The sequence below is a fragment of the Sus scrofa genome, chromosome 9 (assembly GCF_000003025.6).
Source record: "Sus scrofa isolate TJ Tabasco breed Duroc chromosome 9, Sscrofa11.1, whole genome shotgun sequence".
Taxonomy (NCBI): Eukaryota; Metazoa; Chordata; class Mammalia; order Artiodactyla; family Suidae; genus Sus; species Sus scrofa.
The window spans coordinates 10,466,426-10,536,675 of record NC_010451.4 but is presented as its reverse complement, the minus strand read 5'-3'; the positions used below and the strand labels follow the sequence as shown (position 1 = coordinate 10,536,675).

The 70,250-nt window shown below is 55.3% G+C and overlaps 1 long non-coding RNA gene across 1 annotated transcript; it reads left to right on the top strand.

Moving 5' to 3' along the window:
- LOC102162516 lies at window positions 17,437-57,441 on the top strand. The gene is made up of 3 exons (XR_002335544.1): window positions 17,437-17,839; window positions 19,256-19,378; window positions 57,124-57,441. It is a non-coding gene; the product is annotated as an uncharacterized LOC102162516 (long non-coding RNA).

Here is a 70,250-nt window from a genome sequence, read left to right as displayed (position 1 = left end):
TGTTTTGTGACCCCCAAATATTTTTAAGTTAGTTTCTCACTTGTCAATGAAAATGGGACAGGCTTAGTGTTAGAAATACATGCATGGGACGTGATCTGTCCCCCTGCCCCCAAACCTCAGACGGTCGTGCTGATGCTCAGTATGCTATTCAGGGTTTTCCAGGTTCCTGATGAGAGCGTGGTACCTCTGCCTTAAGCCAGGATACGGCACACTGACTTGTAAAGTTGGCATGGTGGTAAGATTGCAGCGCAGTGGAGTGGGACAGACAGCCCTTCATCTGACAGAGGGCTGGGCGGGGCAGCTTTGCCTCAAGATCACGCCACTCCGTGGTGGCAGGGGCCAGGGGTGGGCAGAGGTGGCCCACAGTGCTGTGTTCTGTCCTACCACCGGGACGAAACTGAAGATGGAAAGCCTGAAAGAATCATTTCTTGGCAGGTGAGTGGTGTCCACCCTTAAATCTTATTAATGTAAACGGTAATCCCATAAGTATGTCAGCTTTATAGAAGAGATTTATTCAACCAGCCAGAGTCTGGGTTTAGTTCTTGGCACGTTGCTGTTTTGCGTTACCGTAAAATTTTGGTTTTAAAAATATTTGGTATTGCTTACATCTTATTTGGCAAATACCTATTCTTGGTATGATTATTTTTCTTTGGAGGGGTACATGTGGTTAGAGTGTGGGTTTGCAAAGCCTTTTTCCTAAAAAATGAGTTGTTGAAAGCTTTCCTTGTAATTGTGACTTGTGGGATTTGGACTTCCTTTTATTAATAGCAGCTCCTAGATGCTGAGACCTTACTGTGTACCCAGCGCCATGTCAGGCACTTTGTATGAATCATTTTATTTAGGTTCAGAGTAACCTGAGGTGGTGGGGTTACTATCCTCATCTGTGGATCCGAAAGTGCCTTGTAAGAGGCCGTTCAGCTGTGAAATAGGAGTTGAACCCCCCAAACCAACTGACTCGAGTAGAGCAGGCTGCTCCTCAGTGTGGAGATCCCCACCTTTAAAAAAACAAAGGATATGAAAAGACTGGGGGAGTTCTCATGGCTCAGTGGTTAATGAACCTGACTAGTATCCATGAGGATGCGTGTTCAATCCCTGGCCCCGCTCCGTGGGTTTAAGGATCCGATGTTGCCGTGAGCTGTGGTGTAGGTCGCAGACCTGGCTTGGATCCTGCGTTGCTGTGGCTGTGGTGTAGGCTGGCAGCTACCATTCCGATTTGACCCCTAGCCTTGGAATCTCCATATGGCATGGGTGCGGCCCTAAAACAACACAAGACAGAAGAAAAGAAAAGACTGAGGTGGGAGGAGGTACCCCAAAATACTAATGTTTGTCTCCAGGTGGTGAGAGGATGAGGAATTAAAAATTGTCCTTATTTTCTACAATGTATTTCTTTTTCTCATCTTCAGAAGGATTATATTGCATGCTAAAAGGGAAAGCTCAAAATTAGTTACATGAAAACATCTTTCTTCTAAACGATTTGCTGCTGCTTCCCTGGTTCTATTCACCGGACATCATCCAAGCATCACGCCGGGTGTTGGGCTCCCGAGATCAGGCACTGACCCGACTGGCATGTGGTTAGGCCGCAGATTCCTCAAGGCCCAGCTCCAGGGTCTCTCACCAGTGCCCCCGCATCACCTGCTCCCAGTTACTTCTCACCGTTTCTGCTATTACCAGCTCAGTTCAAACCACTATCACCTCTTCCTGTATCTTTTTCTCCAAGTTTATTTTCCGTGTAGCAGGCAGAGTTACCATGAACCTCTTCTTCTCGGATCCTCCCGGTGGTCTTGGACCAGAATCTAAGCTCTGGCCATGACCCTAAGGCCCTGAGTGATCTAGTCCATGTCCACCTCTGGCCTGGTCTGGTTCTTTTTTTTTTTTTTTTCCTTTTTTCTTTTAACGGCTGCAAGCGGCATATGGAAGTTCCCAGGCTAGTGGTTGAATCTACAGCCTATGCCACAGCCACAGCAACCAACGCTGGATCCGAGCTGTGTCTGCGACCTACACCACAGCTCACAGCAACACGAGATCCTTAACCCAGTGAGCGTGGCCAGGGATCAAACCCACCTCCTTATGAATACTAGTCAGGCTTGTTACCACTGAGCCACAGTGGGGACTCCTTGGTCTGATGCTTGTTCACTCTGCCCAGCTATGGCGATCTTTGTTTCTTTCATTCACCAAGTTCGTTCAGAGAAGCTTGTTCACGACCTTGTACTTGGTGTGCCTTGACAGCTGTTAGCCCATTTAACTCCTAGCCATTTTTGGCATCATTCAGATCTTTGCCTAAATATTATCTCCATCGAGACGCTTTCTCTGACAACCCTTTCAAAGCTAGCCTACCTTTTCTAGAAGTGATGTGACTTCCTGCACTGGTACACAAGTGCTGCAGGGGCTGGGGCCTTCCCGTGTTTGCTGTGGTTGTATCCCACCACCTGTAACCATGCCTGACATGTAGCTGCTGTTCCATATTTGTTGAATGAATGGACAAATGTGATATCCTAGGACCAGTGGGAAATTCAGGGTGGCCGGAGGATTGGGGGGGGGGCGCACTGGGAAGGTAGTTAGGGGCCCGTCCGTGGAAACCCTTAAAATTCCTACTCAGGAGCTGGCCATCACCCCCTATCAGAGGACTGTTCCAACAGACGCTGAGCCTCAATCCCTTGTCTGTGTGAACAGGTCTAGGAGTGGAGCCCTTCACGGGTGCGATGTGGGTGCTGAAGTCTGGGCATGTTTAGAAAATGAGAGAACGTGGTTGAACGAAAACACAAACCCCACATTCGTCACTGTTAATCATAATTAATGATATCTGTGATTTGTCTCATCTTTCTTCTAGAATGTTCTGAGTCTCGAGACAGGATCCCTTTGCCCCCATCTCCAGGCCCTGCCACAGAAACCGCCTGGCGTGTGACTCAGCAGCCGCCTCTGCCGTGTGCTCCCCTCCTTATGTCACCCATCCTACCCGTTCCTTTCCAGCTCCAGTCATTTCTGCCGTGTTTCTTTCTCCTCTTCTGTCCCTTCTCAAACCCCCACAGCTTTCACTGCCCCCTTTAGAACCTGCTGGTCTCGGCTCCAGCCTTTTTCTAGGGAAGTGGAGCGGACCTGAGACAAGTGGGGTGGGAGATGTGTCCTGTAATTCACCTCCCTGACGAGGTGGCGTTTTCCTCCGGCCGCAACTCCTTTTCCAGCTTTGCAGTCTCCCCCGCAACCGGGAGATGGGTGCCTGAGCGCAGAGGCGGCGGCTGGTGCTCCCCAGTCTCTAGCCGTCTCAGTGCCCATTTGAGGTGAGTGTCCCACCCATGGCATGAGACTCGTCCAAGTGCTTAAATAGTAGAATGAAGGTATGGCTTTCTGCTGTGCTTCTCATGATGACACTTATACTTGGGGAGAAGTTAGTATTTATTGAGTGCCTCCTGTATGCCAGGCGCTGTGTGAGATGCTTTATGTCTATGATGTCACTTAAGACTCATATTTGATGAGGTTGATATCTTATCCCCATGAGAGAACTGAAGTTCAAAGAAATTATTTGCCCGTGGTCACAGCGTCCACATCTGTCCAAAGCCAGAAGCCGTGTGTCTCTGCATGACAGCGCACAGCCAGCCCCAGCCCTGCCTCCACACTCCAAAGTCACCAAGGGTTCTCGCTGACATAATGTTGCTTCAGTCTCATGACAACCTCTGAGACTAGCAGTGTCATCCCCAGTGACTTAAAATGCACTACCGCGGGGACTTCCTCCAGCTCTGCTGCTCTGCCATTTGGACCCTGGGGCTTGGGCCTGTGCTTGTCATTGGGCTGGACGCAGGATTGGAGTCCAGCTCTAGCGTTAGATCATTGAGAGCAGTGCTGGAGGGGCCAGACCACAATCCCTGTGACCTCCATGAGAGCAGGCATGCGGGTGCTCGTTCTCTTAGGGAGGCCGGGGAGAGCTGCTGTCCCTTTCCTGCTGGTGAGAGTGGAGGCACTGGCACGCGAGAAGTTGGGCAGAGCAGCAGTGAGGGCGCGGGCATGAGCAAGGCCTGGTGAGAGGAGACCCAGCCCGAGGGCTGCCGCTCGGGTGTTGTGGGGCCTTGGGCAAACCACTGCACCAGTCTGAGCGACGATGCCCCAGCTTTTATTGCGCACTCAAGGACAAGCCTGACCACAATGGGAAGGCCACCTTCTCCCAGGGAGAGGCTTGGTTGACCTGACCACTGCCAGCTGCTTAGGGGTAACTATCCCAGAACAAGCCTGAGGACACTTGAGAAGAACCTGGAGAGTCACTCGTTTTCCCTGCCGCCGAGGGAAACGTTAGGCAAGCTGCTGTCCTCTCTGGGCTCAGGCTTCTCATCGATAAAGCAGGGATGCTAGTATCCCCCGTGATTAAGGAGAAAGTGTTTAGTCAGCTATTCGCTCGATCATGTCACCAAAGGGTTCTGACAGAAAAAAGCTTCTAGACGAAATTAGAATAAGCTTCACACCAAAGGACCTGGAAAGGCTTCTTGGAGGACTGGGGCATGAGCCCTGTCGTGAAGGCTCGCTGGCGGTCAGCAGGGAAGGATGCAGGCTTTTGGCGGATGGCTGGGCCAGAGGACCAGAGAGCATCCCAGTGCGGGGAGGGCTCCTGCTCGCTCTCTCCTTCCCATCTGCCTCCATCAGCACCTCCCACACTCACAGCTCCTGCCCTCAATTCTCCATTCTAAGGCCGTTACTGGAGTTCTCTGGTGGTGCGGGGGTTAAGGATCCAGAGTCGTCACTGCAGTGGCTTGGTCGTTGCTGTGGTGTGGGTTCAATCCTTGGCCTGGGTGACATCCACATGCTATGGGTGTGGCAAAAAAAAAAGACACACTTTTAATGAAATGGCAGCTTTGGGGAGAATAAGAAAATATTTCATACACTGGTTTTAAGTTGCATCTCCGTTTCAAAACCCTGGTGCTGTGGGGAGAAAGTGTATAGAGTTGAGAAAATACAGAAAATGTCACTTCAGAAAGAGTACTACCAAAAAAAAATTCGTCATGTGGACCTGGAGACTGATGTTCTTGTTTGGCCCCATACCAGCTTTGTTATTCTGGGCAAGTTTCTTGATTTCCCTAAGCATCAATTCCTTTTTTGGGGGGGGGGGTCCTTTTTGTCTTTTTAGTGCCGTTCCCGCGGCAGGCATATGGAGGTTCCCAGGCTAGGGGTCTAATCGGAGATGTAGCCATCGGCCTATGTCAGAGCCACAGTGGCACAGGATCCGAGCCATGTCTGCGACCTACACCACAGCTCATGGCAAGGGCAACGCCGGATCCTTAACCCACTGAGCAAGGCCAGGGATCGAACCCGCAGCCTCATGGTTCCTAGTCGGATTCCCTAACCACTGAGCCGTGACGGGAACTCCCAATTCATTTTTAAAATGGTCTATAAATTGCCCGGGCATAGGAGGTGAGAAGTTAAGGTTGTTTGAGTTTGTATTTTGATTCATTTTAGAAAGGGGTCAATAGAACCTATTTTTTGTAAAGTTGGAGTTTGCTATATTTTTTAAAAAACTATATGTATATATAGAGTCATTTTAGGATAGCAAAACACAGAACAGTGGATCTCAATCAGGGACACTTTCACACCCCAGGTGACATTTGGCCGTGTTGGGAGGCATTTGGGTTGTCACAGCAGGGGGCAGGGAGGGGGACAGGAAGCTAGTGGCATCTGGTGTGTAGAGTCTAAGGATGCTGCCAAACATCCTACATTGTGCAGGACTGGCCCCCAAAACAAAGGATTTTCTGGCCCCAAATATCCATGGCATGAGGCTAAGAAACCCTGGCATAGAGATTAAGGATGTGGATTGTGGAGCCCAGTTCTCTGGAATTAACCCTAGTTCCGCTGCCTGCTACCTGTCTATCCTTGGGCCCCTTCCTTGACCTCTCATCTGAGAGGAATAGTACGTTTCTGCCAAAGGGCGTGTGTGTGAGGATCACTAAGACCTAAGGTTCGCAGAGCATCGCGAATAGAGACTGGCTTCCATGGGCTCCCAGTGAGTGTCCACTCTTGTTTTAAAAACTTTTGAATAAGCACCAGACTTTGAATAAGCACAATACCTGGTGGCCGAGACCAGGACCTCAGGTAAGTTACTTAACTCCTTGTGCCTCAGTGTCTTCATTTGCTAAAAAAATATTGTGGCGGACAGATGAGATGAAGGGTAAGACAGCATGATGGAAGCCGTGGAACATCTGGCAGCAAATCCACTGGTATCATTATTATTGTCTCAGACTCCAGTAAGAGAATGTTCTGGGGGTGAAGCAATAAACTCTCCTGGGCCAGGCTGTAACTCAGCAGAAGGGACAGCAGAGAGAGGAGGTGCTCAGAGCAGGCCCAGGACGGCGCCTTAAGTGCATCCTCAGCTGTGAGTCCAGGAAGTCGCCGTTATTGCCTGGTTATGTGCAAGCTGCGTCCTGGCTTCACATACCACTTTCCCCGGAGGCGCTCTTGGCGACCCAGCAGACACGCCTGCTCTGCAGGCTCCTAGCTCTGGGAAAAACAACAGCTCAGATGGAAAGAGTGCCCCGAAAGCCCCTGGCCAGGGATCTGCTCCTCCTCTGTCTTCTCTGGCAGCAGTTCTCTGAGCTCTCGGATGACAAAACTGGATTCCTGGCCCGGACTCCAAGGCGCTCTGGCTGCAGCCACACAGGATTGAGTGAGGGTTATTATTATCTTCAACAATTATTGGCAAACAGTAATCTAGCAGGGACGGTGTCAAGCTAGTCACATAAATAAACTCATAATTCTCAGAACAACCTTGTGAAACTGAGTATTATGACCTTATTGCTGATGCTGTCACTGAGGCTCAGAGCCATTAAACAACTTGCCCAGAATGCGCAGAGCCAGATGCACATTGCTCTCAACCAACACCCGCAGCATCGCAAGCCAGAATGTGCACAGAGCCTAGCGAACACTAGGCACTTAATGTTTGTTCACTGTGTTTAATGAATCAGTGTCAAAGGGCGAATCTCGAACCAGCGTGCCCCTCATCCAGCTCTGCCCATCCTGCCGCTCACCGCCCCCTGCCCTGTCCCTGCTGGGCTCCCAGTGCCTGCTCACTCTCGCCTAGGGGCTCAGTGCCCTCTCGGCAGCAAGTAAAACTGTTCTTTCAGGGGCCTTCAAGTGACAGTTGCAGAGACTAGCCCGCTGCTCCATCTGGTGATACTGCTCTGTGCCAAGCACTTGGGGGGGAGCTTGGGGACACAGTGCTGAGTCATCCCCAGCACCTGACTGAGGGGAGTCCACATCTGTGCGAGGGGGAGGGGGCGAGAGGGGAGACGGACGAGGAAACCAGCTGGCCACCAGCAGCGTGATCCAAGCAGCCCTTCAAGGGAAAGGCGCAGGGACGTCTTCCCGAGGCTGAAGCTGCTTTTGAAATTCACATACCTGTACTTGGCATAGACTGGGCCACAGCTGCTTTCTTCCATCCGTCCCAATTTACCTCTCATTCTGTCCTGACACCACACAATGGAAAACTAAGAAACAGTCTCTCTAGCAGCTCAGAATCCACACTGGGAAAAAGGGATCGAGAAACTGCTGTTAAGAACCTACTGTGTGGAATTCCCGTTGTGGTGCAGTGGAAACGAATCCGACTAGGAACCATAAGGTCGCAGGTTCAATCCCTGGCCTCGCTCAGTGGGTTAAGGACCCAGTGTTGCCATGAGCTGTGGTGTAGATTGCAGCATGGCTTGGATATGGCACTGCTGTGGCTGTGGTGTAGGCCACTGGCTACAGCTCTGATAAGACCCCTAGCTGGCAACCTCCATATGCGTGGGTACGGCCCTAAAAAGATAAAGGCAAAAAGACCAAAAAAAAAAAAAAAAGAACTTACTATGTGCTTGATACTTCTACTTTTTTTTTTTAGGGCCACACCTGCAGCACATGGAAATTCCCAGACTGGAGGTCGAATTGCCCAAGAATGCAATACACTGCAGCCACAGCAGTGCCATATCCAAGCCACATCTGCAACCTACACCGCAGCTCACGGCAATGCCGAATCAACCCACTGAGCAAGGCCAGGGATCGAACCCGCATCCTTCTGGATACTAGTCAGGTTCAGAAACTGCTGAGCCACCACGGGAACTCCTCTATCTACTTAAACTAAATGCTCATGAGTAACCACTGAGATAGGAGTTCCCACCTTGGTGCAGTGGGTTAAGAACCTGACTGCTGCGGCTTGGGTCACTGCCCTGGGGAAGTGGGTTAAAGGATCCAGCGTTGTCGCAGCTGTGGCATAGGTCACAGCTGTGGCTAAGATTCAGTCCCTGGCCCAGGAACTTCCATATGTCAAGGGTGCAGCCATTAAAAAAAAAAGCAGCCAGTGAGGCAGATGTAGCCATCGCAGAGCCAAGGGAAATGAGGTTCAAAGAGGTGCAATTTGCTCCAGGGTCCAGAGAAAACTGTTGATATGGCAACTTGTTTAAAGATAAAACAGGTGACGTGGCCTCTTTCCGTTTTGGCTGCCTGTGCAGGTCCATCCTCCTCAGTGTCGGGGTGTCCAGTGGGCAGCAGGGTCTGGATGGGGCGCAACGACAGCTCAGTTTCTACAGGCCCCCACGGGTTCTCTGGTCAGAACAACCCAGGCGATGCCCGCCTCCTCAGGATGCTCGCGGGGACGGTCTAACGGGCGTGGCATCTCAGACCCACATCCCAAAGTGGGCATTTTTCTCAGTGGGGCTTTGGGTAGGAATGAGGGCTCAGGGAGAGGCTCGGAAGAGAGACCCCTTTGCTCTAGCTGGGGCTGCCCCCACCCCTCCATAGCCCTGGCCCTGTTCGCACCCCTCCAGGGAATCCCAGGGTGAAAGAACCACGTGTGTAAAGACAGGCAGCAGCCTGCGGGGGGAGATGGGGTCCTGGGGGCGATGTCACTGGGGGAGGGGCTGAGACCAGACCCTGGGGCCTTGAAGGCCAGGCTCAGGCCGGGAGAGATTGCTAGAGGTGATGGGAGCCAGAGCCTGGGGGCTGCTCCCGGCCTGGAGCCCCGGCCCCAGGGTTCCTTACAGGCGATGACAAGGGTGAGCAGGGGGGCTGTGGGGAGAGCCAAGAGCTCACAAAGGTTCTGCTGTGCCTGGCCAGGGCCTCCGCCAGGGCCTGCCGGCCCGCTTGCTTGGAGGGAAGGATCTGATTTAGAAAGGTGATTGCCGGGGGCTCAGGGCCAGGCCTGCTGGCTGCCCGCCGAGCACAGCACCCCTGCTCCACACTCCCCAACTCGGGGCCTCCTCGTTCCTCTTTATTTTGGTTCTCCTGGTTAGACCAGGTAGGATTCCATAGCCCTGACCTGAGGGCTTCCTAGGCACCGGGGGCCCGTGCTAACTGGGGCGCCTGGGGTTGAGAGGGGCTCACAGTACCAGCCCGCTGGGCACTTTGTGGAGAAAGAAATGCACGAAGGCTGCCCTTCACTGGGCACCTACCCTATGCCAAGACTGGTTTATAGGGCTCGTGTTTAGTCCTCTCAGCAATCCAGCAAGGTAGGTACTATTATTTCCATTTCACAGATAAGAAAAGAGAGTCCTAGGAAGGCTAAGTGTCTTGCTCAAGGCCGAATAGTGAGTCAGTGGTAGGGCCAGAATTCTAACTAGACGAGCCCTGCCTGTGAATCTAATCTCTGTCTAAGCCCTCCTCTGCTTTGTGCAGGCAGTGACCCCGTGTGTCACACATGTCTGGCAAAGAGTCGAGGGCAGCGGTGCCGGTGTCCTACAAATGTGGGCTTTATCAGACGCCTTCTCTGCTGGAGCTTGTGACCCTCACAGCCGCCCTGCAGGGGCAGTCAGGCTTCTCTCAATGTCATGATGCAAACCCAGAGAAGCTGAGCGACCTGCTCAAGTCACCCAGCTCACAGCAGAGGCTGAGGAAGTTGGGGGAAATGCAAAAGAAGGGGGTGGCCTGGAGCAACCAGCCCAAGGGATGACAGGACCGTTCAGGAAGCTCAGGGTGCCCTCTGTCAGTGTCCCTGGAAGCTGCAGCGTTGAGGGTGGAGGGGGGTGGCTGTTTGTGGAGTCCCGAGCCTGAGCCTCGATGGGCTCTCACCCGTCAGAAAAGCGGCGCTCGAGAGCTGGGCTCAGGACACCTGCTGGCCACGTGTTCCCCGTGCCGCCTCCGGCAAGAAAGGCGTTTAAGGGGGGCCCATTTCCTCTTCTGTCAAATGAGAGCAGCTGGACTAGCTCTTTGATTCTCTATTTTTACGCAGTGGCAAGTTTTTAAAAAATAACCTCACGCTAAACCTTAATATTCTTTCATCCATTCAACAAAGATTATTTGAGACCTTCCAGGTGCCTGGAACACATGACTACCTGGGTTTTCTTCCTGCTTGGAGGCACTCTGCCACATGGAAGAGAAATTAAGGGTCCCTACCCCTCCGCTGGGGGGGAGGAATTTGCCACCCGGGCTGCCAAGGATCCATATCCTCATCTGGGAACCCACCCGCCACAGAGCGGACCAGAGGGGCTCATTGTCTGCAGACAGGACCCCGAGAGAGATTCCCATGCTCACAACTGGCTGTTTCACAGGTTAGGCGACGAAGGCCCAGAGAGTAGACCCGGCCTCGGGTCCCCAGTCAAAGAGGCTTTGTGTCTAAGAGGAAAGAGCAGCAGGAAAAAGGCATGGCCTGAGCAAAGCCCTCGAGGAGGAAAAGAAGCTGTCTTGCAGAGGCCAAGCCCCCCACGCCCTTCCCTCCCCTGCCTGGCAGAGCCTTCTGAACCGCCTCCCCCAGTACCCACCCCCGCCATCCTCTGCCCAGAGCCAGGGTGTCAGGTTGAGGTTGGTGACAGCAGCCCCCAAGGAGGTGCTGGATGGCTGAAGCCCTCCATTGTAGAAGCCCTGGCATCTTCGATGAGCCCAGCCTCGCCAAGTCATCTTCCTGCCAAGCTGGAGAGCAGCTGACTCCCCGGAGGACCCACTCCAAGCAGGTAACTCGATCCCCTGCAGCCCAGCACTCCCCTATCTCTGACCACCAGAGCCGGAGCCCTGAAGAGTTCACGGCAGCATCGCAGGACCTGTGAGCCGCTTTTGGGGTCAGCAAAGGCGACTGCCAGGAGCCCAGAGCCAGGAGGGGTGGGGAGAGCACAGGACTGCAGGCCGGAGACCCAGGTTCTAGCCCCAATTCTTCACTAACGTGCTGTGTGACTTTGGGGAAATTGCTTCCTCTCTCTGGGCCTTCACGTGAGAGTTTGGCGGGAGGCGGGGTGAGGTTCCCAAAAGTTAGCACAGAGGCAGACTGGCCGGGGTCTCTAACCAAGGTCCCCTCAGTCTGCAGCGCCCCTTTCTGGTAAAGGTCTGACTGCTCTGTTCCAGGTACTCAGGGTGCCTGCCGGCTGTGACCCCAGCACCAGGCCTCCTTCCCTCAGGCAACAGGGGAGCAGGGGCTGCTGGTTGCCATCTTGGTCCTCAGCCTCTCTCAGCTCTGGAGGAACGTTCCAGATTCAGTGAAGTTACAGTGGGTATGGCTTCTATTTCCCTCACGATAACCAAGTGAAGCAGGATTTTCCTCAACAACTCTGATAAAAGTTTAAAAACAGGCTGGATATAGACTCCTAAATTGGCAAAAGCAGTGTATGCATAATATGTGGAATAAAGCTTTAGTTGTTTCTCCTCTGGAATTTTTTTTACTATCGTCCATGCAAAGTGTGGTATTATAAATGTACCACTGCCTCTTTGTAGAAGGACGGACTATCCTTTATTGAGATTATGCCTTTCCCATTTTATAGCATCAAAATAACTTTTCTTGGAGTTCCTGTTGTGCTGCAGAGGAAACAAATCCAACTAGGATCCATGAGGTTGCAGATTTATCCCTGGCCTTGCTCAGTGGGTTAAGGATCTGGCGTTGCCGTGAGCTGTGGTGTAGGTCACAGACCGGCTCAGATCCCAGGTTGCTGTGGCTCTGGTGCAGGCAGGCAGCTGTAGCTCTGATTCTACCCCTAGCCTGGGAGCTTCAGTGTGCCACGGGTGTGGCCCTAAAAAAAAGAAGGTCTATTCTTTTTTTGTTTGTTTGTTTGTTTGCCTTTTCTTGAGCCACTCCCACGGCATATGGAGGTTCCCAGGCTGGGGGTCTAACTGGAGCTGTAGCCACCGGCCTACACCAGAGCCACAGTGACACGGGATCTGAGCCGCGTCTGCGACCACACCACAGCACACACAACCCACACCACAGCTCACAGCAATGCCGGATCCTTAACCCACTGAGCAAGGGCAGGGATCGAACCCACAACCTCATGGTTCCTAGTCGGATTCGTTAAGCACTGAGCCACGACGGGACGCCAAGAAAGTCTATTCATAAAGATGAAATGATGGTGTGATAGTACATGGCAATTCTTTGCATAAACTTTTTACAAAGTCTAACACATAGAATCATCTTGCTCACAAGTGTCCAGCTTGATCTGTTTCCACCAAGTTCACACTCTATAACCACCACCCAGATCAAGAAATAGAACGTTTTGCTAGTTCTTTTTTAAATCTTTACCAAGCAAAATAAAAAGCTGGTAACTTTAGGTTGGTCTCTCACTTCTTTATTTAAAATTTACACACCTGGGGAGTTCCCGCTGTGGCACAGAGGGTTAAGAATCCAACTGCAGTGGCTTGGGTTGCTGCGGAGGAGCGGGTTTGATCCTGGCCTGAAAACTTCTATATGGTGTGGGTGCAGCCATTAAAAAAAAAAACCAAACCATTTACCCACCTGTAGAACTTAAAATGTGGCTAGGTGATCTCACGTCCCAGGTCGTGTGAGCACTCCGTGGCGCTCCCTGAGCCCAGAGGGAAACGGGGCTGGCCTGGGATTCTGCCCGCCCAGTTCTGGGAGAGAGGGAGGATTTGGACAAATGTCCCTCTGGGCGCCGCCAGCTGCTGGAAGCCAGGGCTGAAGCGCAGTGAGGGGGAGTGGCATTGGGCAGAGATGCTGGGGCTGACCCGCGCCCCCACGCAGCCTGCTTTTTTGCAGATTTCCATTGGCTCCTACTCTTCCCGCCCCCCTACCCGCCCTCCTAGACACCTGCGAATCCCTGGGGGCTCTTCTGTGTACCATCTCCTCTCTCCCCGACCCCTCAATTCCCAGGTCAATCCTCCCAGACCCAGAAAACCATTCCCTACCTTTTTTTCCTCTTTACTAATACATGGAGAAATCCTGGCAGCCTTCTGAAAGGTTACGAAATTCTTAACATCACGCAGCAGGCTGGGAGGCCGGGAGGCTCCGCCCGCTCCGCCAAGGCAATGCACACTCACCCAGGACTTGCTTCGTGCCCAAAACCCAGGGGAGCGTGATTCTAAGGCAGAAGATCCTTTCTGTTCAATTACTGTTATTCCCTTCAATAAGTATGCGCCCACGCCTCGCTGGGTGCCGGACTGTTGGTGCATTCAGCGAATATTTACTGGACAGCTTCTCTGTGTCACTTGGCTGAAGTCACTGTCCTTGGGGAGTTCACAGCCTGGTGAGAGAGATGAGGCCAGTGGTGACAGTAATGAGAGTGGGATGACATGGGACGAGCGGTGAAGGGGACAGAAGCATCCTATGGAGTTGCAGGGACCACAGAAGACCCCCGAAGGCGTGGCATTGGAACCTGCCCTCCACAGATGAACTGCCTACTCAGCTCAGCCCCCCAGCATCTCCCAGAATGTTCCTCTCCTGCTGGCATTTCAGGCCTGGCCACTGTTAGGCGAAGCCTTCTGCTGAAAATGACTGCCTTCCTGCCACTAGGGACCTTGGCTTAGGGGCTTTATATGACTCAATGTAAAAATATTGTCATTTGTTTCCGCTGTCGTGGCACAGCGGAAACAAATCTGGCTAGGATCCAGTGGGTTAAGGATCTGGTGTCGCTGTGAGCTGTGGTGTAGGTTGCAGACGCAGCTCAGATCCTGTGTTGCTGTGGCTGTGGCATAGGCCAGAGGCTACAGCGCTGATTCGACCCCTAGCCAGGGACTCTCCATTTGCTGTGGCTGCGGCCCTAGGGGAAAAAAAGCGGCCATAAAAAGACAAAAAAAAAAAAAATTTTTTTAACCTTTAGCTATACATGCACATAATTTAGAAATTCTATAAGGCTTGTAATGGAAAGCAGCAGTCCCTGCCTCAACACACACACACTCAGATCATTTCACACTCTGCAGAGGCAATGACTTTCAATTCTAAATTATTCCCTTATATTGCTACTTCTTGATTTTTTTTTTTTTTTTTTTTTTTTTTTGTTTTAAATACCTTTCTCCAACACACCCACACTTTCTCCTTGCTCCCTCCACAGGCACATCTCCGTCTGTGTTCCCTGCCATCCTGTATAATTGTCACAGTTTCGGTTGGAACCATATTCACTGTTTACATTATTAGGCCGTGTAAATGCTGTTGACACGTGAGCCATGTAATAGTCTATGATTACTTCTTCTTTCCTGCGTCACAATTACAGTTATGTAATCTCCTCTCGGTGTGTTTAAATGTGTTGGATAATGGACCGATTTCATCTTCTTGAAGGAATCCCTTCTAGAGTCTTCCATCCTGTTCCCGTCAGGATGAGTTACTTCCTACTGCACAACCGCTGGCCTGGGGATTCTCCCCCACCTCCTTTGTGGCCTCTTCTCTTCCTTCAATGCCATGACCTCTTCTGTATGGTTTACTCACTCATTTCTGTTGAAACACATCCTCCAGTAGCTTCCTGAGAATGTATGCAGAGAACTTACATGACTCAATATGTCTTTAGGGAGTTCCTGTGGTGGCTCAGTGGTAAGAACCTGACTCGCATCCGTGAGGACGCAGGTTTGATCCCTGACTTGCTCAGTGGGTTAAGAATCCGGCATTGCCGTGAGCTGTGGTGTAGGTTGCAGACACAGCTCAGATCCTGCGTGGCTGTGGCTTGGCTGTGGCTGTGGTGTAGGCCGGCAGCTACAGCTCTGATTCGACCCCTGGCCTGGGAACCTCCATATGCCATGGGTGCAGCCCTAGGGAAAAGAAAAGACCAAAAAAAACCCAAAAACCTTTATTCCATCCACATCTTTGATAGTCACTTGGCTAGGATAGGATTCTGGATGGAAACAGCTTCCCTCAGAATTTTGAAGGCACCTTCCATTGGCTCCTGGTTCCCATCTCGCTATTGAAAAATCCAATGTCGCTATGACGCTCAAGCTGTTGTAGAAAGACTGTTATTTTTTTCCTTCTCTCTGGAAGCTCTTTGTTTGTTTGTTTGTCCTTTTTTTTGCCATTTCTTGGGCTGCTCCCGCGGCATATGGAGGTTCCCAGGCTAGGGGTCTAATCGGAGCTGTAGCTGCCGGTCTACGCCACAGCCACAGCAATGCATGCGATCCAAGCCGCGTCTGCGACCTATACTGCAGCTCATGGCTGGACCCACTGAGCAAGGCCAGGGATCAAACCCGCGACGCCATGGATACTAGTTGGGTTCGTTAACAAATGTTTACTTTATTCCAGTTGTCAGAGTCCCCCCCAGTATAGACAGCCCCTCTTACTCCATCCTGAGAATAGACCTTTCACTTCTACCAGGTGGGAAGGGTGTCTGGGAGTCTGATTGTTCTTAAACAGATTTCCAAACGATTTTCCTGTTTTTAAGCCTCCCCAGCCACCCAATTTCCAGAAATACCTGGGGCCGCCAATTCCTAAACCATTTGGGGGTTTCACAGTGAAAACTGGGCTGCTCTTCAATTTTCTTTACTGCCTCTTTAGGATCCAGGCAGTTACCATTCTTTGTTGGCTGTGCCTGCTTTCCAATAGTTTGATAAATCCCTTTCCTGCTGTTTTAGCTGGTTTCAGGAGAGACCACAGTGTGTGTTCAATTTGCTATCTTTATCCCATTTCAATTTGTAAGTGAACAGCAACCCATGTCAGAGCAGGAATGCTCTGCTGCCAATTTATAGAAGTAAATAGAGTGTAACCAGAATATGGAAGAGCCTGCCCGCAAGGGTGGGGGTGGGGGGGCTTCCCCAGCGGTTCTGTGCATGTTTAGGCCTTTCCTGGCTCTAAAAGTCCAGGCCAGAAGCCACCCGTTGTGATGCTTCCCCAGTCCCCCAAGTATGTATCTTTTTTTTATCCCAGTTGGGCTTGCTGAGTGATAGACATTTTGGAATTTTTTTTTTTTTGTCTTTTTGTCATTTCTAGGGCCCCTCCGGTGGCATATGGAGGTTCCCAGGCTAGGGGTTGAATCAGAGCTGTAGCCACTGGTCTACGCCAGAGCCACAGCAACGCAGGATCCGAGCCATGTCTGTGACCTACACCACAGGTCACGGCAACGCTGGATCCTTAACCCACTGAGGTAGGCCAGGGATTCAACCCGCAACCTCATGGTTCCTAGTCGGATTCATTAACCACTGAGCCACAACGGGAACTCCAACATTGCAGAATCTTATAGCCATGATTCCACTTGAAGCTTTACACGTTATAGCTATAGAGGCTACAAGGTGTGGAGCCAGAGACCCAGATCCCACAGCCAATGAGTGACAGGACTGAGGTTTGAACTGTGTCCATCACCCGGCCCCTCTGACCTTATCCCTAATGGCACATGTGGTACCAAGTCAGCCCCAGGCCCAGGAAAGGAGTACCTAATAGGGAAAGAAGCTGAGGGGCATGCAGACCAGAGGAAGGGAGGCTTCCTCCCGAGTGACTGAATCAGGGTGGGCTTTACAGAGGAGGTGGCATCTGAGCTCATCGCCATTACCACTTCAGGCTGACCTCTCTCCTTGATGGGCGGTGACAGTGAATAATAACGATGGCGGTGCTTTAATGTGCAAAGCATTTTTATACAAACCTCTTTGCTATTACAGAACTTTGTGGCTGCATGTTATGTCCATTTCAGACAAGAGACACATCAAAGCCCAGAGAGGTTAATCAATCACTCGTTTCTGGTTACCCAGCAGAAAACGATGATTTCAGGATTCCAGTCCATCCGAGTCTAGGTTCCCTGCCTCCCGGCCCCGTCCACTCTTGCTTTATCCTGCCCATCAACTGAGGGGAGCCTTCCTACTCCAAAATATCGCTCTACCAATGTTTCCCAGTGTGTGGTGTGTGACCTGCCTGCTTGCTTTTAAAAGCTTTCATTGGGTCCTGCCTTAGATCTGCCTAATCTCCAGGAGATGGGCCCTGGAATCCGCCTTGTAACAACTGTCCCTCTGATCCTAAGAGAAAACCCGCCCTCGACTCACAGCGGTGCCAAATGGCGAACGTGGGCAGAGCAGGGACCCTGGGGTCAGCACAGCCCCTCTCGGCTCTGTATCAGTTTCCTGCCAGTGAAGTGCGCGAGTCACGCGAGGTTCCGAGGGCAGAAGGGTCGGGGGCCGGCCTCCCTCCCCACTTTCATCCGGAAGCCGCTGCACGCTCTTGGCTTCCAGGTTGCGGTCGCTCCTGATCCGCTGCGGCTGGGGGCTCGGGGCCACTTTCCGCACGTGCCGGGCCCCCGCCTGGGGACCACAGGGGACCCGAGGGCGCGGCGCTTTCCACCCGCCAGGCAGCCGCGACCGCGCCTCCCTCTGCCCAGCCCTCCAGCAGCCCCTAAATATTCCCTGGGTGCCCAGGGGGCGGAAACGGACTTTGCAGCGCGCCGTCAGGCCCTGGCCCACCTTCCCGCGCAAATCGTGCGAGGAGATGCCTGGACCCGGGTCAGCGCCTCTCGGTCCCGCCGGCCCCGCGCAGCCTAAGGAGCGCATGCGCGCTCGGGGACTCTGCCCTTGCGCGGGGTGCCTGGGCTGCGGGAGGCAAACGCAGCGGGAAATCTGCGGAGGACACTGCCCTCGACCCAAGGGTCAGGGAAGGCTTCCTAGGGATATTTAAGCAGCGTTCTGGGAGAGGAAGCACATGTGGACAGATGGAACCGACGATGCAAAGGCCAAGAGGGCGACCATTGGGGGAAATTGCCAGCATGATGTGCCACTCAAGTATGAGTTCAAGGTGAAGTGTCACAAGACCCGGCGGGAGAGAGTGGCAAGGACCCACCCGGCAGGGCCTTCTAAAGCATGCAGGGCGGGCACTGTAAGGTTCCAAGCAGGACCTGTGATTCAGCCAGATAATTCTAGTTGAAGAAAGACCGCTCCGGCTTGGCGGGGGAGTGGAACAGAGGACTGCAGGACATGAGTGAGGAGTCTATAGATAGGTCAAGGTGCCTGGGCCAAGGTCGCCCCGTGGAGTGGAGAAAAGGGGATGGTCTGGAGAAGCTCTGGTCCTTCTGGGTAGCACTCTGTGATGGACTGGATGTGGGGGTCAGGAAGCAGGTAACAGGTGGATGGCTCAGCCTTTCCCAAGTAGGAAGCAAGGGGGATGAGGGTGCCTCTTCCCACAGGTGTCCCTCCTTCCCTCTCCATCCAGCTTGGCTCCAAGGCCTCATTCCGTGCCCCACCTCACCACCTCCAGGAAGCCTTCCATGCTCCCTTATGGATTTCAGAACCTCAAATCTTATGTTTGGGTATTTGCTGTTTTGCATTGTTCTAGACTTAGCGTGTGTGCATCGGCCTTCAGGGGAGCCCTGCCTGATAGTTGAGACAACACTAGAATCCTAGCAGGCCTGCTCTGTGACCCAGGACAGTCATTCATTCCCTCTGAGCCTCACCTCCGGCATCCTCGCAATGGCGAGAACATTCCTTCGCTTGAAGGCTTCTGTATGCCAGGCACGTGGCGCATGCGCAGTGAGGGAGCTTTGTCCCACTAGCATTGCTCAGCCCGGAAACTGAACAGAGGCCTCTAGAATGTCTCCTGAAACTTGTTCTCTGGGCTGTGGATGGAAGTGAGAGAGTGGGGTAGCAGAAGGATTTTAAGGCTGGGGTTGGGAAGCATGAGGCCCTGCTCTGGACTTTCCCTGTGACTTCAGGCAAGTCAGGGCCCCTTTGCCCACCTTGGAGGACAGGTGGTGGGCAGGATGGCTCCTGCGGTCCCCAGGCTGCCTCCATCATCCAGTTTCCAGTGGAGTTCCACAGCTCCCCGAAAGCACTGCTCATTCCCAGGCTCCCGTGACCCCTCCCTCCAGCTGGTGAGTCTGGCTTCCCGCTAGGACCATTCTAATGGTGTGAGAACATTCTACAGACTTCCAGAGACCAGACCTGGGGCCCATCCTCCAGCAAGGCTTGGGGCTAGTGGGTTTGGGCCTGGGTTTCCTTGGGAGGCAGAGGCATCTGGCACATAAGCTCAGAGCTGCAGTTTCTAGAGGACAAACTGGCAAGGGCCTGGCTCGGAGCAGCTGCAGCAAGGGTCCGGACCTGGGAGGTGGGCTTCTTGGGAAGAGCAAGAGGAAACGTGTGAGCAGAGCCATGGGGGTTAGGAGACCTCAGCTGAAGGAGCCGAAATAGTGATTATCACACCCTTTTCTTTTGCCAGATGAAAATTCAGCGAGCCACCCATGGTCATGCAGCAGGCTATTGGCAGGGCGTTTGGGCTGCCAGGAGGGCAGGAACACAGTGCTTCTGTGGTCACCATAGGTGACCTGAGTCATTGCGTCAGGTAAGTCATGGGGAAGCATCTAGTCCAGTAGATGCTTAATCACTGCTACTTCTTTGAACACCAGACCCTAAGCTGAGAAGCCACGGGTCGCCCACAGTCTCTTTCCTCAAGGAGCTTAGAGCCTGGGAAGAGCAAGAGATGGACACAGAAACATTCTCGGCCTCAGTAGGGGTAAGAGGCAGCCCAGGGACTGGTGGGGTACCCAGAAGAAGATGGGCTTGAACTCCTGCTGTCGGGCAGTCTTGGTGCTTGGTGGTGAACTTGGCGTGAAAGGTATTTTAAGGAAGGCTTCACTCAGGAGGTGACATTTGCACTGGTCTTTGGTAGCTCTGCAGGAGTTTTCTGGGTTTTTTTTGTTTGTTTGTTTTTTGTTGTTTGCCTTTTAGGGCCGCACCCAAGGCATATGGAGGTTCCCAGGTTAGGGGTCCAACCGGAGCTACAGCTGCCAGCCTACGCTACAGCCACAGCAAACGCAGGATCCGAGCCATGTTTGCGACCTAAACCATAGCTCACAGCAAAGCCAGATAAAGATCCTTGACCCGTGGAGCGAGGCCAGGGATCGAACCCGCAACCTCTTGGTTACTAGTCTGATTCGTTTCCACTGCGCCATGAGGGGAACGTCTCTGCAGGAATTTTCTAAGCCGAGAGGTCAGAGACGGGTATTTTAAGAAAAGGCGGAACATATGTAAGGCCTTGGGGACAGGGAAAAGATGAAGTGTTTCGGGGGCTGGTAAGTATTTTGCTGTGTAGGAATGGAAAGGGCCTTGAGTTAGGCTGAAGGTGCGTGGAACCCGGGGGCAATAGGGAGCCATGAAATGTTTCTGAGCAGAGAGCGATGTGATCAGAACCCGTTAGAGAAGGGAACTTTGTGTCTTCGGGAAGCCTCCTGGAGAGGCCGGGGAGGGGAATCTGGGGCCTAGGGCCCGTAGGAACCCCTTGCTATGCTTCATTCCACTGGGACTTGTTTGGGTCAGAGCCAGACTCCTGGGACTGGCGGCCTCTTCCCAGGGGGACAGTAGGTGGCGCTGCATCCATGTGCATCTGGCCTCATGGGCGGGGCTACCTGCCCCTCACCTAGGTTGGTGAGACCTCTGGTCCTGTTTGGCCGGTCCTAGGGCCCTGTCTGTGCTGGTGAGGCTCCGAGAAAGGCTGAGTTGGGGGTGGGGGTGCGGCCGGCCTTGCTCCCCCTCCCGCAGAAGCAGAGAAGGGCCCTTGCCTTGTCTCGCACAGGACGTGTGAGCAAAGAGTGCCTCCTGAGCTCTTCTGGGCCGTTTCACAAGGGTGGGGGGTCACTGAGGCCCAGAGAGGGCGGGGCTGGCTTGAGTCCCCAGTGGGTTAGTGGCTTGGGGGTCTTCCTGGATGCCACTGCGGAAGTAGTCCTGTCCTTCCTCCTCCATGTCCCTCATTGGTTCGCCTTGCCTTGCCCCCCCACCCCGCCTCTTTGACACTCAGTCCTCCGCCATCTACTGGCCTGGGCGGTTGTCCTGTCTTTTCCCAGGTCCCTGCACAGGGGCCTCTTCCGTGTCTGCCTGTGCCTCTCCCACCCCACCCAGCCCCACTGTCCAAGGATTTTTCTCACACGCTGATCCAACCTCCACCCTCCCTGCTGAAGCCCTTCGCTGCCCCACCAGCTCTGGGGGCCCCTTAGCCTGGCAGTCAGGCCCTGGAAACCAGGCCCACATCCCTCTGATGGGCCTCAGCCATGCAGATCTGCGCTGGGTCCCCTGTGCTGGCCCTCCCTTCCTGCCCTACTGTCACACCCCCACGCATCCTCCACGACTCGGCGGGGCCTCTGAGATGTGGGTGTTTAGGTATCCTCCCGGGCTCCCAAGGCTGTGACTGGTGCTCCTGGGCCCATCTCCTCGGCTGGGTGACGGGCGAGCCTCTGGGCAGGGAGCTCAGGGCAGCCTTTCTGAGGGACCAACTGAACCACAGTCTGGGAGGTGCGTTACCAGGTCCGTGGCTGCCACTGTGAACCAGCGTCATGCTAGGCGCTTTTGCACACTCCCAGCCTCTCTGTCCCAACCTGGACAGGTCCGAGACTGCACTTGTTATCCAGGTTTTGCAGAACAGGAAGCGGAAGTGCCAAAGGTCGCACAGGGGGTAAGCAAGTGGAACCTGGCTCTGCAGGCTGCAGGAAGGGCAAGGTCTCAGGCCACAGCTGGACAGGACCCAGCCGTCTGAGGAAGGCTCGTGTGGGGCTGGCAGGTGGCCACACAGGGTGCCTGGGGCAGATGGGTCCTCCAAAGCGAACTCCTGCCCTCTCTGAGTGCTTGGGGAGCCCCCCCCCAACTTTCTAAGTCAGGCAAGGACCTGGGGCCTGGGTATCAGGCGTGTTCACGTGGCGGCTGTGAGGCAGAGGCCAGCGGCTGGAGGCCAGGGAAGAGGCTGACCTGCTGAGCCAGGGAGGGGCCAGGCCCAGCTGGGCAGGCCGCTCAGGGTCTGAGATGAGGCCGGGCTCAAATACCAGGACTTTCCAAGGAGCCCTGTGGTGAGCAGGCCGGATGCTGGGAAGCCAGAGGTAAGGCTGCCCACAGAAAATAGGCGGGCGGGCCGGGCGGACGTTGTGACCAGCTGCAAATATTTGCTATAGAGAATCCCAGGGCCGGGGGTGGGCAAAAGGAGGGGCCCACAGAGTGTCTCAAGCTTCGGGGTCACAGCCTCAGTGACGGGAGTGTCCTCAGCTTTTGCTGTGTGGCTGTGGCCTGGTCTAGGCACCAGTGAGGAAAATTCACGCCCAGTCCCCCACAGGGCCTGGTGACTGCTGCCCAGTCTTGAAGCTACACGCCGAAGTCAGAGACAGGAGGCCTCGGCCTCTAAGCCTGGGCCCCACATTGTCTGAAGGAGAAACTGAGTCGCCGAGCAGGACTGCGCCCGCCCCGTCCTACAAACAGCCAGGCCCAGAGCCCAGGCTTCCTGATTCCCAGTCTTGCTTTGGTGATGACTCAAAGCACGTCCCCTCCTGTTCTAAGCTGTGCGCTCACATTCTTTGGGGGCACTTTCTGGGGGTCGTTTGATGCAGCCCTTGTGGCTGGATTTCATCCTTCCCCTCTAGGAGGGGTGTTCAGAACGCCTTCCTGGGCTAAATCTGCTCCAGACAATGCCCGGGAACCTCCTCCCATCCACCCGGCTCCCTCTAGCCGCAGCCGTGCTGCGGGGGGCTGTGTTTGGGGCCCCGCATCACGAGGAGTTGCTGGTGAGGAAGGTGGGTCTCTGGCTACCGGCCCTGCCCAGCTCAGCCTGACGCATGCGCGCCCGATGGCATCTCTCGGTGGGTGAGGTCATCCACTCTCTGGGAGGCTTTGCTCCCCAGACCTCCTGTGGGGACCTGGTCAGGTCTTTTCCTGGCCTCAGCCAAGGGGCCCAGCCATCTCTAGAAGGCACTTTTTCCTCGGGGTCCCCGATCTCCGGGCGGGGCGCCTCTTCCAGTGACCCCTTCTGGATGGCAGGGTTTCCAGCCAGTGCTCCCCAGTGTTGCTGCAGGGAGACATCCCTGCTGGTTTCCCGGTGGGAAAGGTCAGATCAGCTCCTGGGGGACATGAGAGGGAGAGCATCATCCCAGCCCAAGTGGGGGAATCGGGCGAGTCTTAACGTGCCCCGGAGCCTCTGCTCCTGGCCTCCTGGCTCTTCCTCCTGGTGTCCCCTGCAGCATCCCTGAAATGCCCTCTCCCTTCCCAGGGAAGGCGCACTGGGGGTGCTCGCCCTGCCAGTCTCAGAGAGAAGGGACAGGCATTGACTGAGCTCCCACTGCTGCTTGGTATACATGGCTTCTCTGCCGGTCCTCATAGCCACTCTATGTGGTGTGGGTGTCACCAACCCTGATGGCCCACTGAGACCCCACATTGCCAAGCCGCTAAGTCCGGGAGCCAGGATTTGAAGATGTAAGTCTTTCTGAATCCTTACAGATTCAGAAGCTGTCCCCATTCGTGCGTCGGGAAAGACCAGTATTGCTTTGTCTTGAAATGATTGTAGCCGGTGAGAATGACCATGCATTTCAGCGGCGTGTTGTAGAGGAAGGGAGTGACTGGGCCAGTTCTCGGGGACGGGGGCTGGAGGAGAGGACCTGCCCTTACTGGTTGGTGTTCAGCCCTGGCTCAGGAGGAGTTGCCTCTTGGGGCCCTGAGGACAGAGACATCCTTGGCCCTTGCCACTGGCTGGGGTGTCCTTCCCCGTCCCCGCTCCAAGGGGTAGGCGAGACAAGTCTGAGGAGGGGTGGAGAACCAGGATTTGGGTGGGGGCTGACTTAATAGTGGGGTGTCCCTTGCGAGGGCTCCTGTGACTTGCCTTCCCGTGGGGCTCTCCTGCCTCTGTGCTCCCTGCCCGACTGGGAATCCAGCCCTGGGGCTCCTTGTCCCACAGACTCGACCTGCTCCACGAAGCCTCTGAGCACCCGAGCCTGGACTGGCCTTTGCGCTCTGCTCCCTTGTGAATTGTTGTCGCAGAAGTTCCATGTTGTCATTGACTAGTTATGTGGTTGTTTCCCCATCAGACCGGGAGTTCCCTGAGGGCAGGGCTTGTCTGATTCTTCTCTGAGTCTGCAGCTCCCATGACACGGGCAGGAAGGAAGGTTGTTGGCTGAGTGAATAATTGAATGAAGGAATGAATGGATGCAAGAAACAGGCAGCACACATATCCCCAGTTGACGAGCCTTGGGCTTCAGGTCTGTCGCCAGCCGCTGGGTGATGTTGGGCCAAGCCCTGTCGCCCTCTGGTTTCAAATCTTCCATCTGTCCACTGGGGGGATGGGGACCTTCCAGCTGCCGCGCAGAAACCAGGAGTCAGCATGAAGCTGCCCCCTCCCCACCCTTGTCCCCGCAGCCCCTCCCCTGAGCCCCAGCGAGGTAGGGTGGGGGAAGGACCTATCAAGTTACTTTAGTCCCATGCTGTCACCTTGGAAACGCTCCATCTCAGCTCTGATGGCTCTGCCCTGAGCAAGCCTGCTTGGCCAGCGGACCCACTGACCTCAGCCAGGGCTTGCTGGGGGCAGGTCCCGCCCTCTTCTCCCAGGGTTGGGGTCTGCAGTGCTCTGCAAGTGGCCGAGCCGGCACCCCTCCCCGCAGCCCAGGGGGCCAGCCTCTCAGGGGCGAATGTGGGACCCAAAGCGGCAGGGGCCAGACGGGCTCTGAGCATTGAGTGGCCCAGCTGGGAATCTGAAATCGTCTTTTTTTTTTCATTTAATTTTTTTTAATTTTAAAAATTTTATTGCAGTATAGTTGATTTACAATGTTGTGTTCCTTTCTGCAAGTGACTCAGACATGTATGTCCTTTTTCATGTTCTTTTCCTTTTTTTTTTGTTTTTTTGTTTTTTTGCCTCTTTTAGGGCTGCTCTGGCAACATGTGGAGGTTCCCAGGCTAGGGTCCAATCGGAGCTGTAGTCGCCAGCCTACGCCAGAGCCACAGCAACGCCAGATCTGAGCTGTGTCTGCGACCTACACCACAGCTCATGGCAACGCCGGATCCTTAACCCCCTGAGCAAGGCCAGGGATCAAACCGGCAACCTCATGGTTCCTAGTCGGGTTCGTTAACCACTGCGCCATGACGGGAACTCCCATGTTCTTTTCCATTATGATTTATCACAGGCTAGTGAATGGTGTTCCCTGTTTATCCGTCCTGTATATAATAGTTTGCCTCTGCTAATCCCAGTCTCCCACATCTTCCCTCCCCTGCCCTGTCCTTGGCAACCACGAGTCTGTTCTCTATATCTGTGAGTCTGTTTTTGTTTTTATTTCACGTGTCCAGTGATGCCATATGGTATTTTTCTCTTTCTGACTTACTTCGCTTAGTATGAGACTCTCTAGTCCAGCCTTGTGGCTGCAAATGGCATTGGTTCATCCTTTTTAATGACTGGGTAGTATTCCATTGTTTATATGTACCACATCTTCTTAATTCATTCACCTCTCGGATATTTAGGTTGTTTCCTTGTCTTGGTTATTGGAAATAGTGTTTCTAGTTGCCTCCTTAGCACAGTAGGCAGTGTGTCAGTCTCATAATCTGAAGGAAATAGTGTTTCTATAAATATAGGGGTGCATGCATCTTTTTAAATTAGAGTTTTGTCTGGATATATGCCCAGGAGGGGGATTGCTGGATCACATGGCAATTCTATTTTTAGTTTTTTGAGGAACCTCCCGTACTCTTCCACAGTGGCTGCACCAATTTGCATTCTCACCAACAGTGTAAGAGGGCTCCCTTTTCTCCACACCCTGTTCAGCGTTTATTATTTGTAGATTTTTTTAAAAATTAAGGCCACTGTGACTGGTTTGAAGTGGTACTTCATTGTAGTTCTGATTTGTATTTCTTTATAATTAATGAAGTGGAGCGTCTTTTCATGTGCCAATTGGCCATCTGAGTGTCTTTGGTGAAATGTCTATTTAGGTCTTCTGCCCATGTTTCGATTGGGTTTGTTTGTTTTTTGTTCTTTTTTTTTTTTTTCCTTTTTAGGGCCACACTTGTGGCCTATGGATGTTCCCAGGCTAGGGGGCGAATCGGAGCTGCAGCTGCGGACCTACCTCCCAACCGGAGCAACGTGGGATCCAAGCTGCATCTACGACCTATACCACAGCTCATGGCAACGCCGGCTCCTTAACCCACTGAATGAGACCAGGGATTGAACCCGCGTCCTTGTGGCTACTAGTTAGGCTCGTTACCGCTGAGCCACAATGGGAGCTTCCTGGGGTTTGTTTTTCTTGAATTGCATGAGCTGTTTGTATATCTTGGAAATGAAGCCCTTATTGGTCGCATCACCTGCAAACATTTTCTCCCAGAGTCTGTAGGTTCTTTTCATTTTGTTGCTGGTTTCCTCTGCTGTGCAAAAGCTTCCAAGTTTGATTAGGTCCCATTTGTTTAGGTTTGCTTTTATTTCAGTTGCTCGAGAGACTGACCTAAGAAACCACTGGTACCATTTAAGTCACACCAAGGTTTGACTTATGTTCTCTTCGAGGAGTTTTATGGTGTCTTGTATTTAAGTCTTTAAGCCATTTCCAGTTTATTTTTGTGCACGGCGTGAGGGTGTGTTCTCACTTCATTGATTTACACGCAGCTGTCCAACTCGCCCGGCACCCCTGGCTGAAGAGACTTGCAGTCAAGCCTTAAACTCCAAACTGGTTTACTTCAATCCCTAGTTTTTCCTGAAGGTGTGAATTTGGGCAAGTTCGCGGTTTCCCCTGGGCCTCATTTCTTTATCTCTTTCAGGAAGATAACTGTTGCCTGAAGGTGCCTGGAGAGATGGAGAGGCTGCTTCTAGAGAAAGTACTAGACCCGGAGCCAGGCCTGGCTCTGTCTCTCTGGACCTCAGCAACCTGTCTGTACAAATGAGGCCCTGACTCTGTCCTGTTCCTCCTCTCCCACCCCCAACCATCAGCCGCACAGAGAGGGTACTGGCTCCAGGAGTGTCCTGCGTACTGGCCACTTTTCAGGCCTGGGCTGGGCGGTGGGATTACAGCTGGAGAGATCCCAAGCTTCTCCAGGGAGAAGCACATCTGTCTCTTAGTCTATCCTGCCTTCCATCCATCCATCCATCTGTCCGTCCAGTTAGCAAACATTCACCCAGCAGGGGTCCCAGGACTAAACTACGCTGTGATTGCAGTGTAGACCCCACAGGGTCCCCGCCCTCCGAGACTCACAGTCCATCTCCCAGCTGCCCCCACATCTCTGTCCGCAGCCTGGACTTTCTTCCCAGGTCCAGATCCTTATGTTTCACAAGTGCCCGACCTTCACCCCGTGATGTCTCCAGGCTCCTCCGTGGGAACACCTGAGCGTCACTACCCCCACCTCTTTCTCCTCCAGCTTCCCCAGGTCCGCAAAGGACCCCTCAGCTCTCAGCATCTTTCCAGACTCCTCCCTCCCGCTCACTTGCCTCTGACTCCCAAACAAGCAAGCCATAAGCTCGGAGGATACTACCTCCAAGTAGATTTTTTTGCTTTTTCCGGTTTTCTCCGTCTCCGCCAACCCTACCCTCGCTGAACCCTCGTCACTCAGGTCTTAGTGGCATCATGACGGTGGCCTCTCACTCACCCTCCACGTGGCAGTGGGACATCTTTCCAAAATGCGCACCTGACCTTGCCTCTCTCTGCTGAAAACTTCCAGGCTCGCCTTGCCCGTAGGCTAAAGCCCTGATCTGTGGCTCCGGGTCTGGCTGTGCCCACCTTTCCAGCCTCATCTTGGGTCTCCTCGCTGCTCTTTATGCCCAGCCTTCTTTCGGCTCCGCAGGCTCCTGCCTCAGAGCCTTTGCCTGTGCTGTGGTCTTTGTCTGGAAGAACGCGGCGTTCTGCTCCCTCCGTCTGCACCTCGTGGCATCCACTGCTGGTCACGTCCCAGCCTCTGTCCGCTCTCAGTTTAAATACCGCCTTCCTGGAGTTCCCTTCGCGGCTCAGCGGGTAGCGAATCTGACTGGGATCCATGAGGGTGCGGGTTCAATCTCTGGCCTCGCTCAGTGGGTTAAGGATCCAGCGTTGCCATGACCTGTGGTGTAGGTGGCAGATGAGGCTCGGATCTGGCATTCGAACAGCTCCGATTGGACCCCTAGCCTGGGAACCTCCATCTGCCGTGGGTGTGGCCCTAAAAAGCAAAATAAATAAGAAAAAAAAAAAGAACAAACACAGCTTTCCTCCCGGGTCTAGTTGGTTGTCCCGTGTGCTCTCTGACTGCTTCCCTCCCTCCCTCCCTCCCCGGTCAGGACCATCCTTCTCCACTTCCTGCCTTCCTTCTCTCTGCCCGTCTTTATTGACGACCTAGTGTGTGCCAGGCATAGAAATACGGCGTGGATCAAGAACAGACAGGGTCCTTGCCGTCCTGGAGCTTGGAGTCTAGTAAGAGAGACATGAAGCAGGACACCCGGTTCGGAACGACAAACAGGGACGAGCATTTCTCGCGTCTCCCCCGGCACCTGTCGCGGGTTGGCTTCGAGGCCCTGAGCTGGAGACGGGCCTGTGGGGTGTTTGTCAGGACGGCCCTTGGAATGACCCGCCGTCAAGGGGCAGAGAGGAAGCGGGATCGGGTAGAAGAGACGGCGGCCGTGATGACACCGTCTCCCGAAGGCCTCGGCTGGGAACTGGGACAGGCTCAGAGTTGCCCCAGTCTGGGCTGGGGGGCTGGCCTTCCTGCCTGCGGGTTGATGGGTCCAGAAGGGGGCGGGGCATCCTCTGCAGCCGAGCTGTCCCCTGGTCCCCCAGGAAGGCTGACAGCTGACACGGCGCTCCCAGCACCTCATGCCCGAAGAGGGACCTGGCAGGCCCAGCCCCGCACACCTGAGGTCCATGTCGTCATTCATGTGCCCTGCGTGGGGAAACTGAGGCTCAGAGAGGTCTCGAGATTTGCCTCTGCGGCTGCCCTGTGGTTGCCTGGCTTCCCGGCTTCAGCTTGTCAATCCGCTTCCAGCCTTCCTTTCTGCTCTTGGCACCTGCCTTCCCCCTGGGGAGCTGTGAGGCGGCTGAGCACCAGCGGGGTACTTCGAGGAATTAAGTGACCCCATGCAGAGGTGGAGCTGATCCCTCTGCCAGGTGGCTCACTGGGTGCTTAGAGGGACATGGCCAAAGCCACCTCTGGGGGATACGAGAGGGAGAGGAAGCTCTCCAGCCCCCTGTTGGCATTTCACAGCCTTAGAACTGTCCTCATTCAGCCTTTGGCGCCGTCTGGGTCCCCACCCCATCAGAGGCACAGCCTGGGTGCCGGCTGAGAGCCAGCAGGTGATGTGTGCCGTGTGTTTTAGAGGAAAGATGGGTGAGGCAGAGCTGGGCCCTGCCATTCCCAGGATCATGGGTTAGACAGAATAAACAACGAAACAAAACAAAACACCCAGCTCCGCAGCCATCTGCAAGTATTGGTCGAGTGTTTCACCCATGCTCTGTGTACCCTGCAGCTAGTTCTCACAGCTCTGTGAGGAGGTACATGTGATGAGTGCATTTTGGTTTTGTTTTTATTTTTTAAACTTTTTTGGCCGTGCACGAGGCATGTGGCCGTTCCAAGGCCAGGGATTGAAGCTGCACCTTGGCAGTGACCATGTGGATCCTTAACCACTCGGTCACCAGGGAACACCTACTAGCTTTTAAATTTTTATTATCTTTCTTTTCCAGCTGCACCTGTGGCCCATGGAAGTTTCTGGGCCAGGGATCAAATCTGAGCCACAGCTGTGACCTATGCCACAGCTGTAGCAACGCCGGACTGGGAACCCATTGTGCCCGGCTGGGGATCAGACTGATGCTGCCACAGAGGCAACGGGGGCTACTTAACCCACTGTGCCACAGTGGGAACTCCCTATTAGCTCATTTTAAAGATGGAGAAGCTGAGGCTTGGAGAGCTGCGGAGACTTGCTCACTATTAATAAATGGTGGACAGGAGGAAGAGAATTCAGAATTCAGAAAGGAGGGTAGGAGTGGGAGCCCCCAAATACAACTCCCGCCTCATGTACTCTCTGGGTTAGGAAGCAAAGGTCCCTGGGTAGGAGCCTTTGGTCTACTTTTATTTGGGGGGGGGATTTGGTTGGACCTGCCAACTCTCATGCCTTCCTCTAAGTCAGTATTAAAACTAGGAGCAGAGCTAATAAATAAATTGCTTTTCTGGATGCCACGTTGTAGCTCAGGGCTAGTTCGGACCCAGGGCCTGGAGCACAGGTGGGCCCTAGGAAGAGCGGTTGGTATTTCACGATGGGTAAAGGAAGGAGCAGGCCAACCAGGAAATCCTCAGCCACCCCACCCCGTTCAGGGCCCATGTCCCTTGCCTCTGCCTGAGAGGGCCTTCGGCAGGGCCTGAGCCCCCATTCATGCATGGGTGTGCTGCTTCTGCCCTTAGATCAGGGCGTCCAGGGGCCCCCAAGGCCACGTCTCGCCTTCAGGTTGGGGCTCAACCCCGTGGATTCCATTCATGGTGCCTGATTGCTTAATGAGCTTGGCATCAGGGTATGAATAATTGCACCATAACGTATGTAAATGTAATCATAACAACAGCCCGCTGGGCAAGTCGCATTCTCTCAGCTCTCAGGTGCCCTTCTCCTGGGAGAACGCTTTCCTGGGAGCCGCAGCAGCCAGCTCCCTCCCGCTTTTCTGCAATTGTGATGTAGCCTGGCCTCAGCCCTCCCCCTCCCATCTGAGCCTCACAACCTCAATGGGCAAACATTTATGGAGGGTGTGCCGTGTGCCAGGCACAGCTCTCATCATTTTACAGATGGTAACTCATTTAACCCCCCCAACAGCCCCGGGAGATAAGCATTCTTCCATTTCACAGATGAGGAAGCTGAGTCTCAGGAGGGTAGCAAGCTGCTGCAGGGAGAAGCCAGGACATTTGGCAGGATGGGAAACGGAGGCCCAGAAGAGACAGACTTGCCCGACCTCTTGTCGTTATTCGGGGTTCACCCAGGTCTCCTGGGACCTCTGCAGCTGTCTTTGGGGTCTGAGAGGGCCCGAGTATCACCCCAATATGTGCCTGTGTAGCTGTGTGTGTGTGTGTGTGTGTGTGTGTGTGTGTGTACTGGAGGTGTGGAGCGGGGCCCCATTCTGGGAACGTCAGAGGAGGCAGCCAAAGCGAAGAGCTATTTTAAGGCCTCCCCTGCCGGCCCTGCTCCCCACACAGCCCCTCTGCTGAGCCAGGCTGCCGGGGCCCGGGGCCTGGGCCAAGCGTGGAGAGTTTTGTTCCGAGAGCAGAGGGACGTCTTGGCTCCAGAACATTCACACTCAATGAATTACTTCAACGCTAGATTAGACTTGCAGGCTTGGAGCAAAGTGATAATAGGGCCCAATTAAATTAATTTATACAGACTCTATGCTCTGGGCCCCTCCCTCGGTGGTGGGGCAGGCCTGACCCCCCGCACCTTGGCCCCCGGGCCCGGCCCACGCCAGGAGATCCGCAAGGCAGCAGGGGGATGGTGCGGGGGCTGCTGCTTCCGTGGTGGGAAAGCAGGGCTGGAGCTGCCGAGGGGGAGGCTGGGCTTGTTGCTTTGTTTTTGGTCTTAGTCTGATGTGCAGGCTGGGAGAAAATGACTCTCATTAGGCAAAGCTTCGGGAAGCGCATTCCTGGTTAGTGAAGGTGAGGCCTGGCAGGTGTGGCGAGGGCCAGATGCCCAAGGTCTGAGAGGGGGCCCTTGAAGAGGCCGCTCGGGGAGGCCCTCCCCCATGGCCAGGCCTCTGTCCCTTACTACCCCAGGCGAGGGGACGTGTGGCTCTTTGTGGTAAGTGGGTGGATGCAAGAGACACCTGGGCACCTGGCTGTGGGCTGGGCTCTGCCGGCCGCCTGCTGCGTGAAGGCTGCGTCTGAACCCCTCTGGGCTCCGGCTGAAGCCCGTCCCCTCCACAGGCTCACAGAGCCCTCGCGATCCAGTCCCTGGCCCTCATCCACCACCCCACCTGCCTCCCACCAGACGCTCTAGACGCCCTGAATCCACCTGCAGGTCTGGCTGCCGAGCTTTGCCAACCCCCACCCTTGCCCCTGGGCCTTGGCCCCTGTGGTCACCCTGTCCAGGATGTCCTGTCCCCACTTTCCCTAGAGAGCACCTGCTCCTCTCCCTACTCTGCACTTAACAGCCTGATACGGTCCTCTGTCTCACCAGGAGGTGGAGGGCGGGCAGATCCGATCACCTCCGTGGCTCCAGGGCCAGGACAGAGCCTGGCACAGAGGTGGCATCGAGGGAGGGTCGTTTGTAGCGCTAATGCTGGGACACTGTCGAGGTCCTAGCCCAGGCCCAGGGGGCCACTCAGCTGCATGGGCCACACTGGGTGAAGAACCAGGGGCTTCGTGCATGACTCGGCTCAGCCACTGGCCTCAGACTTGGTACCTCCCTCCCCGTTCAGGTTCCCAGTCTGCCAAATGTGGCACTTGCTGTCCTGCATCTGGTGCTCGGAGATTCTCGCAGCTTCGGCAGGCTGACGTGGGGGATACCTGAAGCCATCGGGGGTGGGGGGTGTCTTGTTGCCCCAAGTGGAGGCCAGGGCTGATGCCGTGAAGCTGGGGGTGGCAGAGGTGGGCCCTCGGGGCTGAGGCCCAGCCTACAGGCAGCAGGCGGGATTTCGCAGGAGCTGGGCCTCCTTGCCGGTGCTGGCCGGGCTCACTCCCCAGGTTTTTTATCAAGAGCTCAGTGCTCCCTGCCTGCGGCCACGTCTGCCAGGGACACTCCACCTTGGGGTCCGGGCTGCCGTCAGTAGGTCTGGCAGCTTCAGCCGGGCCTGTAGGGCCCTGAGCCCCAGAGAGCCCCCCAAAGAGTCTGGGGGTAAGGAGTCAACCTTCCTCTTCCCCCAACTGGCCCCCCTGTTTTTTGAATCCAGATAAAGGAGTTTGACTGTCACCTAAGGATGCGGGAGTCCCTGCAAGGCTGGAAATGGCCTGGTCGGGCGGGGGCCTGGGCGATGCACCTGTCTGGAGATGCTTGCACGTCGAGTCCCCGTGGGCAGGCTCCGCATCCTGCCCCGCCGCCCCCACGTGGATAAAATGCTTTATATCCCTCGGACTTTCCAACACGTTGTTGAGTCTGTGGGGCCAACCATGGAAAAACTCCCGCCCCACCCCACCCCCAACCCCCAAAGACTGGGTCTTTGGGGGGCTGTAAATTTACGGCGGAAGCTGAGGGCCAGGGCCTGCCTTTGAACCTCAGCCCCACGCTCTGCACCCACCGAGGGCCTCTCCTTGGCCAGGAAGATGAAAGGCATCCGTGGGGAGGCACGAGCCGGAGTAACTCCCCGGATCCCCGGCTCAGCCCAGAGGCAGGCCCTGCTCGCTGAGCTGTGGGACAGGCTGATATGGGGGAGACCTGGGGCCATCGGGCCCTCAGCCTCCTCAGGCCTCCCCGGCACCTTTCTCTGGTCAGAACATCCAGTGGGGTGCGGATCTAGAGCTTGGAATCCCAACCCTGCTTCCTCTGGGCCTCAGTTTCCTTTGCTGTAACAATCCGTAGCTCGTTAAGGTCATCTGTAAGCTTTATTACGGGTCTAATGTTCCATCGCCTTCCTTGTTCCTTTCTGAGCCCCTCTTGTGCCAGTGCTGGGATCCACAGAGATGCCAGGGGCCTGTTGGGGTGTCGGGGGCTCGGGGGGGTGCAGGGAGCGGGGCCGAGGGAGCCCAGAACAAGCTCACCCACCCTGCAGGCAGGAGGCAAGAAGACTTCACAGAGGGCAAGAATTCTGTGGAGGACTGGAAGTACAGATGCGTTTATGAATTGATTAGATAAACATGGAGTGCCTCCTGTATGTCATAAAACGTTCTAGATGGTGATGATGTGTGTGTGTATATAAAACAGTCATGAAGAAAGACATGCATAGTGCTGAGAATAGAAGTTTTCACACAGGGGAGCTCCCATTGTGGCTCAGCAGTAGTGAACCCAGCTAGCATCCATGAGGATACAGGTTCGATCCCTGGCCTCGCTCAGTGGGTTAAAGATCTGGCGTTGCCGGGAGCTGTGGAGTAGGTCGCAGATACATCTTGGATCCCAAGTAGCTATGGCCTTAAAAAGCAAATAAAAAAAAAAAAAAGAAAAGCAGTTTTCACACGGACGTGGTAGGGGCGCGTTCCTGGCAGAAGGAGCCCTAGGCCAAGGCAGTGACTCATGAAAGGACATCGTGGGTTTGGACAGTGACACAAAGTTCTGGGTGGCTGAATCAGGAAAGAGGTGACTGCTTTCTGGTGTAAAATGGCTCTGGAATCAGAGAGACCCAAGATCGGATCCCAGCTCCGCTCTTACTGGCTGTGGGGTTTAGAGGGTTGTTTGATTGGTCTGAGCCCTTGGGGATTGTAGGGACTGGGAGAGAATCCAGCATCTCGGGGCTGTGAGAATTAGATGGAAGAAGGTAGGTAAAGCAGCCCGCCTAGTGACCAGCAGAGGTTGGGGCATAAGTAACCAATGAGGGCACCGCCCATAAGCAGAGCTTTCTAGCAGCCAAAATCTTACTGTGGGAGCAGCTGCCGGGTGGGGGGCAAACGCCCTGTCACGGGAGGTGTGCCCTGGATTAGGGGTTAGCAGTCAGAGAGGCTATGGGGGGAGAGTTCGAACCAGAAAAACCTCTGTGGTCCTCTGGTTCTCAGGTCTGTAATTCCACCAGACACACGCGACCTTCTGTCCCCAACATCCTTCTAGAGGTTTTGGACTAGCACCCACTTTCCCGGAGTCTGCTTTTCTCCGGGCTGACCTGGCCCAGAAACCTCACCATTCTTTACGTGTGTTGGGTTCCAGAACTTGGAACCATCCCTGGTCACCTCCTCTGGTCACAAAGTTCCATTTGCACCTTGGTCGCCACTCTCGAGCAATCTCGTCCGTATGGAGCAGATTGAGAAATCACCTCCTTGGACCTGGGCGCAGTCTCTGTTGATATGACCGAAGAAGTCAATGGCTCTTTGGCTGCCTGCCTTTCACTCAGCTGCAGCAGGAAGACCCACCCTCTTTGGCGAGATGCTCTCAGACATCTCAAGATTTGTAGAAGCACAGTGCATTCCAGGGAAGCAATAAATCCTTGTGGGATGAATGAATGAAGGGTGCAACGTTGGGCTCAGGCCAGCCCCGAGGAGGGAAATCCAGAGAAGTACGGGGCACAGAAGGATCCTCGTGGCGGGGGATGTGTTGCACTTTTTCCTTGGGAGCTTAGAATGCTTCCTGTCGCCCCATTCATCATCACCCCACCCTGCTGGCTGCTGTTTTCAGAATACCCCTCTTTGGGGGATGGAACGGCAGGCTAATAGACTCATAGACTCACAGGTTGTCAGCGCTAGAGAGGGTCCAGTTCGGCCTTCTCATCATGCAGCTGGTGAAACCGAGGCCGGATAGAGGGAGGCTGGCAAGGTTTCCTGAAGTCACTCGGCGAGTCCCCGATGGAAGGCAATTCAGGCAGGCGGTGAGGACCATGTTGGATGATGTAAATGCAGGTGGCCCCTGACCTAGTGGGGGACAGCTGCCCCCCCCCGCCAGATCTCTAGGTTCACCCCATTCATCACCCAAGAGCTGTGCAGAAACTCACAAAATCTCTGGGCTCAGTGACTCGGGCCAATTCCCAGAGCCTGGACCCCACCAGAGGACCCCGGCAGGGGACCATGGGAGAGGACCCATCCTGCGGTGTGGGCCTAAGGCTGGTACAGGGCGGGGACCTTGAACTCAGGTTCTGGTCTGGCTTCTGCTCACGCTCTCTCTGTGACCCTGGGTGGGACCTACCCCTCTCTGGGCCTCAGTTTCCCCATCTGTGAAACGATGGCCCTAAACTGGACCCAGAGGCCTCCGAGCTCTCACTCGCTGTTTATCTGAATGCTTTAGCAACGGGGGAGCTGCACTTCCTGCCTTGGCACACAGCAAGCCCCCTATCTAATCCTGGGGTCCCAGGCCTGCCCTCCGGGGAGAAATTGCCGTGATTTAAGGTTCCAGATTTCCTGGACCATTAGTGTCATGATACTTTATATCTGGGCCTCGATGGCTTTTTAATTAAAAACGAAACCCTCCCAGTCCCTGCTTTTACATCTGTCTCCTGGAGCCTGCGGAGGCCCTGCTCTCCCTGATGCTTTGTGTAGCCCTGCCTTCTGCTCTTCTGTTTCCTGAATCCCCAGCTCCCCTTGTTTTCGGAAGAGCAGGACCTGGAATTCTCTGTGGACGCCTTCTTGGAGTGGGTGCTGAGGCCCCAAATCACACACCGCAGGCGCCCGGTGCCCCTTGTTTGAAGGCATCTGCGCAGGACAGGTAAAAAGAAACGATTTCAATCCAGTTCGGAGTCTGGTACTTGCGTCCAGCCCAAGCATGAGACCAAGCAAGGGCTGGAGGGACAGGCTCGGTGTGCAAGGACTGTCCGCCCCTCGTGCAGATCCTGGAGTTCGGGGGCGGAGGGCTGTGTGCCTGATTCTCACCTCACACATGGAAGGCTTGGGGCTGGAGGAGAGGAGAGGGGGCGGCAGGGTCAACCCAGCCCCGCTAAGGTTTGCGGGCAAAGAAACAAGATTCCTGGGGATGCTCTGGAATGGCATGGGGCACAAATCCTGTAGCAAGGACCAGTCTAAGGCCTCCCGCCTGCCAGGGACGGTGACCGGAGCCAAAGGTGTCTGCCTGGGAATTGAGGGGAGTGTGGGAAACGGCAGCTGGAAGAGGGGGCATCGCCCCTGCCAGATGTTTTCTTAGCCAGGAGGAGGGGAGGTTGTTGAAAATCCACAGGAGGCCTCAGAGAGAGAGGGCTGGGTTGGGGCATTGCCGCTGTGGCCTCCGGCCAGATTCCGGCCACCCCAGAGAGCCCTGCTGTCACCATTTTCTGTGGCTCCTCCCCCTCCCCTTCCACTCTGTCCCCCCTTCCAGGCCTGGCTCTGAGAGCAGTGGGTGACACAGAGCGGTGGAGGGAGGTGAGGAAATAGAAGAAACCCACCAACCCCCAACCCCAGCAGCCCGATCTGAGTTGGCGGGGGAAGGACCTTTGAATTGGGTGTGAGAGTGACCTGCTGAGGTCAGATTGGATGCCCCCGTTCATATCTGGAGATGAGGCTCTCGCTTTATCCCTCACCTGGAGCAGGGAGAGCCCACAGGGCCGGCTCGAGAGACAGTGTGAAAGTCATTTTTGGCGCTGGCACGCCGCAGCATCCAGCCTGTGCCGCATACATGCCAGTTAAACACACAGTATTTCATCGAATCTCACAGCCGTCCGTGGGGTCGATTTTATCATTCCCGAATTACAGATGAAAAAATGGAGGTTCCGAGAAATTCAATGACTTGCCCCGGGACCCTTGAGTCAGGACGGAATGGATTCCAGTGTCTGGACAGAACTTTCTAGTCGAGCATATTTTTTTTTTCCGCCTTTGGGCTCAACCCCTCGAAACTCTGATTCAGGTCAGGAGTGGGGCTGAGGACTCTGCCCTGTCACAGTCGCCTGGCAGGGGGATGCGGGTACAAGAAATGGTCCCTCACTCCTGTTCTGGGAAACACCCCCCTCGCCTTGACGCCTCTGCGGTGAGAATAACACGGCAGGTGACGGGCAGCTCCAGAAGGTCCAGGCCAGAGGTTGTCCCCTCCGCCCCACGTTCTCTGTGCTCCCCAGTCCCCACCCACGTCTTATGCGTGAGCACATAGCGTGGGCCAGGAATCGCCATCCTGGGGCTCTAGAGCCAGACCCCCCCAAGCACGGAATCCAGCTCTGCTCCCTCCTAGTTGTGTGACCTTTGGACAAGTTACTTCTCTCTGTGCCTCGGTGTCCTCCTCTGTAACCTGGGAGGATTTGGGACCCTACCGCATAAGGTGGTGGTGAGAATTAATTGCGTGGGGTCACGTCACTCGGTGATCGGCCACATGTGAAATGCACGGGGAGTGAGCACCCCGTAAAGGCTAGTTCTCGTTGTTACGAATATCCGTAGCAGTCGTAGCATGACCTGTGTGAGTGAGACACCTCGGGTCCTTCAGGGCTCGGGACCCGGAGGGCCATGGCAGGTCTATGCGGGCTGGTGGAGGAGGTCCCTGAAAACTAGGTTGGAGAATTTGAGGTGGGCTGCTGCTGGGTGTGGAGAGAGGACATTGGAGCCGAGACTTCTGTTGGCAGATCTTGGCACTCCAGGAGCCGGGAGCCCGCCGTCTGCAGTGGGGTAACCCAGAGAGAGGTGGCTGTGGGGCCGACAGGAAGTGCCCATCTGTTGGGTCAGTGGTTGGCGCCACCTTGCCTGGAGGGCAAAGCTCGGAGGCAGTCACAGCACCTGCTGGGCAGCTTTGTCTTGTTTGACCCCCACAACCACTGGAGGCAGAAAAAGCTGCTCTGTTCTTCTCACTGAAGGGATGAGAAAGCGGGAGCTGGCTTGCTGGTGCCTCGCCTGAGGCCGCAGGGCTAGTGGCAGAAGCAGGACCAAACCCGGGGCTTTAATCGCACCCCCACAGGACAGAATCCCTCCCGATTACACATCTCTGGATGCCCAGGGCTCAGCCTGGGTGTGGGGACAAGGCCCTCCCTCAGCTCACGCGGCGCACAGGTGAGCCGTCTTGCAGCACCTTCTCCGCGGGCCCCGGCCGGCTTGGAGCCATTCCCAGAGCCCATCAGGCCTCAGGAGCAGGAGGCTGGCGGGAGATTTATCCCGGGGGCCCAGTCCCAACAGCTCCCTTGGCTCGTCTTTTGGTTTTGGGGCCCAGTTGCTCCCTGGTGAGCTGTGGGTTTCCTGGGTCAGGCGATCCCACTTGGTGTCAGGGCTTGTGAGCTGTTGTCTGAAGTGACTTTCTGGGGCTGCTGTAGGCTCAGGACCCATCAAGCAGGCAGAGTCTGAGACCCTCAGAGCTTCCATGTCTCCGGCCTGGGGCCAAAGTGGGAGAAGGAGCAGCTTCAGAGGGCGGCAGGGCTGTTCCCCACGTTGGCACCTCCTTGGGGCACAGAGGCGGGGCGTCCAGGGCAGCCAGGCTCAGTCAGGGCAGGCGACTTCCAGGCATTTGGTCAGCCCTCGGGGTCCTGGGAGCTGGCGGGGGGGTGGGGTGCAATTCCTTTTTTAAAAACTTTTTTTCATTTTGTAAAAGAGTCTTATTTTCTCATTTTACCGAAGAGGAGACTGAGGCAAAGGGATTTCAGGAATGAAGTGGCTCCGGGGAAGACAGGGACCAGGACAGACCTGCTCAGGGGCCGCCGCCCGCCCCCCAACTATAATAGGGGTTCTTATATCTAAGAATTGGTATCCAAAGCTGAGTGTGTCCCCCCAACCCCTACCCACTCTATATAAATAGAATAAGGTAGACATGCTTTTAGGTTGCAAAGGGGGCAGGGGTGGGGATTAGGAATTGTTCTGGCCTCAGCCCCAAAGGGACAGACCTTGCATGAAGCCACAGGGGGAGCTGGTGGCAGGCTGACCTGGGCCCTTCAGACAAGGACGCTGCCTGGTCGGAGGCCTCCAGCTCTCTGTAGGCCCCACCGCCTCTGACCCTCAGCCGGGTCCCCTTTCAGCTGGATCTCCGGCCTCTGAGCACCTTCCTCATCCAGACAGGAAGCCGCTCTGGTCCCCAGCAGCTCTGGGAAAGGACTCTCAGACCCAGAGTCCCCCGGGTCCCCAGGAGGGAACCCTGGCTTGAGGGGTGCTGACCAAGGGCCCTTCACAGAGTGATGCTTCTAGGCCTGCCTTGACGGGGCGCTCACTCCTCCCAGGGCAGCATCTTCATGTGGGGCAGAAATTTCCAGCACTGCGGAGCACTTCCTATGTGCTCCGCAGGGCTGGGCCAGTTTTGAGGGACCTGAAAGTTACCCAATTTTATGAGCCCTCCTTAAAAAACAAAATACTCCCAAATACAAAATCAAGTACAAAAGTAAATAATCAGAATCCGAATCAGAAAAGAGATTACAATCATTTGCGAAATTTTAAAAGTAGGTGATACCACAAATACCACTATGTTCAGAAAAATAACGTGACCTTTTCCTTAAGTTTCAGGAATACCTTTAGGACACCTTTTTCTTATAAATTGGGACCACATACTCTTTCTTTGCCTCATAATAACTTTTGTAATATTTTCTGTAGAAGGAAACAGATCTGGAATTCCTATTGTGGCTCAGCGGAAATGAACCTGACTAGTATCCATGAGGTTGTGGGTTTGATCCCTGGCCCCACTCAGTGGGTTAAGGACCGGCGTTGCCACGAGCTGTGATGGAGGTCACAGACGTGGCTCGGGTCCCGAGTTGCTGTGGCTGTGGTGTAGGTTGGCAGCTACAGCTCTGATTCAGTGCCTAGCCTGGGAACTTCCACATGCTGCGGGTGAGACCCTAAAAAAAAGCAGAAAGAAAGAAAAGAAAGAAAGAAAAAGAAGGAGAAGGGAAGGGATCTATGGAGAGAGAAGCCAACGGTCCTTCAGTGGAAGACAGTTCTGAATTCAGAACTGAGTGACCCAGAGCCTGAGCTTATAGCTTCGTCCCCAGACAACATCTGTTGTCAAGAGATGGGTGGCTAGATGGATGGGTAGATGGAGAGATGGACGGACAGATGGATGGATGGATGGATTCCTGCCTCATCCTCTGATGCTTTGGTTACCCAGCTGTTTTTCCCGTTAGGCATAAACGACCCAAAGGAAAGCCCAAGTCTGAGGCTTCCCTGGTGCCAAGAGCTGAGCACGGGCCGGGCACAGAGCTTGGAAAAGGTCCAGGCTGGGGACAGAGAGATGAGCAGGGTCAAGTCCTTACCCTCAGGAGCTGAGCAATGATGTAGGGAGGGAGCTCCCTGGTAGCCTAGTGGTTAAGGATCCAGAATTGTCACTGCTATGGTGTAGGTTCAGTCCCTGGGCATGGATGACCCCCCCACCCCAAAAAAAAGCCAATATAGGGAAAGAAGCCACAGACTGGGCAAAAGTGACGTCAGGAGAGCCATGCCTACTGGGTCCCAGTGCCGGGTTCTGCTGGGGGGTGCAGCATGCAGGACGAGTCCAAGGCTTTCTTACCTCAGGCCGTGATGCAGCTGACAGGGGATCCTTGCATGGGACAGGGGGCTGGACAAGTTGACCCCTGGGGTCCCCAAGCCCTGGCAAACCCGCTCTTGTCCTTTCCTCTGTTCCGAGGCAGTGCCAGGCTTCCCTCTGGAGTTTTCCAAGGTGTCTGGGGAATGAGATGGCCACCCAGGTGGTCCATTCCAGGGTTCAAGAGCTGGAACGGGACGATGCCAGATTGCTCCAAGCCAGCTCCGTTCCGCTTGAGGCATTTTATGGGCTCGGCCTGGGTAAACACCAGCCCCATTAATGCGCCCAGGGGTTCCACCTCTGCTGCTGTCAGTCTCACCTCCCAGAGCCGCAGGCGCTGAAGCGTGAGGCCCAAGGGCAGCTTGGAGAAGACAGGCCAGGGCTGACCTGGCCACTGGCAAGGCCCCTCAGACACTTCCCCGTCTCTAATCACAGATTGGGGACCACGATTTGGGGAGGGGAGGGAGCAGGGCCCCACTGAGGCAGAGCCAGAGCTCAAGCACCTGCCCGGAGGTGAGGGGCTGGGGGTCGTGCTTTCTGAAACATCCGTTGAGACACATGGTGTGCCCATAGCTGACTTCTCATGGGAACAACTGCAAATCAGAAGTGCCTAGAAAATTCCAGGACACTGCTCCCCTGGCTCATTTATCACCCCATTCTTCCACTCACTCCATGTACCTTTCCTGATGCCAGCTGCACTCCAGGGCCCGAGCCGGGGCTGGGGACTCCAGGATGAGTCAGACCTGGCCTTTGTCCAGGATGAGGTCAGTCTGGTGGGGAGATAGGTGTGGACACAGGCAATGATAATGACAAACCAATGTGCTTGGTGCTGGGACCAGAGAAGCTCAGGGGCTGTGGAAGAGGGCCCCTGACACCGCCGGGGGTCAGGGAGCTCCCTGGGAGAACAGGGAGGTGAGGCCTGGCCCGAGTGTTGAAGATGAGCTCACCAGGCAGCTAAGCTGTGGGAACGGCAGAGGGACCGTGCAACATGCCAGTCCTTTGGGGGTACGGGACGATTGGAGAAGAGGGCCTGGCACAGCTAAGCCCTCGGTGACTGTCTTCGGAATGCGTGTTAAGAGGTTTGGAGTTTGTATAGTTAGTGACACTGTATTGTATCTTTGAAAGTTGCTAAGAGAGCCAATCTTTAAAGTTCTCATCACAAGAAAAGAATTTTGGCGTCCCTGTTGTGGCTTAGCGGTAAGGAACCCAACTAGTAGCCATGAGGATGTGTGTTCAATCCCTGGCCCCACTCAGTGGGTTAAGGATCCAGCATTGCCATGAGCTGTGGTGTAGGCTGGCAGCTGCAGCTCTGATTCGACCCCAGCCTGGGAACCTCCATATGCCCCAGGTGTGGCCCTAAAAAGACAAGACAAAAAAAAAAAAAAAAAAAACACACCAAAAAACAAGAAAAAGAATTTTGTCACAACATATGGTGACAGATGTTAGCTAGACTTATCGTGATGACCATTTTGCACTATACACAAGTCTTGAATCACTACGTTGTACATCGGAAACTCATATACTGTCATATGCCAATGATACCTTAATATAAAACAAGGAATAAAGTGCATAAAAGTTGCGTCCATTGATCTGGAAGGGGCTAGGGTGTGGGTCCTTTGGGGGTAGCGGAGAGAGTTGGGTGTTGGATTTTTTTTTTCGCTTCACAAAATCCTGTTGCTGAAGTCTAATGTGAGACAGGTGCGTGCCCAGATCATAAATACACGGCTGAATAAATGATCAGACGTGAACACACCCGAGGAGCCACCCAGCAGCTCTAGAGACAGGGCAGCACCCTGGCCCTGTCCAGTCAGGACCACCTTTCAGGGCGACCGTGTCCTGCCCTCTGTCGCTCAGATGAACTCCGCCTACTTTGGGGCTTCCTAGGGCAGCGTGTACCCGTTTGTGTCCGGCTGCTCCTGTTCAACCCGGAACACGTGACAGTCGCCCACGGTTCTGCGTGTAGCCCCAGTCGCTTGTCTCCGTGCAAGGTTGTCTGATGTTCTGTTGTGTCAATAGACCACAATTTACTTGCTCTTTCTGCTGCGGGTGGGCACGTGGTGGCATCTGGTTTGGGGCCACTAGGCATAGCGCTACTCTGAATATTCTAGTCCTTTGTGTGAGACGTGTGCACCCGCGCCAGAGCCCCTAGGCGCCTCTCTTCCCAACTCCGCATTCGGTGACATCACACTGCCACATAGCTCAAAACAGGCCGTGGGGGCTTTTTCCACCATAGAGATGGCCAAATGCTCCAAACCGGGGCTTTTGGAAAGAGCTGGTTGGTCCACGCTCACCAGCACATCGCTGAGTCCATCCGTCGTGCTGGCTCCTAGGACGCATAACTCACATACTCGGCTTGTGCCAGTCTGCGCTCCTCCAACGGTGTGTGCCAGCCTCGGTGTTCACACCTTCACCACGGAGAGGCTTTCAGCAGAACAGGCTCACCATGGGGTGGCGGGGAGGGGGGTGGGGGATGGCGGGGGGGGGGGGGAGACGTTCCAGGAATGGCCTTGCTCCCTCCCGGAGAGAGAAGCTGGGGGAGAGCAGGGGTCGGGGTTGGGGGAGGCGAGGCTTTAGGCTGCGTCTGCAGAGCCTGCAGCGTGTCCAGGGATTGGTAGACGCTTCATCAACGTCCAGACTCCACGCCAGTGCCCGCACCTCCCCACCCGGTCCTCAGCAGCCGCCCCCTTCCTCTTCTTCTAGGGTTGTGGGGACACCTGCAGTGAATGTGGGTTCAGGGCTCCCTCCTGCTCCAGCCGCTCTGAGCCACACTCCACTGAGACAAGGGCCTGCCCTTTGCTGGACCTCAGTATTTCCTTCTGTCCAATGGGAAGCCTGGCTTCATAGAGGTAGCGAGAGGCAGACCTCCAGGGCTCCAGGCCGTCTCAGCCGCTTGGGAAGCTCTTCGGCCCTCCCCAGAGTGAATTGTTCCTTGTTTGTTAACTAAGAACTGGCGAGGGTTGTGCAGTGGACAAGCCCCTCTGGGAACACCTCGTCGCATCTGCTCACCGCCTCTGCTCCTCCGCACAGCCCAGCTCTGGGCAAATGCACAGGTCCTGGGATTTGCCTGGAACACCCAGCCCTGCAGGTGGCCAAGTCAGGATGCAAACCCAGATGGGCTATAAGATCTGACTTTTCTCTGGAGTTCCTGTTGTGACAGCGGGTCAAGAGACTAACTAGTATCTATGAGGATGTGGGTCTGATCCCTGACCTCGCTCAGTGGGTTAAGGGTCTGAGTGGTGTATGTCGCAGATGTGGTTCAGATCTGGTATTGCCGTGGCAGTGGTGTAGGCTGGTGGCTGTGGCTCCAATAAGACCGCTAGCTTGGGAACCTCCATATGCCGCAAAAAAGAAAAGCAAACGAACAAACATCTGGCTTTTCTTCACACCTCAGTGTCCCCAGCCAGACTGACAAAGTCTCAGGGCAGGGCCAGGGCATGCCTACCTGTCACCCCTGTGCCCAGCCCCCGCCCTGACATGGACAAGATGCTTGCTGGAAGCCTACTGAATTAAAAAACACACCGCACCTGCCCCAGTCCTGTGTGGAGCTGAACAGTTGGGGGCCCTGCGGTCAAGCCTGTGGATGGGCTGAGCGGGTGTGTCCGTGGGGATACATGCGTAGGGGTCAAGGACTGGTTGGGGGGCGTGGGGAGAAGGGGGACCCACCCCTGACCAGCTGTGTAGAGGAGGGGGCTGCACAGGCTATTCTAAGTCCATGGCCCATTTCACCCGGGCATCTCTCTGCGAGGCCAGGAAGTGGGTTGTATTTTCAGAAGGGGTTTTGCTTGTGGGGAGCAGACAGCTCTGGGAAAGAGTTCCAAGGGAAACAAGGCACGGGGGAGCGGAGCCAGCCCTTCCCCTCGAGGCGGGCAGGTGTCGACTGGGGGGCTGACAGATGAGCTGACTGAGCTGCCCGTGTTCCTCCCCTGATGCTGCTCAGGGAGGCCGTCTCCCGGGGGTCTGGGCCTCAGAGCCTCCAAGAGATGCACATGGGCAGGCAGGAAGGGGAAGGGGGCCCAGGCTCCTTTCACCACCTCAGGGACCCCCACAAATCAGGGCCCGTGAGGGCAGCAGGGGGCCCACTGCTGTCCTGCCTGGGAGGCCCGAGTGGGGATGCCAGCGGGGCCCGGAGGGCTGACTGGAGGCCGTTCGGCAATGGGTGTGTTCTTTCAGACACCCCATTCATCCATTCTCCTCTCCGCCATCCACCCAGCACTCAACACCAAACCCAAAGCAGCTCCCCGGGCTGGGAGTGGGGAACCGCGCGGTGGAGGCAGGCTCAGGCTCTGCCTTCAAAGGGCTCCAGATTTGGTGGGGGGCAGGGGTGGACTGGTGGGCAGCTGATGACAGACACATGGAGCCTTGACCAATCCTGCCTGGAGGTCGGCAGCAGCTTCCAGGAGAAGCTAACGTCTGAGTTGGATCTTGGTGGGAAGAGGAGGCTGTTGCCGGAGAAGGTGGGACGAGGCCCTCCCAGCAGTGTGGATGCAAAGCCTCGGGCCTCGGGGAACACTAGGAGAAGGTGAGGGGCAGGAGGTTGGGGGGATGGCCCTGGGCTGCCCGGGGTTCTAGTCCCACCTCGCCCCCGCGTCACCCCTGAGGTCCAGCAGGCGGGCCTGCCCTGCTCCGTCCCTGGGGGCTGAGAGCGGATCTGAAAATACCTGAGCGAGGGCCTTGGGGTGTGAGGCTCAGCTCCCCCTGCCTGACTCCTCTGTGAGCCAAGCCCATGGCTCTCTTTCCTGGAGGACCAGGGCGATGGCTCTGCAGGCAGAGATGGGGGTGGGGGGTGGGGGAGGGGGCGGGGGGGTCGGGGAGGGGGACAGAAGCAGCTGATTTAGCCTGAGGGTCAGGAAGGGCTGTTTGGGGAAGGGGCGGTCTTTAAAGTGAGAACTGATGGGCAGTGACTAGGCAGAGGGGTGAGAGCAGGGGGGCCCAGAGCTTAAGGAGGCTGAACGAGAAGGAGCAGGTGGGGCACGTTCAAGGCCAATGCGGCTGGAGGGCTGGAGCTTGGGGGCAGCCATCCTAGGTGGTGTCGGAATCTCCGGAGCATTTCCACGACTGCACGTGTTCACTGCCAGGGCCCGGCGGGATGCTGGGGTGACCAGCGGAAGAGGGTGCCCCGGCCCCTCTCTAAGGCTTCGCCAGCCTGGATGGGACATCAAGGCTTGGAAAAGAGACTTAAAGACTGGACCCCTGAGTAGGGTGTCCTGCGGGGACAGCGGGCCCAGGGGGAGGCTTTTGCAGGCCTGGGGCAGGGGTAGGGGATGAGGTTGCCCAGGAGGAGAAATGCCAGGAGAGAACAGAGGGGCTCAGCCCAGAGCCCGAAATGCTCCCAGGAATTCTCGCGTCCTCCCTGTTTAAGTCCCTTATTGCTCCCATGGTGGGACTCAGGCTGGGCCCCCGCGCCTCCCTCAGTCTCCAGTCTCATCCCCTCCAACCCATCCCCTGCCAGCAGCCAGAGCCTGAGCCTGGCCCATGAGCCCCTTTTTGATTCAACCCCCACCCCACCCTCCTTCTCCCAGCCCTTCTGCCCTGCCCACCTCAGCCCTTCCCTTCCCGTGGCTTCAGCCTTTGGGGCGTTGCTTGGGTCTCCCCGATGTGAAGCAGGACCCCTGAACCTTTGTCTGTCTCAAGAGTCCTCCTCAGCACTCAGAATCAGCTCGGCACCACCTCCTCCGAGAAGCCTTCCTGGATCAACCCCTTCCCCAGCAGCATTCAACGGCCTCCTCTGGGCAGCCCCTGGCCTCGCACATGCTCAGGACACTGTGTTTCAGAGGCTGCCACGTGCTGGGCTTCCCAGTGGACTTTCTCACGCTCCTTCCTTCCCCATAGGGAGGAGCCTGAGGCCCCCCACTGCCCCCTGAAAGGAACTCAGAGGGAGAGCCAAAGGGTGACGCAGAGAGTGTCTTTGCCCAGCCGGGATTCGGTCAAGGAGATGTGCTAGGGGTTACATGTCCTGGGGGTGCGTGTGGTGCCAGGTCCACGGTGGGGGCTCGGCCAAGAGCATGAGTAGGTAGGGGGGTCGAGGTGGGCTGGCCTGGCCCAGCAGGTCTCTGTTTGGAGAAACAAATGCTGAGGAGGTGGGGGGTCGGGGGGACGCATGCCAGGCAGGGCCAGGACCGCGTGGATGGTCTGCGCGGAGTGCCCTGGGTGAGGGGTCCTTTTGCCAGGCCCCTTAGGGATGGCTGTTCCCCTTGGCGTTCATCGTGGCCGGGCCCTGAATTTGCTGGGGTGTCTCCACAGCTCCTCTAACCACACAGCCACCTGTGGGCTCGGTGTGGGTACCATTCCCATTTGATGGAGGAGAAAACGGAGGCGAGCAGAGGCCTCATGACCTGCCAAGGTCAAGGCCAGGACCAGAGCCCTGCAGCGTCCGACCGCAGAGCCCACGCCCAGGGCCGCCATGCCCCCTGGTGCCTTGCTTTACCTCTGCCCATCTCGGGGAACAGAGGTCCCAAGAGGGCAGCAGCTTCACTGGGGCTTGGATATTTAAATGTCCTAGAACTGAATAGTTTGTGGATAGGTATTAACAGTTTGTATTAATAAAGCAATTCGCATTACTCACAGTTCGAATTACTCACAGTCACTCAGCATGTTGGGGACATACTCAGGGGTTCCAGACGTCAGGGTGACCCCGTGAGCTCGGGGCAAAGGACACAGACTCAAATGCTGCCCACACAGCATGGTGAGAGCTGGGAAACTCAGGGGTGCTTGGAACCCAGAGCGGAGGAGCCTCTAGCAAGGCTGCCTGGAGCAGATGTCCCAGCCTTGAAGCATGGACATGAGTCCGGGGCCTCTGGGGAGGGGGGCCTGCGGGGAGGAGGCTCTGGGTGTCAAAGAGAGAGGGGACAGGGCTGTGTGAGCCTCCAGCTGAGGCAGAGGTCCTCAGCCCAGGGTGGGGAGATGGGGGTGCTGCTGGAAAGAGGGCCAGCTCCCCAACTCCGCAGTGGCCCAGCCTGTCTTGGGGTGAGTGTTGACGGCCTCGCCCCAGGCCCTGCCCAGGTGGATGGTTCTAGACTTTGAAAAACCACCCCCCCGAGCTGCACCTGGCCCCTGACACAGGGGCTACTGAATCGGGCCTCCTCCCTGCCTCTGCCCTGGGGTGGGAGACCCTGGGACGCAGGAGGCCCCATTCAGAGCGGGGGGTTCCTCTTCCAGGGCCATGCTGACCCTTCTGTCAAGGCCCTGGGATCTATCCTACCCCCGCCATGCTCTCCGGGCCCGCTGCCCCATGTCTTCTTCCTCTGCTCTGTGCTGTGTCCTCCATGCTGCAGACACAGAATGTCCTTCCTAGAGCAAAGTGTCCCACGTGGCGGCCTCCCCATCCACAGGCCTCAGCTCAGCATTCAAGGCCCTCTCCCGTCTACCCCAAAGGCCTGCTCCAGCCCCTCTCCTGCCCCATCTCAGGGCCATACCAGAGATACCCCAGGGCCCAACTGGGCCAAGTCTCCTCCTGCTAAGTATTTCTCATGCTCTTCTCTCTGCCTGGAGCTGGTCCTTCAGCATCCATCTCCCAGGGCCTCCTCTGTGCCAGAACCTACCCGTGAGGAACCCTGTTTGTTTGTGTGATGCCTGTACCCCGCCCCCCTGGTGGGTGGGTGTGGGGAGTGGTGAGGCAGATGCAGGAAGGCAGGGAGCCTGGGTGTGACATGGCACAGTTCAGATCCTGTGGCAAAGGAACAGGTCACAGAGGTGGGGCTGGAGTGACCCTAGCTCTCCACCTGGGCCGGTTCCAAGCCACATGGCCCAGCAAGCATGAACCCCTGGCCCCATCAGGAACTCCCATCTTGGAGAAGTAGAGTCAGAAAGAAATTTCTGTCTGCAGATGGAGCCCTAATGTCTAGAGAGGGATGGGGGGGGGGGTCCTCTAGAGACAGGGGTCTTTCCAGCCAAGCCAGGCCCCTCTCGTGCACTGGAGGGGGGATGCTGGGAGCTGCGGCTGGCCTGGGCTAGAGCTTTCGCTGTGGATGTCCTCACAGAGCAGCTGGAGGTGGGCACGAGGGCACCCGGGCCTCGCCAGTGCCCTTGCCTGCCATGCCGCCCGGCCCCTCCTGCTCTTCCCGTCTGGGAGCTCTGGCGGCAGGAAGGAGTGGGCCACACTATTTTTGTCCTGGTTCGCCTGATTGATGGCCCCTGTCATCACACGGTGGTGCCCCTGCCATCCGGGTAGGGAGCCAGGGAGCCCCTTATCTCAGAAGCCATACCTCTGCCCCCCACCTGGAGCCTGGCTGGCACAGACTCAAGGGTGCCTGAGGTCACATATTAACAATAACAGTAAGAAAACAGAGAGGGATCCCCCGCCCACCACCAAAGGCGTTCACACGCGTGGTCTTTCTGGACACTTCTGTCGATCAAAGCGTCAGCGGGTGGAATCTGAGTCTCTGAGAAGGTACGGGGCTTGCCAAGGCCACCTCACAGATGCCAAGGTCAGGGCCCCCTTTCCTCTGTGCCCACCCTGGACACTGAGCAAGAGAGGTTCTGGTGCACAGGCCCCACTGCTCAAGACCTGGTAGTCCCCTCTTCTGGCCTCTCCTTCCCTGGGTGTGGCGGGAACCCAGCTGGGGACAGCAGGCCAGGGTCCTCGCCAGCCCCTGGACACAGCTGCATAAGTCCCCTCTGAGTCTTGGACTCTCAGCCACTCTGGGGACCCCTCCTCAGCCTCCCCCATCCAGGCCCTCATCCCTCCTCGGGGGTGCAAGCCCGCCAGGTCTCTGCCGGCTGAGACCAGTGGGAAACTCAGGCCCCCTCTTGTGAACTAAGACAGTAGGTGGTTCTGAGCCAGACGAGTGACCCAGGTGGCAAGCTGTGGGGGCTGGGAGGGGGGGACTGCCACGGGATGGACAGGGTCCTGCAGCCTGGCTCAGGGGCCCCCTAAGCCCCCCGGGAAGTCCCAGCTCCCAGCCCTGGGATCCTTACCTGAAACAGGAGGGTAGTGGCAGCAGGTGCTTCATGATCTTGCTTTGAGAATCCAGGGTGAAGGCTTGTCGAGCACTTAGCAACTGGCTGACACTTAGATGCTTACTAAGATGTGGCTACTAACACCATGAATATTTTATTTTGGCTTCTTAGGGTCGCACTCGCGACATGTGGAGGTTCCCAGGCTAGGGACAGAATAGGAGCTGCAGCTGCCAGCCTACGCCACAGCCACAGCAATGCCAAATCCGAGCACATCGGCAACCTATACATTGCAGCTCATGACAACGCCGGATCCTTAACCCACTTTAGCAAGGGCAGGGATCGAACCTGCAGCCTCATTGATGCTAGGCAGGTTCGTTCACCACTGAGCCGCAACGGGAACTCCACCATGACTATTTTCACACAAGTGGTAGACGGGCCAGCTTCGCTCAGGTGCAGCCCGGGAGCTGAAGGCCGGGCCTGATTTAGAGACGGGGCGAGTTCCTCTCTACTGAGTTCCCCCGCTCATCCATCATTGCCTCTGGTCCAGTGACCTTGGGGGCGGGGGGAACCTCAGAGAGACGTGCGTCCTGGCTGAGGCTGCGTGGATTTGGGGGGTGAAGCCGGGATTCTGTGGGAGCCTCTGTCCTGCACACTGCACGGCTGCACCCCTTCCCCAGGCAGACCCTGATACGCCCCTCACCCTCGGGCCCTTGTGCTCAGCATCGCTGGGGTCTCTGGATGTAGACGGAAGCTCTCCCAGGAGCTGCTGGTACCTTCCCTCATCTTGTTCTGGAGCTGTCTTCTCAGGCCCAGCTCTTTCCCGCTCAGGTGCAGCTGTGGAGCGAGCTGTCACGTGACAGCTTCCGTTGTGCCCCATTGTTTTAAGGGTCCCATCTGGCTTCGGTCTTCTGGCTCTGCCTTTGAACTTGACTGGGGTTGGGAGCTGGGTCACCCACTGTCTGGGTCTCCCCACAGGTGTGAGGCTATGGGCAATTCCTTCCCCAGCCCCTGCCCCCTGTTTCACCTCCTGCGCACGCAGACACCTGCTGAGTGGCTTCAGCGACAATGCATTCTCTCGGTCAGCAAATATTTGCCGCCTGTGGCTCAGCGCACCTGCGGGCCACCCAGGATGGGGGCAGAGGGGAGGGTGGCCATGAGCCAACAGTGCAAGAATGCCAGGACCACCTCTGGCCGCATCACCGAGAGGCTTGGGGCCGGGACCGTGGATGGGCTGTCTTGCTTTAAAGAACTGCCCCCTCTGGAACTGGTCCAGAGGAGACAAAACATTGGGCAGGTCTTCCAGTGCATCCTGGGAAGTCTGGCTGAGATGGCAGGGGTGTCCGTTTGGAGCAGGGCAGGCTGGAGATGAGGCTGGGCGGCTGGAAGGCCACCCTTGCCAGCTCTCTCTGGAGGACCCGAATCTCACCAGTGTGTCGTGTGGCAGCTCCACAGTGGGAGGGGCTGTCCTGGGAGGCTGAGCTCCCTCCATGGAAGCGATGCGAGGGGATGGATGTGAATTCCTGCCTCGAGGTATTGAATCTTCACCCTGGTGTGTCCCGGGGGCAGCTGGATGTAGGGAAAATACCACTTAGGGGGTCTAACACGTGGCCTCCAGGTGTGGTGCCTCGTGGTGGCATCTGACCTAGGTCCCCTGTCCTGCCGAGCCTCAGTTTCCTGATCTATAACGTGGGTATGCTCATGCTTACCTCTCATGGCTGTGGGGCAGTGGATGAGATGGGGCCCAGCCCACAGCAGGTGTCTAGAGGCCTCTCTAGCCCATGGAAAAGCTGGTACACGGATGTGTCATCATCCCCGTTTTATAACTCTCTTAGCTTTGGCGATCTCTTCTCAGGCGCCCAGACACTGGGTCAGGCTGTGCCACCAGAGGACCTTGCCACTGGTGCTCCTTGGGTGAGGGACACAGAAGCTCTGCATGGCAGACAGGCTGGGCTTCCCTGGGGCTGGGCAGAGGTTCTGCCCTGGGGGTGCCTGGAAGGAAGATTCAGGAAAGTTGCAGCCTGGAAATACCCCTTCCTCACTCCTCTTCCCGGATTCCCCACCCCTGCCCCTACTGAAGCCCCTCGCCCAGCTGACCACGCCCTGCTCCGGAGTCTTCTGTGGCTCCCCAGTGCCCACAGCATCCTTCTAAATCTATAGGCTGGAGTTGTCTCCTGGGCCGGCCCTCCTCTCCAGCCTCACTCCCGTTGCCCTCCGGCCACACCCAGCTCCGTCTCTGCAGGGCCCCTCCTGCTCCTCGCTCTTGCCGCGCCCTTTGTTGCCCTGCCCTTCGCCCCCCAACTCGGCCTGTTAAAATCCCATGACCAGAGATTACAGAAGGCTTGGAGTAGATGCTGCAGATGGAGGGGACATGAGTTAACTAGGTCAATGCGTTTGGAGTTTGAGTCAGCGCTGTCTGTTTAGAGTGCGGTATGAGACGAGGGAAAAAATTTCTGCTGCCGTGTGCTTTCTGTCTTGGCTTCTCGAGTCTACGCATTGAAAAGGGGATCCCTGGGTTCATCCACTGTTGGATGCACTTTGAGACTTGGTGCAAAGAGAAAAGGCAACAGGGTTGAAACTGGAGAGATCACCCACATTTATCTGGCCCCCAACAGGAATGGGGGAGCAGGAGGGCCTGGGCTGTGCTGCTATCGCCCCGTTCCCCCCTGGCTCTGCCGAGAGTCCCCCAGCAGACGCCGGGCTAAGAGCCCGGGCCCAGGCCTATCTGGCCCCAGGTGGGCCTCCCCAGTTCATCCTGCTGGCAAAGCCAGCAGACCGTGGTACCTACAGACCGTGACCTCCTGCTAGCAGACGGCAGCTCCATCATCATAGCCAGCTCCAGCGCCTCAGTGGCTCAGCCCCCTGCCTCCTGGAGCCCACCCGTGAGAGCCAGAGAGGGGCCGGGGGTGGTGAAGGAGGCCTGGGACCCAGAGGCAGGCTGGCATTCCTGGCTCAGCTGGGCTGCCGCATGGCTGTGTGACCTTGGGCCAGTTACTTGAGCTCTCTGAGCCCCTGTTGCCTCATCCATTCCTTTGCAGGTTCAGTGAACCAAGGTGTGCAAATAGGCTTGGGACAGGCCGTGAGGATGGCGGGGGCTCCCGCTATGCTCGAGCTCTCTCCCATGACCCATTTCTCCCGCCCTTTCCGAGTGACCCGTGTGGTCACGTCACATTGAAGAGGAATGCTCCCAGGCGCGTCAAGGACCATTGCCCTGGCTTGAGGGCCCGGCCTGCACACTCTCCCACACAGAGACCCCAGGCCATCGCAGGCAGGCGGGGGCCTTGGGGATCTCTTGTCCAGCCTCGGCCCGTGCAGCGGAGGTGCAGGGGCCTGGGCAGGAAGGGATGGGCCTTGTCGGAGAGCAGCAAAGGCAGGCAGAGAAGCCAGGCCATGCTGTGGGGCAAGCACAGCCTAGGAGTCAGACAGACCTCGGGTCGGATGTTGGCTTGGAGGTGTGGGGCGAGGGGGTGCCGCGCACCTGTGCAGGTGGGCTCTTAACCTCTCCGGGGGCCACTCTTTGCATTACTGTCATCTGAGATTTGTATATTTGTTAATGCAATTTTCTGCTTTGAGGAAGGGGCACATGTCTGTGTGTGAAAGTGCCAGCTCCCCTTTTGTCATTGATCTCTTCCTGCATCTCCTGTACTTGCCTGGCTCGGAGACAGGGACTGGGTCTGCCCATCTGTGTCCAGAGCCCAGTCCAGGGCTTGCCGCAGAAAGAACCCTTCCCAAGCATTTGCCGCCTGACTGAGTGACCACCCCCCTCCATGTGTGCCCTGAAACTGAGGACCTTGTTAGGGCCTGGACCCAGACAGATGGGGGGCATGATTAATGCCTAGGTGGGCGAGTGCAGTGGATCAGGAAAGGCATTCCCACCCAGCCCAAAGCCCATAGCCTGAGACACCCCATCAGGACTGTGTACAGTTGTTCAGGTTGTGCACTGCACAAAGAACTAACTGAGGGGCTGGGAGCTATAGTCCATACCATGCTTCTGCACCCTGGGGTAAGGTTGGGCAGCTGGGGGAAAGAGCAGATTGTTCTAATTCGTACTGAGGCACTGCCCGGGGCAGTAACAGCCGTGCCCTTGACCTTTGTCCAAACGCAGCCCTCTCTCCAGAGCCCCCTAGGCCTCCCAGTCACTCTCTTGAGTCCGGCTTCACCAAATTGGAACAGGGCTGTAGACTTGAGGTCTGGCAAGAGTCATTGTGATGCAGATATGTGACAGGTCAATAAGGCAAGGGTAGTGCCCGTGGCCTCTGGAGTCAAGAAAGATCCAGTTCGAATCCCACCTAGCTTTGTGGCTCACCAGCTGAATGACCTTGAGAAAGTGGCCTAACCTCTCTGAGCCTCAGTTTATTCTTTTTCTTCCATCACAGCATTTTAAATGGAAGTGGGACCGACGGAGAATGAAAGACACCCATCTCCATACATCTCAGCTACTCCAGATGGAAATACCTGTGTAACCCCACCTGAATTAAGATGCAGATTTTTATCCTCCTAGAAAGTTTCCTTGATGAATCTCAGTTTCTTTCTTTTCTTTCTTTCTTTCTTTTTTTTTTTTTTTTTTTTTGTCTTTTTGCCTTTTCTAGGACCACTTCCTGTGGCATATGGAGGTTCCCAGGCTAGGGGTCGAATCGGAGCTGTAGCCACCGGCCTACACCACAGCCACAGCAAATCAGGATCCGAGCCACGTCTGCAACCTACACCACAGCTCACGGCAATGCCGGATCCTTAACCCACTGAGCAGGGCCAGGGATCGAACCCGCAACCTCATGGTTCCTAGTCGGATTTGTTAACCACTGAGCTACGACGGGAACTCCCGAGTCTCAGTTTCTTTATCTGCGGAACGGGGAAAGCATAACTCCGCAGAGTGTTATAAAGACATAACGAGATGAAGGTTGTCAGGCATCCGGCCCTGTGCCTGGTACGCAGAGTATGCTCATTCGTGGTGGACTCTGATTATTCTCCTCTCCCATCCAGACTTGTAGTCATCACTGCCTTATCTGAGCTTCTCCCCAGGTCTGCCCTTTACCCCTGGGGAAACTGAGGCTCGATGACACGGTACTTAGCTTTGCTGTGTGACTTGAGGAAAATCACCTCCCTCCTCTGGGCCAATGAACGAATCAAATTAGAAGCTCTGTGGGTCTTCTGCAATCTTTTTTTCTTTCTTTTTTTTTTTTTTTTGTCTTTTTGTTTTTTTTGTTGTTGTTGTTGTTGCTATTTCTTGGCCGCTCCCGCGGCATATGGAGGTTCCAGGCTAGGGTCGAATCGGAGCTGTAGCCACCGGCCTACGCCAGAGCCACAGCAACGCGGGATCCGAGCCGCGTCTGCAACCTACACCACAGCCCACGGCAACGCCGGATCATTAACCCACTGAGCAAGGGCAGGGACCGAACCTGCAACCTCATGGTTCCTAGTCGGATTCGTCAACCACTGCGCCACGACGGGAACTCCTCTTCTGCAATCTTTTAATTAGAGTCTGTTTAGGGTCTGTGGTCTGAGTTCGGGGCCCTTGAGGGTTCCCGCTTGGTCGGGGGTGTAAGCCTGAGCTGCCGTGTGGGGTGTGGTGGGGCTGGGGGGCAGCAGCAGGGTTTTGGCTGGCAGTCGGCGGGGCCAGCCCCTGGGCCTGCACCCGCGGAGCTCTGTCTGCATGCACATCAGCCCCAAATTGTACACGAGGCACTTTTAGGAATCTCTTTACCTCCCCTGCGGCCCCCGACCCGTTTCACATTTATCAGGGAGAAATCGGAGGAGCCAGAGTTGCCCTTCTTCACCTCAGCCACTCCTGGGACATTCCTGGGTCAGAACAGAGTCGAGGTGACAACAGAGAGAAGAATAAATCCTGGAAGTCAGAGCTCCACGTTTCCTCTGTTAGATACAAAGTGGCACATTCCAGGCTCTCCCCATTCAGCCGAGGGGAGCCTGGAGGCTGGGCGGGGAGAGGAGAGCAGAAAGCAGGATTTTGATAAAAAGAACCTGCTCCCCGGGGGACGGGAAAGCTCAGCCTCAGCCCCGCTATCCCAGCAGCATCCTGGATTTATGGCCGGCTAGCTGGCCCGCGGTCCGAAATCCTCGCCGCCATCCGCTGGGCTGTCTCATTCATCAGAGCCACTCGGAGTGAAGCCAGGAGATGCCGGGAGGCCTGGGGCAGGAAGGCAGCTTTGCAGGGCGTGAGCCCCCATCGTTGGAGGCTTCAGGCGGAGATGAGGGGCCCACTGGGCAGAGAAGTTTTATGGGTTCCCAGCCCGGCTCGAGGCCAGAGTTTGAAGGTTGGCTCCCACCTCTATTAGCTGGTTGATTCGGGACGAGTGGGCACTTACCTCCTGCGTCCTCCACGGAGCCTTTAGAAGGATCACACCCGTCTCCCAGGAGGGCAGGGGAGTGGCAGTGGTGCAAAAGGTCTGTTAAATGCCCTTCTGAGGCCTCGCGACAGGATCAAAGGAGCATCGTGGGATTGGTTGGTTTGCTATCTGTATTCGTGTTCTATGGTAGAAAGAAAACAAAAGAAAAACGCACAAATTTAGTGGCCTAGAACAACAACAAATCTGTCTTACAGTGTTGTAGGCCAGACGTCCAAAACAGGTCTCACTGGGCTAAAAGCAAGGGGTCTGCCGGGGTGCATTCCTTTCTGGAAGCTCTGGGGAGAATCCACTCTCAACTTCTAGAAGCTGCGTGTTTTCCTCGGCTCCGCGGTACCTCCTTGCTTTGAGCCAGCAATGGCTGATTGCCTTTTCTTTGCATCCTGTTGCTCGGATGTTGACTCCTCTTTGGCCTCCCTCCTCCAATCTCAGGGAGCTTTGTGTGTACATGGGCTCCCCCAGGTAGTCCAGGATAACCCTCTATTTTAAGGTCAGCTGATTCACAACCCGAACTGCATCTAAAATCTCAATTCCCCTTTGTCATGCGCTATCGCATAGGCACACACGCGTTCTGCGGGTCAGGATGTGGGTCCCTTTGGGGGACCGTTGTTCTGCCTACGGCTCCATCCGAGTCACCCGGTTGCTCCCTCAGGACCAGGAGACTCTGCTCATCCGGAGCTGAGTGCTGCTGCAGACTCGGGGCCCTGTTTGCTGTTTCCTTTCGTTCCTCTTTCAAACAGGAGTTGTGATTGCAGTCGCTTTATTTTCTCTTGGCTCTCGTGGGGTAATGGCAGGTTGGGGCGGTTTTCGTTCAGGCCACAGATTACAGGGCCTTCAAAAGGGAAAGAATGCAAGTCACTCAGAGATTCGGAACTCAGTCATTATATGTCCTCGATTTTTAGTCCACCGAAGGGGGTAGACGGTGTCGGGCAGGGTATTTATTTGTTTATTTATTTAGGCTACGGTGTGCAGCCACCTGGTGTGGGATCTCAGTTCCCAGGCCAGATGCCCCAGCAGTGAAACCACCTACTCCTAACCACGAGACCACCAGGGAACTCCCAGGCAGTCGTTCTTTTTACCGGCAACATTCTTTCCCCTTGCAGTCTGGAAACAACCCTCTGATTTCTGCATTGGGGGCCCTTGCTCCTCTCACCCACTCTTTTCCATCCCCAGCTCCAGAGACACAAGCCTGACTGCTCAGAGCACCACGAGTTCCCAACCACGAGAGCTTGTTCAGGGATGGACATGCGACATCAGAACCAATAAGGTGAAATATTGGAATACTTGCTGGGACTGCTGAGAAGGGTCTACTCTCTCTGTCTCTTTTTCTTCTAGCTGGATCTGAACTTGAAAGATAACCTAAGAATGAAGCCATTATGGAAACCAGGAGAATCTAGAGACAGGGCCAACAGGTCCTGGGGACAGAATCGGAGCCCTTGAATAAACCATGCTTGAAATTCTCATCCTTTGGATTTTTTTAGTTACATGAGTTGATACCTTTTTTTTTTTTTTTATCTTTAAGCCTGTTTTAGGGCAATGGAACTGTTACATGGCAATGGAACTGTGATTATAAATAATATCCTTATGCCATGGGAAGCGGCCCTAGAAAAGGCAAAAAGACAAAAAAATAAAAATATAAATATAAAATATAAATAATATCCTTATAGTACCCTCCCATTTACAAAGGACTTTTATATATATCTGCGACTCCATGTAATAACCACACTAGCTCATAAAGTAAGGATTGCGAGCCCCATTTTATAGATAAGAACACCAAGCCTGATTTGATTTGATTTGTTCACGATTGCAGGTTATTTACAAGCCAGGGCCCGATTTCCGAAGGTGAAAACTTATGCTTTTTATCCCCTCTTGTATCATCTCCTCAGAAGGTCAGGCGTCAGAAAAATTTCTAGAATGAAGTGGAATTTGAGCTGCGCCTTGAAGAATGGGTAGGATTCCAATAGGAAAAGGTGGGAAGGACAATTTCGGGGGAAAAAACTCATGAGCAAAAGCCCGGAGGTGGAAGGGGCAGGTGCGGTGGAGAGTGACAGGCGACCTGAGGCCCATGGGGGACAGGCACACAGGCGGGGGCAGGGTGGCACGGGTGGCAATCAGGCCCCCGATGTCCAGGAACGTGGGCTTTGGAGGAGGCAGCAGGGTCTGTGCGGAGCCCCACAGATCACACGCTGTGGAGTGACGTCACGTTGCTCCGGGTCCAGAGGCCACTCTGCTTCGGATCCGAGAAGGGGTCTGCTGTCAGCTTTGTTCATTTATTTATTTTTTTCGCTTTTTAGGGCCACACCAACTGCGTTTATTTATTTATGTATTTACTTATTGATTGATGTTTAGAGCTGCACCTGTTGTCATCTCATCGCGAGGTTGACAGCCCTCGGCTCACCTTTTGGCCCTTCTGCCTCTAAAACAGGTGACACCGGGCAGCTCACTTTACCTTGCTGAACTTTGGTGTGCCCTCCGTGACTCACGGAGTGCGATGAGCCGTCGCAACGGTGAGAGGAAGGTGCGAAACCTGCCGCTCTGATCATTAGCCTCGACCTCAGCATTAACGTGATGGCGCATCTGCACCCACCCTTCTTTCCGTTCCTTCTCCCCATGCGGACAGCAGACCAGCAGCCCCGTTCCTCTCCCTGACGCCTCTGGAGCCTGGATTTCTGTTTCCCTGCAGCTCTCAGCGTGAGCCTGATTCTTACCCTGCGGAAGGACATATTCAGCCTTTTGACTCAGGGACATTGTAACTCTCACCACGGCCGAGACTCATGACTCCTCCTTTTGTGTTTGTCTCCTGTTCTGCATGTTCCTTATCAGGTGGGCCTGTGTCTGACTTGGTCAACGTCTCGCTTAGAGCCTGGTGCAGGGAAGAGCGGCCTAAATATTTGCTGAAAGAAAGATTGAGTGAGTGACCCTTGATTGAACTCTTGGAGGGAGCACACACAGCAGTATCTGGGGTCATGGGCAAAGTCCCCAGCCTCTGAGCTCCCGGGATGGCAGAGTGAGCTGAGCATCTCCTGGCCAGTCTCTGAGGTTAGATAGGATTTACCCCCCTTTGAGCGTCATGAAGAAACTGCGGTTTACAGAGGCGTGCTCCAGATCAGCCCCCCTGTAAGTGGGGAGCTGAGCTTGACCCAAGATCTGTGACCGGGACCTGTCTAAAATGCCCATCCAATGGCAATTTCGGTGCCTGCAAATCTGTGTGTTTATTTTCTTCTGAATGCTTTATTGCTTCTACGGATGCTCTCTGTTTGCCATCGAGCTTTTTGCTCTCCAAAATGATGTTGGGGAAAAACCTAGCAAAAGGGGCAGCCCTTCTGGAAGCATTTTCCAGAGCCAGGGAGGCTATCGGGGTGCCAGCCCCTGCTGTTGCTCTCAAAGAGCCTAACGGCAGTCACTACCCCCACGAGCTGCTAACCTGTAAGCAAATGTGTCAACTTAACGAACAATCAAGTAATTCCCGATCCGGGTTGGATATCAGCCGAGCGCTGGATATTGGCCAGCCGAGCGAGTTGCACAACCCTCTCCCTGGAGAGGAATCGTTGGATGGGAGGGATTTTCCAGCTCGTGACTTGGATGAACCCAGAGTTATTTCCCTATTGAGCAGCCCCAGCCTGAGAGGCACCAGCAGCCTCGGCTGAGGGTGGCCGGGATGGAGCGGGGAGTGGTCCTGCCCTGGCCTGGTGGTGTGGTCTGCAGAGGTCTTGGTGGGATTGAGGCTGCTGAGCCCCTCAGAACCCCGGCAGCCCGGGTTGGTCGGGGGCTGGTTTCCAGGGAAACAGGGCATCCTCTGCCCAGCAGGGAGAGAGGGCCAGAGCCTGAGGAGAGGCCAGAGCAGCCAGGGAGGAGCCCCGGGCCCTCGGAGCTGCAGGGCCCAGGGTGGGGGTGGAGGATGCCGTGTGGGAAGCGGGCAGGAAGGGGGATTTGGCACTGGCCTCCGCTGCCTGGTCTCAATTTACTTGTGAGGAGCCTCCTAATAGCCGGGTGAGAGCCGTGCACGCTTTCCTGAGAGCCTGCTAAGTGTTTATGGAATGATTTGTGAGGAGAAGTTTCTTTGGAAGCAGCCTGGGGAAGGTATGTTATTAAGAGCTCTCTCTCCAAGTTCCCCTTGGCCCGATTCCCCCCAGGCCCCTGGGGTCTGGGCAGCCCCTGGTCACAGCAGCTGTTTGCTATTTTGTAGCCATGGGGCCGCTTCCTCCTCCCTGAGGTGGCGTCATGCAGCAGAGAAGCGCTGGGGCCAGAGTCGGGAGCCGCCTCTGAGGGAGGCGTGGGGTCTGTCACAGGCCCCGGGGCAGCCGGGGGGTCGCGGACGAGGGAGACGGAGGCACGGCCATTAGCCCCTCAGATGGTGGAAGAGGCTGGGCGTGACACGGGCAAGCCGAGGTGATGGGAGGAGCCGGCGACCCAGGGGTGTGTCTGCCTTCTCCACAGACTGGGGGCTCCCTGACATTAGGGCCGTCTGGCTCCTCTCGATGTCCCCAAGGTGGACAGATATTAGGACTAGTCCAGAGCTGGGGTTCAGCTTGGTGAGTGGGGGGCCCTCTCCCAGCCAAGCATCCCAGTCAGACAAGGGCCCGGGAGGGCACTTGACCAGCCCTGGAAGTTAAGTTCACTGTGACTTTTCTTTTTTTAGGGCCGCACCCGAGGCATATGGAGGTTCCCAGGCTAGGGGTCGAATCGGAGCTGTAGCCACCGGCCTACACCAGAGCCACAGCAATGCGGGATCCGAGCCACAGCTGCAACCTACACCACAGCTCATGGCAACACAGATCCTTAACCCACTGAGTGAGGCCAGGGATTGAATGTGCATCCTCACGGAGACAAGGTGGATTCTTAACTCTCTGGGCCACAGCGGGAACTCCTCACTGTGACTCTTGGACTGGGAGGCCCTTGACTGCCTCCTAACAGTCCCATCAGCAGAAATCCACCCAACCCCTCTTTACCTCAGGCCTCAGCAGCGGCTACACAGTCCATTAGGAAAGGCCAGTGATTGGTCGTTTCCCAACCTGTGCGGCCCTTGTCAGGCCTGTGGACCTCTCATCTGCTTTATCCCAACTTATCAGCACAGCAGCCCTGGGGAGGAAGAGGGAGAAATCGGGCTTTTTACTGCCCCCTGATTGTGTAGCTGAGAAAAACTGAAGCCCAGAGACTGTGGTCATTCTGCTGAGGTCATACAGCAAGTACCTGCCCAGGTGGGGATCGAACTCGGGTAGGTGTTCAAGACCAAGGTGGTACTCTCATCTGCCAAAGATGCTCAGCCCATCATCTCGTTTGGCAGCTGTGCTGCCTCGTCTGCGATGACTCTCTGGGTCTGTGTCCCCTCTTACCTGGGAGATCCCTGAGGATGGGAGCGAGGTTGACTTCATCCTGGGCCCTGGGCCTGGCACAGGGGGGATGGAGGGAGGGAGGGGGGATGGATGGACGCCACCCATCACAATTTGGAAGCTCGTATATGAGCAAATTAACAAAGCTATCGTGACAGGGCTCTTGGAGGGTGGCCTGGTGGGGTGGAGGGGTATGTGTTTGGGGCAGTGGGTCTCGACAGATTTCAAGTGCCAAACCAAGAGGTTGGACTGGAAATCCATGGGTGTGATTTTTTTCATGTCACAGTGATTGGGGATCTCCACTGACATTTTGCACATGAGGACATTGGAAAGTCTTGTGGGACATTTGCATGAATGAAAAGCCTGTCCATAATCCCTGGAACCTCGAACCTACCTGTTTTTTACATATAAGCGTGAAGTATTTTTTTACATGATTCTAATACACCCTGAATTTTCCGGGAACACGGCTGCCTTGTAAACTGAGGGAAGACTGTCTTTTGTCTTCCATTAAGACAGGGTCACCGTTTTGGAAAAATTACGTCACTGACGGCAGCGCTTCTTGATGTCTGAGTGACCTGGCCCGGTCTTGCAATCACAGTGAGCCCGCATATAGATTCTTCTGTCTTCTTAGGATAGTCAGCCCTGGGCACAAAAATAGTGCAATATGTATTTTTATTATAAATTACTTTCCATTTATTTCATTTCAGTTTTATTCCATGGTGCACTGGAGCCCAGTCACTAAAGAGCAGGTGGGGTATGTGTTTCTTCCTACCCTGCATTCAGTGTCGTCCTGTTGGTAGCTTGAAATTCGCCATCGTGGAAGTATTTACATCCTGGAAAGGGACAACAAAATACAGATCTACCTTGGAGATACTGTGGGTTCAGTTCCAGATCCACCCCAATAAAGCAGGTATTCCAATAAACAAGTCACATGAATTTTGGGGTTTCCCAGCACATGTAAAGGTTATGATTATACTATACTGTAGTCTGTTAAGAGTGCAAGAGCAGGAGTTCCCGCTGTGGCTCAGCGGTTAACAAATCTGACTAGCATCCAGGAGGACGCAGGTTCGACCCCTGGCCTCGCTCAGTGGGTTAAGGATCTGGCGTTGCTCTGAGCTGTGGTGTAGGTCACAGATACAGCTCCGATCTGGCGTGGCTGTGGCGTAGGCTGGCTCCCTACAGCTCCAATTGGACCCCTAGCCTGGGAACGCCCATATGTTGCAAGTGCGACCCTAAAAAGCAAAAAAAAAAAAAAAAGCATGCAAGATCATTATACCTAAAAACACAACATATGCCCCTTAGTTAAAAACACTTCTATTGCTAAAAAATGCTAGCCATCACCTGAGCCTTCAGGGAGTCATCATCTTTCTGCTCGTGGAGGGTTTGAAATGTTGTGAGAATTAGCAAAATTGACACGGAGACATAACGTGAGCAAAGGCTGTTGGGAAAAAGGCGCCAATAGACTTGCTCCACGCGGGTGGCCACGAACCCTCAATCTGCCAAAAACGCAACATCCGCGAAGCACAATAAAATGATGTGTGCCTGCATAAATCAAGTGTTATTTTTTCCTTTGGAGAGTCGATTGTTAAATGTTTATCAGCTCACTGCTGGCTAGCTGGCTTTTTCTCTGTGTGTGGACGCAGGCTCTAGGACCTGGGAAGACCATTTTCTGACACTGTTTCAGCCCACTCTAGGGACCCAGGCGGTGGAGACCCACAGGGGGAGGGAACGGGCCTGCAGGCGGCCGTCCGTGGGTAAGGACCTCTTGCCCACAGCAAGTGAGAAGCCCAATGGCCCCTGAAGACGCCAGGGAGCTTTGAATCCTTGTGAGGAGGCCTGTGTTGGGGAAGGTGACAGCCAGCCACAGAAGCATCTGCTCCCCCCCGCTTCCCCTCCAGGGAGGCAGGAGCCAGACCAGAGGCAGCCCTTGCTTCCGCACTCTGAAGCATTTAGCAATTTTGCGTGACGGATGCTGTGGCTGCTGTGCTGGGCTGGGCTATTTTGTTCATTGCTGTTTGGACAGATAGAGCTGGTCAGGAAAGGAGAGGCCAGTTGACCATGAGAGTGACCAGCCCTTGACTTGCCCTCTGGGGGGATCTGGGTCCCCCATCAGGTGCCCCGGGGTCGGCCCTAGCCCTCCCCATCCTGTCCCGATCCAGCCCACCAGCCCCAGGCTCCTCATTCACTTATAGTAACAGCCCCCAGCTCGGGAGCTCCTACTGTGCGCAGCCCCGTGCTAAGTCCTCATGGATTTCTCCACCTCTCCTGAGAGGTCATTTTATTTTCCCCATTTTCCAGATAAGACGTTCAGCTCGGGGAGAGGCTAGGACTTGCTCAAGGTCACCCAGCCAGCCAGCAATGGAGCCAGGACTGCAAGCCAGGCTGTCTGACGCCCAGCTGGGCTCTTCACCCCACACTTGACTTTCAAAGGGCAGATGCTATCTTCTCAATTCCTTCTTCCGATCACGTCCAACGTGCAGGTTCTGGAAGCGACCAGAGAAATGACATAATCCCATGAGTCTCAGTAGCTCAGCAATCCCCGCCCCCCAAAAGCTTCCCTATCAAAGGACCCGCTCCCACCGTGAGAGAAGCGGAGGGCCTCTTTTTCTAGAAGGGATGTTTCTGCTGTCTGTTTATTGTAGGGAGGGCTGGGCTGAATAATGGTGATTTCAGCGGTGTCGCTGAGAGCCAGTGTTATTGCTATGGCTTTGCAACACAAACAGAAAAAGAATCTATTAGTCACCGAGGAGTGTAAGAAGCCTGTTGAGTAATCACCCTGCCGGCCATGGTACCTGCAAACCACAAGGATGATACATGAAATACCGCAGCCAAATTCTTGGACACGCGAGGGTGGGTGTGGGGTCTGTGGGCCCAGAGGTCACGGGCCTTGTTCCGGAAACTCTGCTTCCTACCAAAGGACGGAGAACCCTCTGCTCGATTTCAACTTCCCATTTCACAGATGGGGAAACTGAGGCTACAAGGGAGAAATGGTTTACCCAGGTCCCTGTGGAGTTCAGGGCTGGGAGCCAGTTCTCGCTGGCTGCCCGCAGTCCGGGAGGACAGCAAGTGCTTGCGAGCGTGGCTGGGCTCACACGGGGCATTCTGCATCCCTCTCTGGCCCGCTTTCCTCCTGCCTCTGATAGGCCCTGGCTGACTTCAGAACCCCATCTCCTCCCCTTTGCAGATAAGGCTGCCAAGCCTTGCAGAGGGACTTGGGGACAGGGTGTGGTTTCCGGAATGTCCAGACTTGGGGACGGACTGGAGACAGACCAGGATCTGTGTCTCCTTTCCCCTTCCCCAGGCCGGTCCACTTGCAGCTGTGCGGCTGGATCCAGACACTCTGGAATTTGGAAAATGGGCAGAGACACCAAAGATTTTCCCCACATCCAATCAGAAAGGGCCTTCTTGGAAGGAATAAAGAAGAAGGAAAGAGGGGGCCAGAGCTTTGACTTCTGAGCACCTAGATACTGAGCACCCTAGATTCTGAGCACCCTAGATTCTGGCTACCAGTGTGAGCCAGTCCTTTCCCTGTGCAGGCCTCAGTTTTCCTCTTCTGTAAAATGGGCAGAGGGATGCTCATCCATTCAGTGAAACTGCAGAGTGCCCATCATCCAAGTTCACACTTTGGCCCACCCAGGCCAGGTACTGAGCTAATCTCTGTCCAGGCTCTCTTGCAATTCAGTCTCACAAGCATCCTCAGCTAGGTTTTATATTTCCTATTTTAATGACGAGGTAACTGGGACACATAGAGTTTTGAACAGCTTGTCCAGGATCCCACATAGATCCTGGGTCCATACCCAGGGGCCCAGGGGAGGAGCCCATGCCACATTCTGAAGGTACTTTATTTAAGCTGGAGTGTGGTGTCAGCTGGAGCCGGAATCTTCTGTCCAAACGTGGGGATAGCAAGGGAGCCCCCAGAAGATGCTCCTTTACACTGGGCACAGAAGCCAGCCCTGGGCCCAGCCCCTCTGCATTTGAGAGGGGGGCCTCGGACTGCCTCCCCCACCCCATCAGTGGTAGGCTGCTGGGGGCGCCCATTCACAGAGCTGGAGAGACAGGGGGCTGTTTCAGCGCTTGCCCCCGATGGCTGGCTCCCTGAGTAACAAGTATGGGCCCTGTGAGGGCAGCTGAATTTTTTTCTTTTGCGTTGTGGCATGCAGAAGTTCCCGGGCCAGGGATCAAACCAGATCAAACCAGCGCGATAGCAGTGTCAATGCTGGATCCTTAACCTTAACCACTAGGCCACCAAGGGAGGTGAGTTCTTGCCTTGTTTTCTTTTTCTTTCTTTTTTTTTTTTTTTTTGTCTTTTTGCCTTTTCTAGGGCTGCATCAGCGGCATATGGAGGTTCCCAGGCTAGGGATCTAATTGGAGCTGTAGCTGCCGGCCTATGCCACAGGCACAGCAAGGTGGAATCCAAGCCGCGTCTGCAACCTACACCACAGGTCATGGCAGCGCCAGATCCTTAACCCTGAGCAAGGCCAGGAATCAAACCTGCAACCTCATGGTTCCTAGTCAGATTCGTTAACCACTGAGCCACGATGGGAACTCCGGGAGGTGAGATCTAAGAACCACAAGGCCAGCCGCCAGGAAATGAGCTAGGTATCTTATAGACATTTGCTGGTTCGATCCGCCAACCTTCCTGTGAAATGGGGATTCTTAGCCTTATGTTATGGTTGAAGAGACTGAGAGCCAGAGAGGGGAAGTGACTTGGTCAAAGTCACTGTGACTTTTGACCAGTGTCTCTGTGCCCGCAGCGTTGGTCTTCCATGGTCCCAGCACGAGTCTATACTTATTCAGGTTGCTGCACAAGTCACGACGCCTCCCTGGGTCTCGGGCCCCATGAGATGAGAAAATTCATTCCTGCCATCGTTAAGAAGAGATGGAAGAGAGTTCCCGTTGTGGCTCAGTGGTTAACGAATCCAACTAGGAACCATGAGGTTGCGGGTTCAATTCCTGGCCTTGCTCAGTGGGTTAAGGATCCGGCCTGGCCACGAGCTGTGGTATAGGTCACAGATGCGGCTGGGATCTGGCGTTGCTGTGTCTGTGGTGTAGACTGGCGGCTACAGCTCTGATTAGCCCCTAGCCTGGGAACCTCCCTATGCCATGGGTGTGGCCTAAAAAGACAAAAAAAATTTTTATTTTGAAATACTTAGAGATTCACAGCAAACTAAATGATTTTGAGAAAGAGTGTTAAAATGGGAGGAATCACTTACCTGCTTTGAAGACACAAAGCTGCAGTGATCCAGACTCTGTGTTAGGACGCACAGATCTGCGGGACTGAATAGAGAGGCCACAAATAGACCCTCATGAACGTGGCCATTTGATGCTTTTAAAAACAAACAAACAAACAAACAACTCTAGGAGTTCCCTTTGTGGCTCATCAGGTTAAGAACCCGACAGAGTGTCCATGAGGGTTCATGTTAGATCCTTGGCCTTGCTCAGTGGGTTAAGGATCCCGCGTTGCTGTGACTGTGACATAGGCCAGCTGCTGCAGCTCCGATTTGACCCCTTATGCTGCCGATACGGCCGTAAAAGGAAAAGAAAAAAAACCTCTTTATTTTGAAATAATTATAGATTGTAATTGTATAAGTTGTAAAGAGGTTGCAGCGAGGTCCTGTGTACCTTCCGTCCCGTTTCCACCGAGGGGTCCACCTTAGATCTCTTCGTACAGCTTCACCCCTTGGGACCCTGACCCTGGAATGATGCGCGTGTGTGATTCTAGGTCATCTCGTCCCAGTGCAGAGATCTGTGTCACCAGCTCCACAACCCAGCTCCAGAGCGGTCTGTCGCCACAGGTCCCCCTCCGCTGCCCTCAGGGTCACACCCGCCCTCCCCGCACACTGGCCCTTTGCACTTGCTGCCGGTTCCCCAGTCCCCTTGGTCCCCTCACGGTCCCCACCCTCTGGACACCTGGCTGCCCCTCCTCCGCCCACCCCTGTTGCCAGATTCCTGCCATCCAGCCCAACTGTCCCTAACCACTAGGGACCACTAGTCTCATCTCCATCCTTGTCATTTTATCACCTTAGGAATGTCATGTGAAGGGAATCAAAGAGGAGGGGACCTTTCGAGATTGGCTTTTTGCACTCAGAGTGACGCCCCGAGGTCCACGCGTGCTGCCCGTGCCTCACCAGCTCTTCCCTTGATGGCTGAGCGATATGGCCCTTTCTGTGGTCACTGCTCTCTCCTCCCAAATCGCTTCTTCTTTTCCTTGCCTCTGAGCCGTGATTCGACCTCTTTCCTTCTCGTCAGAGCCACGAGCAGGGAGGGCAGGTGGGGTCCTCGGGCACCTGGCAGGACGAGGGAGCCCGCATCTTTTTCCACCAGCCTCGGGGGTGAAACATGCACAAGCCACGCAAAGCAGCCTGTGTCTTTCTTGACGGCTTCTTGTAGCTCGACTACCATATTTTTGTTTTATTGAACTCCTGCTCTTTCTCCCCTTTTCTGCAGACTGTTCAGAGGGTGCCCATCTGTCATCCTGGCTTTGGGGTGCCTGGGGCCTCAGTGGTGGCTGGGTAAATGCTCCACTTACAGGGCTTAGCCTGGGAAGCCTGGCCCCCACCTGAGTCGGTCTATACCTGATCCTTCTGGGGGTGAGGCCAGGAGGCATAGACAGGGGTCCTGCCATCAAAGGAAAGGCTGCACCCTGGGATCTGGATTTCAGGGGAGCCTCCCTGTTTTTGCCAGGGCCACCTGTGCCAGAATCTATGGATGGAGGGGGCGGGCTGGGGGGCTCCCGCACCCTGAGCTGATGTGCTGGGTGAAGGTGAGCCCTCCCGCTCTCTGGGCCTCAGATGTGCCCAGGGACCCTCATGGTGTGGACCCCATGATCTCAGACCCCTCAGCTGCGACATTCTCAGGGTGCCCAGGGACCCTCCACCAACCAAAAATGTCCTGGTTCCCTACTGCCGTGAGAGCGGGGTTCAAGATTATCAGGGCTGGAGTTCCTGTCGTGGCGCAGTGGTTAACCAATCCGACTAGGAACCATGAGGTTGTGGGTTCAATCCCTGGCCTTGCTCAGTGGGTCGAGGATCCTGTGTTGCCGTGAGCTGTGGTGTAGGTTGCAGACGCGGCTTGGATCCTGCGTTGCTGTAGCTCTGGTGTAGGCTGGTGGCTACAGCTTCGATTAGACCCCTAGCCTGGGAAACGCCATATGCCACAGGAGTGGCCCTAGAAAAGGCAGAAAGACAAAAAAAAAAAAAAAAAAAAAAGGTTTTCAGGGCTGTCAAGGCCCTACATGGACTGACCCCTCGCAACTCTGCAACCCCGCAACCCCAGCTCTCACTACTTTCTGCCTCCTCCTTCTTTTTCTTTCTTGGCTGCCCCACAGCATATGGAGTTCCTGGGCCAGGGATCACATTCCAACCCCAGTTGCGACCTATGCTACAGCTGCGGCAATGCTGGATCCTTTAGCCTTTAACCCACTACGCCAGGCCGGGGGTCGAACCTGTGTCCTGGCACTACAGAGACACCACCAACCCTGCTGCCCCACAGCAAGAATTTCCCTGCCTTCTCCTTTGAGGCTCCAGCCACATGGAACCAGCTGTCGCTCCCAGACTCTGGGGCACACCTTCTCGAAGCAGATATTACTTCCTCTTGGAAGCCCTCCCTGACTGCCTTCGCACCCCTGCTCCTGTTCTCACCCAGACACCCCACTGTTCTTGTCTGCTGTGTCTGCCCCTGCTCTGGGCTGGCCGCTCCCAACTTGGAATGTGACAAGAGAAGAGTGACACAGGGCCCTGGCGTCCAGGACCAGTGCCAGACACAACTTGGGCCTTCACTGAAGGGGCTGGAGCACGGGCCACCTCCAGCCTGGTAGGGAGATGCTGCCTCTGCCTCCTGGTCCCAGCCTCGCCTCCTCCCCCGCCCTCCCCTCCTCTGGCTCCGTGGGCTGTCCCGCCCGGGGCCGGGTGAACTCACACTCTGATGTGGCTTGGCCGAGCCCCAAGCTTTCCTTTGAATGCAATGAAAACCAAACAACGCATTGCTCATCGCTGTTAGAAAAGTCCATAGGATGGAAAAGCTGCCTCCTTAACCTCCCCGGGTGCTACCAGCTGGATTTTCCTATTCCTCAGAGCCCAAGCTCTCGGGGGAACACAGACTGCTAGGATCTTAAGAATCACAGGCTGATGGAACTTGGGCTAATGTCATGCTGGAATTCTACAATCATGGAAGCAGAAAGCCACACATAACAATATCTTAGTATGATATTACGTTAAAGCCAGAGATTCCTTTCACCCCACGGAATCTTTTGCATAAGGAATCATAGAATCCCTTACAAGGTAGTGCTCAAACATCAGGTTGGATCCCAAAGTCCAGCTCCTGCGGGATCCTCTTGCCAGGCACTGAATGCTTGCGCCCCTCTAAGTTCATGTGCGGGAACCCTAATGCCCAGGGTGGTGAGATCGGAGGTGGGGCCTGGGGGGGGGCGTAATTAGGAGATGAGGGTAGAGCTCCCCCCCCCACGATGGGATAAGTGCCCTGGTGAGAGACACGAGAGATGATTTCTCTCTATTATGCGAGGACCCAGCAAGAAGCTGTCCATCCGCTAACCAGGAAGCGCACCCTCCCCAGACCCCAGGCTGCCCAGCACCTTGATCCTGAACTTCCCGGCTGCCGGGACCGTGGGAAATAAATGTTCATTGTTTAAGACTCCACGAAAAGGAGTTCCCACAGGGACACCACAGCTTGAGAATCTGACTGCGGAGCCTCGAGTCGCTGTGGAAGTGCAGCTTGGATCCCCGGCCTCACTGGGATGGGTCCCAGTGCAGTGGGTTAATGGATCCGGCATTGCTGTGGCTGCGGCTGCAGCTCGGATTCAATCCCTGGCTCAGAAACGTCCATATGTGGCTATTAAGGAAAAAAAAAAAAAAAAAAAAAGACACCATGAAAAGCCTCCTTACGGGGTGACAGAGCAGGTAGAAGCAGGACCTTCCAGTCCAGGCTCCCACCCCACTCAAGACCCCTGCGACC